The 65,543-nt window shown below is 38.9% G+C and overlaps 1 protein-coding gene and 1 long non-coding RNA gene across 3 annotated transcripts; one reads left to right on the top strand and one right to left on the bottom strand.

The window, feature by feature from the left end:
• Positions 1 to 5,701: 5,701 nt before the first annotated feature.
• Positions 5,702 to 16,021, bottom strand: LOC141509797 (uncharacterized). Its single transcript, XR_012474702.1, has 2 exons — positions 15,499 to 16,021; positions 5,702 to 7,190 (listed from the first exon to the last, which is right to left on the bottom strand). It is a non-coding gene; the product is annotated as an uncharacterized LOC141509797 (long non-coding RNA).
• Positions 15,825 to 55,521, top strand: LOC141509783 (uncharacterized). Of its 2 annotated transcripts, XM_074219577.1 has the most exons (6): positions 15,825 to 16,027; positions 19,649 to 19,775; positions 20,059 to 20,154; positions 25,614 to 27,918; positions 38,050 to 38,088; positions 50,190 to 55,521. In XM_074219577.1, the coding sequence occupies exons 1-6, from the start codon at positions 15,995 to 15,997 to the stop codon at positions 51,079 to 51,081; spliced, it is 3,492 nt and encodes a 1,163-aa protein (XP_074075678.1). In that variant the 5' UTR covers positions 15,825 to 15,994; the 3' UTR covers positions 51,082 to 55,521. The 2 variants fall into 2 exon arrangements, with proteins under 2 accessions (XP_074075678.1, XP_074075677.1); XM_074219576.1 differs by lacking the exons at positions 15,825 to 16,027; positions 19,649 to 19,775; positions 20,059 to 20,154; positions 25,614 to 27,918; positions 38,050 to 38,088 and adding exons at positions 42,187 to 42,256; positions 45,713 to 45,839; positions 46,502 to 46,597 and having other exon boundaries at positions 49,688 to 55,521.
• Positions 55,522 to 65,543: the final 10,022 nt, after the last annotated feature.

The raw sequence follows: 65,543 nt of genomic DNA, 5'->3' as shown, positions 1-65,543 counted from the left end.
GGAATTTGGGAATATTGGTCTTGTTAAATTGATATTTGTGTATACTATTTTTGAACTTTTGCGTAGCATTCATTATGTAATAATTGTTTCAAAAACAAGAAAGGGGATATGTTGGGAACCGTTGTGTATGGGAGTATTGTGAATTATCTTCACCTGGTGTCCTTGAACATCAGAGTTTTATCTTTCTAAGTGCCACGTGAGTGGGAGTAGATTAGAGACTGGAAAGGTATTTAGGCAGTGGTGTTTGGGTGAATAAATGGAGCACTTGGTGATCTTGATGGAGTACTTGTCTCCTTTGTAATCCTTGTCTCTTGCCCTCCAATGCTTACCTGGGGAAAGACTGAAAGAGTCCAGAAGTGGGACTCAACATAGGAATCTGGAAAAGGGACTCTACAGAAAAGGAGATAAAAAAGCTCTCTGAAGAAAATAACTCCTTCAAGTGCAGAATGGAACTAAAGGAGGCTGATGACTTTGAAAGAAATCAGGAAGAAATAAGACTCTCCCAAAAAGCCAAAAATTAGAAGAAAATGTGAAACATCTCATTGGAAAAACAACCAACCTTGAAACCAGATCCAGAAAAAATAATTTAAAAATTATTGGGCTATCAGAAAGTCATGACCAAGAAAAGAACCTAGAATTCATTTTTCAAGACATAATACAGAAAAATTGCCCTGAGATCCTAGAAGAAGAGGGTAAAATAGAAATTGAGGGAATTCACTAGTCTCCTCCTGAAAGAGATCCCAAAAGAAAAAACTTCCAGGAATATTATAGCCAAATTGCAAAAGTCCCAAATCAAAAGGAAAATTCTAAAAGCTGCCAGAAACAAATGATTCAACTACTGAGCAACTACTGTGGCTCCAGTCAGTATTACACAGGATCTGGCAGCATCTACATTAAGGGCTTGCAGGGATTGGAATAAGATATTCTAGAAGGCAGAAGATCTTGATTTACAATCGAGAATCAATTACCCAGCAAAACTGAACATCCTCTTTCTGGGGAAAAGATGGACTTTCAAGGAAACAGGGGACTTTCACACTTTCCTATTGAAACAACCAGAGTTAACAAAAAGTTTGATCTCCAAGCACAAGACTCTGGTGAACCACAGAGGGGGTGGACAAGGAGGACTAACTATGAGGAACTTAATGATATTGAACTGTTTGTATTCCTGCATGAGAAGAAGCTATTGATAACTCATATGACCTTTCTCATTTATAAGAGCTGTTAGAAGGAGCATATATAGACAGGGCACAGGAAGGAGTGGAATGTAATGGTATAATATAGTAAAAAGATGGAGTCAATGGGTGATAAAGAGAAGTACTGGGAGGAAGTGAAAGGAGGGGAAGAAGCTAAGAAATTTCACATAAGAGTCAAGAAAAAGCTTTTTCAATGGAGTGGAAAGGGGGAAGGCAAGGAGTAATGAGTGAGCCTTCATTCTCATCAGAAATGGCTCAGAGAGGAAATAACATACACACTTAATAGAGTATAGAAATCTATCTTACCCTAGAGAAAAATGGGAAGAAAGGGATGGGATAAGAGGAAATGGGGGGGGGAAAGTGATAGAAGAGAGGGAAGATCATGGGAGAGGGTACTCAGATACAACATGCTTTCGGACAGGGCTAGGATGAAAGGATAGTGAGAATAGAAAAAATGAGAGTGGGAAGGAATAAAGTGGAGGAAAATACAGATAGTAATAGCAACTGTGGGAAAAATATTGAAGCAATTTCTCTGGTGGACTTATGATAAAGAAGGCAACTCACCTCAGAGACAGAGCCATTGAAATCTGAATACAGACTGAAGTACATTTTTTTCCCTCTCTCACTATTCTTGAGGTTTCTCATCTTCTTGGGGGGAGGGAAGTTTATGTTTACTTTTATAACAAAATTATTGTAATAATGTAAAATAAATCAAAATCATACTTAAAAAAAGAATCTTACATGTTGGGGGCAACCTGGAGTCAGGAGGACCTGAATTCAAATCCAGCATCAGATTCTTAATAATTGCCCAGCTGTGTGACCTTGGGCAAGTCAGTTAACCCCATTGCCTCACAAATAAAAAGAATCTATGTGTTAGGGGCAGAGTGCTGGAAAATGGAAGCAGACCTGTAGAGTCGCCCATCCACCCATGTGGGGGGAGATTGTCAAAGTCTATTATCCCTGGGACAGGTCTCTGTTGCTTTGTCCACACTCAGACCCAGGTCCCAGTCTGGGGTCCCATCCTGCCATAGTGGAGCAGGGACCCTGACCATCCTCACAGCCCCAGGGCAGAGGGGATTGCTTGTGGTCATTCACAGACCAGAGCACAGTCAGGAGAGAAGTCAGAACCTCTTATAGAATCCCAGAGGAACTGAGGTCCTTGCAGGGGTGTCCTAGTAATATTCAAAAGTGTGGGAAACACCCCAAAACCAGGGCTGGGGAAATGAGCCTGACCATAGACAATTACTTTGGTCCCATGGAGAATCAAAACAGTCAGAAGATGACAAAATTCAAGCGTCTGTATCCAAAGCCTCCAAGAAAAATAGGAATTGGGCTCAGGCTAGGGATGAGCTCAAAATAGATTTTGAAAATCAAGTATGGGAGGTAGAGAAAAAATTAAGAGAAATGACAGCAGTGCAGGAAAAACACAAAAACCATATCAGCAGCTTGGTCAAGGAGATCCAAAAAAATGCTTCAGAAAATAACATGTTAAAAACCAGTTTCAGCCAAATGGGAAAAGCAATCCAAAAAGTTAACGAGAAGAATGCCTTGAAAAGCAAAATTGGCCAAATGGAAAAGGAGACAAGAAAGCTCTCTGAAGAAAACAACTCCTTCAAATGTAGAATGGAGCTAAAGGAAGCTGATAACTTTTTGAGAAATCAAGAAATAAAAAAAACAAAAGAATGAAAAACAGGAATAAAATATGAAATATCTTATTGAAAAAACAACTGATCTGGAAAACAGATCCAGGAGAGATAATTTAAAAATTACTGGGATACCTGAAAGTCATGACCAGGAACTTGACTTGATTTTTAAAGAATTTCTACAGGAAAATTGCCCTGATACCTTAGAAGTAGAGGGTAAAATAGAAATCAAGAGAATCTACTGATCTCCCCTGAAAGAGAACCCCCAAAATAACCCCCAGGAATATTATAACCAAGTTCTAGAACTCCCAAGTCAAAGAGAAATTACAAGTAGCCAAAAGGAAACAATTCAAATATTGTGGCACTACAGTCAGGATTACACAGGACTTAGCAGCATCCACATTAAGGGCTCATGGGACTTGGAATGCAATATTCTGGAAGGCAAAAGAGCTTGGAATGCAACCAAAAACCAACTACCCAGCACAACTGAACATCCTCTTCCAGGAGAAAAGATGGACTTCCAATGACACGGGGAAATTTCAAATGTTCCTCTTGAAACAACAGAAAGTATGATCTTCAAGGACAGGACTCAGGCAAAGCATAGAGGAAGAGAAGGGTAAATTATAAGGGATTTAATGATGTTTGAAACATGTGTATTCCTGCATGGAAAGATGATACTGATACTTATATGACATTCTCAATAAATAGAACAGTTAAAAAGAACATATCTAGGACAAGGCACAGGAGGGAGTGGAATTTGAAGGTATAAGATATTGTAAAGATGGAGTCAATGGGAGTAAAGGGAATGTACTGGAAGAAAGAGGAGGGGTAGAATGAACTAAGATATTTCATGGAAGCATCAAGAAAAAGCTTTTGCAATGAAGGGTGGGGGAATGAGGTAGCCTTCATTTTCATCATAAATGGCTCAGAGATGAACAATAAGCACACTCAATACGGTATAGAAATCTATCTTATCCTAGAGAAAAAAGGAGAGGAAGGGGATGGGAGAAAAGGGACAGAGGGAGGGAAAGGGGGGTAGGTGATAGAAGAGAAGGATGATTGTAGGAGGGAATAGTCAGATACAACACCTTTTGTTTTATTTGCAAAGTTGGGGGGGAGGTGGCCTGCCTAGGACAATAGGGATGGGTGGTTGCTGGGCATCTGGAGTTGGATATAGGCTCCTGCTTCCAGGGCTGGTACTCTATCCACTGCACCACTCAGCTGCCCCATAGCACACATTTGAGAGGCACAAAGTGAAGGGAGAGAATAAATGGGAATGGGGAGGATAGAGGAAAATACAATTAGCGACAGCAACTGTGAGAAAAAATATGAAAGCAACTTTTCTAATCGACTTATGATAAAGAATGCAATATATCCCAGAGACAGCTGATGGAATCCAACAGATTGAAGTACATTTTTTTCCCTTTTTCTCTCACTTTATTTTTTGTTAGGTTTTTCTATTTTGTGGGGGGATCAGATTTACTCTTACCAAAAAATTATTTTAGGAATATGAAAATAAATTGTAAAAAAAGAATTTATGTGTTCCCCTACCAATTAAAATTCATGTTCTACTATTCCTCTAAATAAACCATTCAGTCTGGCAAAATCTATGTGCTCTGTTATGGACAACACCATCCACATTTGGATGAAAACAAAAAGGAAAAAAACCACAGAATCTGCATTGACATTATGTTCAATTTTGAAAAAAAATTGTTTCATGTGATTAATATGGATCTATATCTGCATGGTTAAACATATACAGCTTCTATTGGATTGTTTTCTGTCAGGGGAGGAAGGAGGAAAAATATAAAATTCAAAACCTTGCCAAAAAATGGTTGTTAAAAACTACCATTGCATGTACTTGGAAAAATAATTAAAATATTTGATTTAAAAAAAAAACTATGCTGTTTCCTTCAAAAATTTAAACTATACTAATGCTGCTCCTACTATCATGGTTTGAGAACTGCGAGCCTTGTACCTTTATTTTTGGCCATCTTTTATTTTCTTCTATTAAAATAATCAAATCATACAAAAATTATTCATAGGCCCTGTCTTATTTCAATCTCTCTGTGACCCCTGCTGACATTAAGGTTCTGAAAAGACACTTAAATTTTTTCTAATTACTTTATTCATTTGAATTATTTATTTGTATTATTAAAAATTTTGACTACATGCAAAAAAACTATCAATCATTTTTTTATTTTTAGGTTTTTGCAAGGCAAACGGGATTAAGTGGCTTGCCCAAGGCCACACAGCTAGGTAATTATTAAGTGTCTGAGGCCAGATTTGAACTCAGGTACTCCTGACTCCAGGGCTGGTGCTTTATCCACTGTGCCACCTAGCCGTCCCTCAATCATTTTTTAAAAAAATTCTCTTTATCCTTTCCTTCCTTGAGAAGGCAAGCAATTTGATACCAATTATACATGTGAAGTCATGCAAAATATATTTCTATATTAGCTGTGATATAAAAGAAAAAAACAAGCTAAATAAAATAAAAAATAAAGTTTAAGGGTGGCACAGTGGATAAAGCACTGGCCCTGGAGTCAGGAGTATCTGGGTTCAAATCCGGTCTCAGACACTTAATAATTACCTAGCTGTGTGGCCTTGGGCAAGCCACTTAACCCCATTTGCCTTGCAAAAAAAAATAATAGTTTAAGAAGGTATGCTTCAATCTGCATTTAGAATTCATCTGTCCCTGGAGACGGATAACATTTTTTCAGCATGGGTTCTTTGAAACTGTCTTAATCAGAGTAGCTTGTTCTACTGCTTAACCTCAATAGTCAATAATCATTTAATAAGCACCTAGTATGTGCAAAGAACTCTGTAAAGTACTGTGGATACAAAGGAAGCAAAAGACAGCACCTGTTTTCAAGAAGCTTACAATTTTAATGACACAATCTAATAATCATGCCATTTCTTATGTAGAAAATAGCCTTTTAGACAAATGTACATTTGGTATTCAAACAATGTGGCCAGCCCACCAGAGTTGTGCTCTCTGCAGTCGAGTCTGAATGTCTTCATCATGTCTTGAACAGAGTAGCCAATCTATCTTACTGCTTAACTTCAATGTCAATAACTGTTTAATAAGCACCTACCATGTGCAAAGTACTATGGATACAAAAAGAAGCAAAAGACAACACCTGTTTTCAAGGATCTCACAATTTAAGAGCCACTTCATTTCTTATGTAGTGCAACTGTTTTAAGGCAGCTCTGTAGTATATTTTTGAGATCTGATACTGCTAGACCCGCTTCTTTCTGAACTTAAATAGTTTATATGAGCATTTGGAATGGATAGTTCTCCAAATCTGTTTGTCTCATGTTTATTTTGAAGTCTTTTTTTTTAGGTTTTTGCAAGGCATGTAGGGTAAAGTGGCTTGCCCAAGGCCACACAGCTAGGTAATCATTAAGTGTCTGAGGCTGAATTTTAACTCAGGTCCTCCTGACTCCAGGGCCGGTGCTTTATCCACTACACCACCTAGCCGCTCCTATTTTTGAAGTCTTAAGAATGTCCTTGTCTTGCTACTTCTGGTCAACATATGAGTATGTTCTCCAAATCTGCTCCTCTCACATTTATTTTGCATTTTTAAGACTGTCCTTGTCTTGCTACTTCTGGTCAACAAATGAGTGCAGTCTCCATAAAATAGTCTTTTAGACAAATGTACATTTGGTATCCAAACAATGTGGCCAGCCCACCGGAGTTGTGCTCTCTGCAGACGAGTCTGAATGTCCCCATCATGTCTTAAACAGAGTAGTCAATCTGTTTTACTGCTTAACCTCAATGTCAATAATTGTTTAATAAGCACCTACTATGTGCAAAGTACCATGGATACAAAAAGAAGCAAAAGATAACACCTGTTTTCAAGGATCTCACAATTTAAGAGCCACTCCATTTCTTATGTAGTGCCAAAGTGTTTTAAAGGCAGCTTTGTAGTACATTTTTGTGATCTGATACTGCCACACCTGTGTCTTTCTAAACTTTATATGAGCATCTGGAATGGATATTTCTCCAAATCTGCTCATCTCATGTTTATTTTGAAGACATAAGAATGTACTTGTTTTGCTTCTTCCAGACAATTCTCCAGTGTGTTCTCCATAGCATCTTTTAGAGAAATGTACATTTAGGCAAAATAATGTGGCCAACCCTCTGGAATTGTGCTCTTTGCAGTCAAGCTCTCTGCAGTTATATTTGAAAAAGGACCACAGTATACAGTGTCTTAATCTGCCAGAGATGATCTTTAAAATCTTCTTAAGACAATTCAGATGGAAGCAATTCACCTTCCTGGCATGGATTTGGTATGCTGCTATCAGGTTCCACAGGCATTCTGCAATGGGATCAGTACATGGTTCTTTAGACCTACAGGGAGGGAAGAAGACACTTTGGAACTTAAGATACAACAACAAAAAAATTAAATTTAAAAAATAGGTTGGGTGCTGTGGAAACAATAATTTGGGACTAGAATTAAAATAATAGTAACATAGGTTAGACCTAAAGTTTATTCTTTTAAGATTTACAGAACCTAGGGGAAGCTAGGTGACAGTGGATAGAGCACCGGCCCTGGAGTCAGGAGGACCTGAGTTAAAATTCAGCCTCAAACACTTAATAATTACCTAGCTGTGTGACCTTGGGCAAGCCACTTAACTCCACTGCCTTAAATAAATAAAAATGAAAAAAAATCTTTAAAAAAAAAGATTTACAGAACCTATAGGTGGCAGCCATTATAGAAATGACTAGACTGAGCAAAGAAAGATATATTTATATATGACAAACCTTTTAGTGGCCAATCAGGTTGTGTATAAGATCAAAATGTCATGAATATTTCACATCGGGATCTAAATGAAGAAAGTCATCTCCTTTTTAATTTAATGTTTACCAATGGCAAAAACCTATGTGGCTCTTACAGAGATAACAAGCCAAGTTTCCTAATTTCTAATCATAACGTACCTTCCTGTGATTATCAGGACAACTGACAAGTGGAGAGATAACATTCCAGACTTAATTACATGACCAGAAATATAGTCTGTAAAACTTCCCATACCACGCTCAACATTTACAAAATAAATATAAGATGATTTTTGAGGAGTGGGGGGAGGAAGCCTTTGAAAGGTTGGCTGCAGCCAGACAGTGAAGAGCATTAACAAACATACAAGGGATTTGTATTTTGTCTGAGAGATCAGAGACAACTTTTTGAGTAAGGGAGTTATCAGGTTTGGATGGGCTTTGAATTCCATTTAGCAGTTGTCAAAGTATCATAAATTTCTCAAAACTGTATTCCTGGTAAAAAGATTGACTTCTTTAGAAAGTACTTGGCCTTTGTATCAGTTACTTTGCCAACTAATAAAAAATCAAGACTCCTAGGTCTCTCCCCCATGTTAATCACAAACTCAGGAGGACAAAGACCAGGATGCTGGGAGACTTTCTCTATTTTTACATAAATATCTCTTTCCCAATTCAAGTTGGGCATTATACCTTAATAGATAGATTAGAGGTAAGATCTTAGAGCAGGGCTGTCCAAATGCAGGAACTTCAGGCGGTTCCTGAGGGTTTATTAAATGTTTTAATAAACAAAGCTGAGCTACCACAGAGCTCTCTGGCAAATCAAAATATATTGTCTATTGTTTCTATAAAAACTTTTAAAAGGTTGGATAGCCCTGCTTTAGAGAATAAAACTTAAAATGTCTGTTATATTTTCAGTCATTTTATTTTAACCCTATTCTTAAGGAAATCGATGAGGAGGGAGAGGTCCTCAGTCTTCTCCTAGACATACGCCTTTGGAAGGAAAGAGATTAGCAATCTTGCAGATCCCAGCTCTATTTAATTAAGAGATGTGGGATTAGACAATTTTGACTTGGAAATGGAGTAGACTACTTTTTTAGCAATGCTGGATATGGGGGATCCCTACAAAGCTAGGATGGATTTTGAGCCTAAGTCAAAGCTAGACTTGAAATAAGGTGAGGTTAACCACAATGGATGCAGCTCCTCTCAGCAGTACAGAGATCAAGGATAACCCTGGGAGACCAGTTACATACAATGCTGTCTACCACGGGGGGGGGGGGGGGGGGGGGAACAAATCCTAGAATCCAAGTAATGAGTTCACTTTTTAAAGATTTTTCTTATATTTTTCTTTCTATCTCATGGTTTTCTTTCTTTTCCCTTAGCTCTAATCCCTCATACATAAAATGATTAACATGTAAACACGTTAAACACAAATATACATGTACAATTTTTATACACAGCTATTGAGGGGAGGGGGATGGGAAGTGAAGGTGGAAGAAAAATACAAGTGAATGAATGTTGAAAAATTTTCTTTTACATGTAACTGGAAAAAATATCAATCTGAAAAAAGAAATAAGGTGAGGCTGCTTTTTCAATTTGATTTGTTTTGAAATTAAATATTCTCTGGATTTTACCTCTGGCTTTAGGAATTCTCACTTTTTTGGTGAGAATTGTCTGTTTTTGGCTAGGTGAGGTTTTGACCTGTCCCTAGATCTAGGCTTGGCACTTTCTCCAGTTTATAGATCTGTATTCAGATCTCTCTCTCTCTCTCTGGTAAGGGATTTTTGTTTGTCCATTGGTATGTATGCTGTGTGCTGTGTCTTTGGGACCCTCTAATATGAGTGCAAAGTGGGTTTTCCCATGGTTTGGGGCCTCTCTGGTGAGAACATTTATTCCAAAGTGCTCTGACTTTGGTTATATATCTCGTAACTGTTTAAATTGATGCTCTGTGTGGCACAGGCAGAATCAAACTCACCTGCCTCTGCCTAGTCTGCTTACTGTCATGACCCCGTGTCCTGACTGGCCAGTCTTTGTTCCACTCATCCCTCCCCTCCCCTGCTAGGAGGGCATCTCACTGCTTCTCTCTCCCCTTCTGTTTTACAGTTAGGAAACTGGATCTTTTTTTCTTTTCCATAAATTTACAGGACAGATTTTCCTGAAAATTCTGTTGTTTTTGTAGGAGAAAAGGGTTCTGTTCTTTTTCTAACTCCCTTTAAGTTCCGGCTGGCAGTCCTGCTATCGGCAATGGGAAATTTCATCTTTCCCTCTTTCTCATTCTCTGAGTCTTGATGGCCTATTTCCAGATGCCTTTACATTTCTGGTTGCAAATTTTAGCAAAGGTCATATAAAGTTAAAATCAAGGAGTGTTAAATACTAAAATTTTTGAATGGGGATGTGTGCTTTGAATACTGGAATTCTTGTTAAGAAGTAATCCCTTGCTCCCCACCATAAAATTGATAAAGTAACTTGAAAATGTTTTGTTGTTGGGTAGTGAATGATTTAAAGGGCTAAAAAAGGGTAAAAAGTAAAAGAATTTGGTTGATGTTTTCATCTTTTAAGGGATATCTAAGTTGTAACAAAGTTAAAAATTTTTTTTTTCTGTTTGGCTATAAGAATAAGATCTGTTAATAACCATATGTGCTAAAAATGTAAAGAGGAATGTTCATTAAAAAGAATAGTCTGAAATCTAGTTAGACAGTATATTAAAATAATAAAAAGGAAACTTGTAAAATGAATTTTGAAATACTTAGGAAGAGACTAAGATATGAAGATAGAAGATATGAAAGGTTGGGTTTTTAGAATCATTAGAGAAATATATTTAAGATGAAAGATGGGTGGCAGCTATGTGATGTAGTGGATACAGCACCGGCCCTGGAGTCAGGAGGATCTGAGTTCAAATCTGACTGTAGACATTTAATAACTACCTAGCTGTGTGACCTTGGGCATGTGATTTAACCCCACTGCTTTGCAAAACAAAAAAATTAAAGATGGTCTTAAGTATGTGAAGAAGGTGAAGTAAATTATAAAAATTACATGAGAACTGAAAATTAAAAGTTAAATTATTGATTCTTTCTGGAATTATGGAATCCAGATTTGAACTGAATTGAGTTGTGCTTAGATGTGATAATTAAGGTAAAGAAAATTAAATCCTAACAGCAGACTGCTATTTTTGCAACTCTAGCAGCGAATTGGCTAGGAAATAAAGAACCCTAGAAATATTGAATGCCAGGGAAAAGTTTAACTGTTCTAAAGATTTATTTTTTTTACTTTAAAAGAATACTGAGAAATTTGATAATCAATAGATTATCATCTCAAGCTCTTAGGGTCTAGCCTTGTGGTAGTACATTAAAAGAATGTAGTGGGTTTAACTACAGAAAGAAGATTTTTAGGAAGTCAGTCTGTGATTAGTCAAAAAAAAAAAGGAATAAATATATCAAGAGTTAAGTCCAGATTTAGTTTGATTCAAAATTTAGACCTGAAGGGAAAAGGAACAAGACTACCTAAATTAAGAAATTAAAGATCTCTTTAAATTAGATAACTATATACTACATATGTGGATTGATTTTTCTTTGCAAGGTAATCTAAAAATATATTAACTTGATAAGTTTTTAATTTTTTAAAATGCATAATTGTGATGTTGTATTTTGAGTGTTCTAAAGATATATTAGTAAATGTGGAAGTATTAGTAAGGACAGATTCTCTTATAAAGTAAACATTTGGACATTTAAAATTGTGTTGTTAACAAGGAGAATGAAGAAAATTAAAAAAAAATAAATCATGTATTATTATTATTATAATTAAAGCTTTTTGGCTATGATTGGTTAATTTCATAAGACTATTATGTGAAGTATAAAGAAAAATCTTGTAAATCTAAATAAAATGGGGAGGGTATTTTTAGAAACAACTGGTCATAAGAATGTTCTGTGCTGCAGAATTTCTACTAGGTAAAGAAAAACTTTTGCATGAAAATAGGGTGATCCACAAGCAATGCTTCATCCAAAAGATATGCTTATATCAGATATCTAAGGATGTATTTCATAGGTAAGTTAATTTGAAGATTCAATGTAGGATTATTTCTGGTAATAAAGGTAAAGACAAAGAGGAATATAATGAGTTATTCTTCAAGTCTTGGTGAACTTTGCCATTAGGTGTCTTAACAAACAGACACCCTTTCTTTTTAAACACCTTCTGGCTCAAGAAAGGTAGTATTTATAAACTTTGTGAATTGGGATGTGTCTAAATAACTTTTGGGGCTTTATTTTGATACTTAGAGATAAATTTTATGCCAATTTAGGTTTGATAAATTCCAAATTTAAGATTTATTTTTGCTTTAAGACTGAATAAGAAAGAAATATCTATCACATTACAAGTTATAACTATTGTATTTCATGAAGGTTTTGTGATTATCCTTTTTACATCAGGAATATTTATTGCTGCTCTAAAAAAAAAACACTTCCAGAAAAACTTTTGTAAAAAGTTTTTTACATGTATAAAGCCTACTAATTTTTCAACTCTGTAGGTTAATTTATCGCAACAACATAATATTGTTTATAGTTTTCATAGAAAATGTATATTCTTAGAAAATGGAAGATGCCATTGAAATACTAAATCAATTAGCCAGTGGGATAATATTAAGAGTATTAAAAGTTATTGTAACAATTGCAAGTAGAAAGGATCTTGCTGTTTTGATCTAAATTTGTTACCATTCCAAGGCACAAGCAAGTTACTGGTATTTTGAAATTATATGTTTACCATATTTTATTATAAGATTAAATTCTTGAAGAATTTCATTTTCTTTTTTTTTAGAATAACATGAGTATGCTTGGGTAGAAGTGAATAAACTTATGGAACAAAATGTAAAATCCATGAAGAAAACCTCTTTGTTGCTTTTTTTGTTCTAAGAAAATAAGATTTTAGCATTTTTATTTTGTCTTGTTCTAAGAAGATTTCAGCATAGAAACATGTTTAGTAAATGGTAATAATTCAGCTGTCATCTTATTTGTAATCTAACATATTTTATGTTGCTTGTTGCAGCTGGAATTTAGAAACCTGTAGAACTATATGCAAATTATTTGAAAGTCAACTAAAATGTTCTAATTGTTTGGATTTTTAAAAAATTTTATTTATTTAAGGAAATGGGGCTAAGTGACTTGCCCAAGGTTACACATGAAGGCAATTATTAAGTGTCTGAGGGCAAATTTGAACTCAGGTCCTCCTGACTTCAGAACTGGTACTCTATCCACTGTGCACCTAAGCTGCCCTCTGTTCTAATTGCTTAGTACATGGATAATAATAAAATTATTTTTATATGTAATTTGGGATATTTGTATTTATACAACTCAAATCTTTTGCTGTTTTAAAGCAAAATCACCTGTGCACCATGGGTAAAAGTAATTTATGGTTTTTCTGTGATACTCCCTTGTTGTCCCAATGTGAGATTATAATTAATGTTTGATCCTTGTGAGCTGAATTCACCTGAATTTCTGATTATTTGGAATTTGCTATTTAAGATTTTATGGGACTGTTGAATTGACATTATTCTGTCTAACTCCAGGTATGATCAGATGCAAAGGAATTGTAGCTGTGCCTATGTTCTATTGATGCCAGTAACCACAGGTAAGAGGCTTGCAGGGAAAGACTAGAAGAATGGTTGTTTAGAATGTTCTGAGGTTGGACTCTTGGACATTTAGAAATGTCTCCCATGGCAGACTTACTGGCTTAAGGCATTTGGCCATTCACATCACCAGTCCCTGGAAACTCATTTAAATAAAAGAATTTGTCTTTGTTTATGATCCTGGTCTTTATAGTAAATTTCTATGATCATGTCAGGTGATTAAAATTAAGTGTAAAAATTTATGTTGTTTTTAGTTTTGGTAACTGTTGTCAGCCACATGTTGCTGAAGACTATTTTAAAATACTTTAAATAGAAAATAATTTTCAGTTAAGGATTTTTAATTCATTTTAAAACTTGGTGAAAGATTAAAACTGTTTTACTTGTAAATCACTTATTGGACCACTGTTTTTATATATGTTACAAGGTCAAATTAATTTAGCAAACCTTTCAAGAATTCACTTTTCTAGTAGAATCCTCATTTTTTTTTGGAAGTTTATTTTATTAAATGGAAGAGCATCTCCAAATTGGGGGGGGGGATGAATTTATAAATGAATAACATAAAAACCAGAACTAGGTTAATTTCTATTTGTAACTGCATTTTCTGTATATATCAACCCAACAGTGGGCAAGTCACCTTGTAAATTGTCATAATTAGTTCCAGAGTTTTAATTCCTAGTGATGAAACTATGAGTTTTGACCGTTTTTTAAAAAGTGTGTATTACGAGATTCTTCTACTAGACAGGAATATCTCTTCAAACAACCTGGATTGAAGAGGACCTCTGGAACAAATATTCAAAGCCAGAACTGCATCAAAATGTCTCCAGAAGACATAGATCTGAACTTTCCTTTGCTGTTTTGTGTCTGTACGGGTCATTTAATGAAAGGTGACTCTCCCTTTTTGATCTTCGCAATGGTCCCTTGATTCTGTAACTGTCATTTATCTTTATGCCCCACTTACAGAAAGACCTTATGATTGTTGCCTGCCCATTCTTTTAGAACCCTAGATCTCCAAAAGATGCTATCTCCCCCCCTCCCATATGCCTCTTAATTTTGATCTTTCTACACCTCTTTAATTGATTTATAGCTGATGTAATGTCAGCTATGATCAAAAGGAGGGGAATATCAATGTGTATTAAGTTTCTCAAAACCATATATCCAATAAAATGATTTTCTTTATAAGTACATAGCCTTTATCTCAGTCACCCTGCCACTAAGCAGGAAATAAAAACTCCTGTGTATCTCTCCCATATTAACTTCAAACTCAGGAGGACTATGACCAGGACACTGGGAGACACATCAGGCCAGGAAGAGACAAGAGAGCAGACAGCACTGGATAGGATGAGTGTGAGGAACCTCTTGGGAAGCTTGTTACTGTGCAAATTTCATTGTCAGGCTACAAAGAAGGTTAAATCATTTTCCCCTATGTTCTGTTTTGGCATAAATATTTCCCCTTTCCCTGTTGGGTGTAGTCATTAAATCCTTAATGGTCTGCAGCTCTAGGCTAGAAGTATGATCTTAGAAAATAAAACTTAAGATGTCTAACTTATATTTTTCTTTTTGTTTTAATTCTATATATTTTTTAAGTTTTTTCAGTGTTTAGGTTTCACAAAATCAGCCTTGAAGTTAAATTGAAGAGATGAGAAATTTGAGAATGGGAGACCAATTAGGGGTCTATTACAATAGTCCCTTGTGATTTAGGGAGTTTGTGGTATAAAAAGAAGGATGAGACAGAGGAAAAAAAAACTGTGGGGTCTGGATATAGAGCAAAGAATACCATGTTCATTTTTTAAAAACTTCTTTTGTGTTTTTCTTTCTTTCTCATGTTTTTTCCCCCTTTAGTTCGAATTCCTCTTTTCCAATATCACTACAGGGAAGTATATTAAACACAATTGTGTGTGTGTGTGTGTGTGTGTGTGTGTGTATTTTATGTACAACTTTTACCAGACTATTCGCAGCCTTGGGGAAGGGGTGGGGAGGGAGCAAGGATAATAAGAATGAGAAATGTGCAAATGGATGAATGTTATTAAAAACTACTTCTGCATGAAATCGTAAAACAGAATATAATTTGACCAACGACAAAGGCGGCGGAAGGCGGGCCGAGGCTCTCCGGGTGCGGGGGGAGGATGATTCCGAGGAGGTTCCCCGCCCCCCACAGAGGGGGTAAGGCCCTGGGGCAGCCCTGGGGGGGTCCAGGCCCGGCCTTCAGGCCAAGGCCGGCGGATTTACCAGGCCCAAAGCCCCGGCCTCGTGGCGCCCACGTGCCTCGGCCCTTACCGGCTCCGGGCCTCGCCCTTTCTTCCGTTCCGGGCCCCGAAGGGCTCCCGAGGCCGTCCCTGCCGGTGCTCATCCAGGGAGCCGCGGGGTTTGGCTGGAGGGAGGGAGCCGCCATCGGCCAGGCCGGGCCCCGCAGCCCGAGGGTCCGGCTCCAAGAAGCAAGGCCGGGGCCGCGGGGCAGCTCCTTTTTATAGCCTTGCTTCGGAGCATGCGCACACTCTCCCTGGCCTCTGAACTACGTTTCCCACAAGGCCGTGCTCCCTCCTGCGAGCGACGCGAGTCGTTGCCATGGAAACGGTCGCCTTCGGGCCCGAGACATCTGGAGGGGCACTTCCGCTTCCTGGTGGTCTTTGTTCGGGTCCGAGGGTCTCCCGGAGCGGCAGGACCCCCGAGCGGAGCCGCGGGGCGGGGGAGCCGTGCCCCTCCTCATCCTGGCGCTGCGCCCGCCCCCCGCGCCGCGCCCCGCCTTCCCCGGGGGAGCGCCCGGCGGGAGGCCATGGGCCCCGGCGCCCCAGCGGCCGCCTTGCAGGTGAGGTGACGCCGGCCCGGGGCGCCTGCTGTGCGCCTCCTGCGCATGCTCTGCGGGGCGGCGGGGGCGGCGCTGGCCAGAGGGGTGAAGCGAGGCCGTGCGGGTCACCCCCGCCTTACAGACGGGGAAAGCGAGGCCGTGCGGGTCACCCCCGCCTTACAGACGGGCAAACCGAGGCCGTGCGGGTCACCCCCGCCTTACAGACGGGCAGAGCGAGGCCGTGCGGGTCACCCCCGCCTTACAGACGGGCAGAGCGAGGCCGTGCGGGTCACCCCCGCCTTACAGACGGGCAGAGCGAGGCCGTGCGGGTCACCCCCGCCTTACAGACGGGCAGAGCGAGGCCGTGTGCAGGTCACCCCCGCCTTACAGACGGGCAGAGCGAGGCCGTGCGGGTCACCCCCGCCTTACAGACGGGGGAAAGCGAGGCCGTGCGGGTCACCCCCGCCTTACAGACGGGGGAAAGCGAGGCCGTGCGGGTCACCCCCGCCTTACAGACGGGGGAAAGCGAGGCCGTGCGGGTCACCCCCGCCTTACAGACGGGCAGAGCGAGGCCGTGCGGGTCACCCCCGCCTTACAGACGGGGAAAGCGAGGCCGTGCAGGGCACCCCCGCCTTACAGACGGGGAAAGCGAGGCCGTGCGGGTCACCCCCGCCTTACAGACGGGCAAACCGAGGCTGTGCGGGTCACCCCCGCCTTACAGACGGGTAAACCGAGGCCGTGCGGGTCACCCCCGCCTTACAGACGGGGAAAGCGAGGCCGTGCGGGTCACCCCCGCCTTACAGACGGGGAAAGCGAGGCCGTGCGGGTCACCCCCGCCTTACAGACGGGGAAAGCGAGGCCGTGTGCGGGTCACCCCCGCCTTACAGACGGGCAAACCGAGGCTGTGCGGGTCACCCCCGCCTTACAGACGGGCAAACCGAGGCTGTGCGGGTCACCCCCGCCTTACAGACGGGCAGAGCGAGGCCGTGCGGGTCACCCCCGCCTTACAGACGGGGAAAGCGAGGCCGTGCGGGTCACCCCCGCCTTACAGACGGGCAGAGCGAGGCCGTGCGGGTCACCCCCGCCTTACAGACGGGGAAAGCGAGGCCGTGCAGGGCACCCCCGCCTTACAGACGGGGAAAGCGAGGCCGTGCGGGTCACCCCCGCCTTACAGACGGGCAGAGCGAGGCCGTGCAGGGCACCCCCGCCTTACAGACGGGGGAAAGCGAGGCCGTGCGGGTCACCCCCGCCTTACAGACGGGGAAAGCGAGGCCGTGCGGGTCACCCCCGCCTTACAGACGGGGAAAGCGAGGCCGTGCAGGGCACCCCCGCCTTACAGACGGGCAGAGCGAGGCCGCGCGGGTCACCCCCGCCTTACAGACGAGTAAACTGAGGCAAGGCCTTGCAGGTCATCTCCATCTTACAGAGAGGTAAACTGAGGCAAGGGTAGGTCAAGTTACACACACAGATGGTGCCCGAAGCAGGTTTTGATCAGTAATAACTATCATTGCTTTTCACAACCCAGCATCCTTACAGCAATCCCAGGGAATTGCCTTTATTAATCCCCGTTTTACAGACAAATAAACTGAAGCAAGGGTAAGTCGGGCCACCGGCTCAGTCCTACGGATTATGTCTGAAGCTGGCTTTGATCTCAGGTCTAGGGGGCACTAGGTGCCGGACTCCGACCATTGCCCCTTGTGGATGCCTGTGGCAGCGAAGTGCAAACAAGAAAATTAACAGGCTACATCAGAATTAATCTCAAAGAAAGAGTCTCAGTGTCATTGTCCTGGGCCGTTTAATTGACATTAAGTCACTGGGATTCCTGGCATTGTTTTTCAAGTTTACTGGAGTCCAAAGGAGAGAGACAGGGATGGGGGCTCCAGGGAGCAGGGCCGGCTTCTTGCGAGATTCTTTGAGGTTCTCTTGGATTTTGTTGTTGGGGAGAAGGGAATCAGCATGGGAAGTGGTGGAGAGTGCACATTACGGAGGCGAGCCCTCGGCGAGGAGCTGAGCAAGCATCCTTCCCCCGTCACTGGAAGCAGGGGCACTTTCCTGGAAGAGAGTGTGCCAGGTCAAATTGTAGGGACGATCACCTGGCCAGGCAAGACAAGGGGAGATGTGGAAACTCACAGGAGACCACCTCAGTGTTCTCTACAGAACTCTGCAAAAGAAGCCAAATTCCCATAGTTTAAGGCTAGTCCTTTCCATAATGGTTCTGTAAATCTTTTTCTTTTAAGACTTTTTTTCATCTTTTATTTATTTGAGGCCGTGGAGTTAAGTGGCTTGCCCAAGGTCACACAGCTAGGTAATTATTAAGTGTTTGAGGGCAGATATGAACTCAGGTCCTCCTGACTCCAGGGCTGGCGCTCTAGCCACTGCACCACCTAGTTGCCATAACTGCACTTGACTCATGATTTGGCTTTAACGGTCACAGACTTTAAAAATCACTCACAAAGCAGCAAAGAACTATTGGAGGAAAAGCTTTAAAAAACAAACAACAACACCCCCCCCCCCCCACAGTATACAGATATATCACAGAGTAAGAAATTATCCACATGAGGCACTCAGAGAAATCTGAGATTTATGTAAAGTCTTGCAAAGTGATGTAAGTAGAATCAAGAAAGTGTCAGTGACAACAGTGATGTCAAAGAACACCAAAAGGGAATTGCACTCTGAATAATTAGAAAATCAAGACTTTTCTGGAGATCAGATAATAAAATACACCTTCACCCCTCTTGGCAGGGAAGCGAAGGGCTAAAAGATCCAAAGACTGCACATGCTGTCAGACAAGATTTCTGTGTTGTGTGATGCTGCTCCAGAGGATAGAATGCTTGGGAATGTCTCTGATGAAATGACAAAAGCCTTCCAAATTATTTTTAAGGATTTTTCTTTTCACTTTTTAAAGTGGCCTCACATGAGGAATGCTACATCATACTGTGTCTCCCTCATGATGCCTACTTTACTCAATCCTAGACCAAAGCAAGAGGGAAGAAATATTTTTTCAAACTACAAATTCACATAGAATTCTTATTTTGACTTCCCTATACTACAGACCCTTGCTACCATTGCTCAATTAGATCTTTGCAAACCCTTGCCTCAGTTTACTTATCTGTAAGATGGAGATAACCTGCAAACCCTTGCCTACCTTAGCTGTTCTTTCCTCTAAAATGCCCAAACTTACTATGATTCCATTTTTTTTCTTAAACTCTTTTTTTAAGGGTTTTGCAAGGCAATGGGGTTAAGTGGCTTGCCTAAGGCCACACAGCTAGGTAATTATTAAGTGTCTGAGGTCAGTTTTGAACTCAGGTCCTCCTGACTCCAGGGCCAGTGCTCTATCCACTGTGCCACCTAGCCGCCCCCTCTTAAACTACTTTTGAAAAGGCATGATTCTATATTTGGTTCTAAAAATGACTCCTTTGGGTTTCAAATGAAAAGAAGCATTGCCTAAGAGTGATATTGAGGGATTGGGCATCAGTCACCTTGCTATTAAACAGAAGGTTATACACAAGCGTGCAATAAATATTTGACTTGGAATACATTGCGAAGGACTCTCCTATACTGAGCTCAAGCTAACTTCAAGTCTCCCTTCAGGTCCTTGGGAAAGAGGATCCTGGGTGAGCAGGAATGTGTTGAATGTTTCAGGAATCAGTGACCTTCAAGGATGTGGCCGTGGAATTCACCTGGGAAGAATGGAGACAGCTGGACCTTACTCAGAGAAGCTTATTCAGGGATGTGATGCTGGAGAACTATGGGAACCTGGTTTCCTTGGGTAAAGACAACTTTCCTTTCTAACTTAGAAGCTTCTCATTAGGACAGTTTGGAATTTTCATTTACCAGTAGCGTCTTCTGAAGGGTATACTAGTAGAACTAGAGTAGATGATCTAATGGGGCTCAGAAAGTAAGAGAATACTTACTAGTAACAGTCATGAGCATCCTTCAGAAGTCCTTACCTATACCTTCCTAGTGCATTTTCTTTGTGAGAGCTAGAGCTAGAAATGAATCCTTATGTGACTCTGTTCAAAGTTTTTTTCCCATTTCCCTCCTCTGAACAGGACTTGCAGTTGCCAAACCAGATGTTATCTTCCAGTTGGAGAGAGGAGAAGCACCGTGGATGCTTGAGGTTGAAGTCCCAGCAAGCATCCCCACAGGTGAGTGAGTGAGGTGGGAGTCACTCTAAGGAAGCTCTGAGCTGTTCATCTGGGGGAAGGGAGAATGCTCTCCTTCCAGAGGCTGTTGGAGTCTGTCAAAGTTGGGTTTTCTCACACTCACCAACTTAATTTCTACAGGATCACAGAGCGTTATCTTCCTACATTTGAATTCTTTCTCAACTCAAGTCAGCTGCCATTTATTAAATAGCTGCCATGTGCAAGGTGGTGGGGATGCAATGTCAGTAATGGAAGTCCTTCTCTTGCCTGAAGGGATTTTTCTTTTTTTTCTGTCATTCAAGAAAGATTTTATTTATTTTGATTTTACAATATTTCCCCTAATCTCACTTCCCTCCCCCTACCCCCCCACAGAAGGCATTCTGCTAGTCTTTACATTGTTTCCATGGTATACAAGATCTCAGTTGAATGTGATGAGAGAGAAATCATATCCTTGAGGAAGAAAAATGAAGTATAAGAGAGCAAAAATTACATAAAAAGATCACAGGTTTTTTCCCAAGTTAAAGGTAATAGTCTTTGGTCTTTGTTTAAACTCCACAATTCTTTCTCTGGATACAGATGGTATTCTTCATTGCAGGTACCCCAAAATTGTTCCTGATTGTTACACTGATGGAATGAGCAAGTCCATCAAGGTTGATCATCACTCCCATGTTGCTGTTAGGGTGTACAATGTTCTTCTGGTTCTGCTCATCTCACTCAGCATCAGTTCATGCAAATCCTTCCAGACTTCCCTGAATTCCCATCCCTCCTGGTTTTTAATAGAACAGTAGTGTTCCATGACGTATACATACATACATATACATATACATATACATATACATATATATATATATATATATATATATATATATATATATTCTTTGCCACCACAAACAGGGCTGCTATGAATGTTTTTGTGCAAGTGATATTTATACCCTTTTTCATAATCTCCTGAAGGGATTTTTCTATCACAATGGGATAGGAAGTGAGCACTGTCAGCTGGGAGGAGAGGCAGTAGACAGGAAGAAGAAAAGCTTCATTCAGGAGCCAAGCTTCTTGACAGAAGCAAAGAATTCTGTGGGAGAGGTTTGAGGGCAATCTCTTAAAACCATGTAACTAAAGTATGTAGTTTATGAAAGGGAAAGATGTGAAATAAGTTTAGAAAGCAGGTGAACCCAGTCATCAAGACCTTGAAATTTCAGCCTGAGGGTTGTCTACCTTATTTTGGAAGCAATACAAAAGCATGTACCTATAGATCCCATCCGGGCCTCAGAGAGTAAATGAGAATGGAAGCAGAGTCAGGTGAAGGGTCTGTTGTAATAGTTCAGATGAGATGTGGGGAGAACCTGAGTCTGGGTGGGGGCTGGGTAGATATAGAAAAGGAGATGAATGCAGGAGGTTATAGGGGCGGGGAGAGTTCAGGAGACCTGGCATGGGGTTCAGATAAGGGAATGATTGAGAGGACCATGGATCCAGAACTGGGAAGTGCCTTAGATATCATTTAATATATCCCCGAGGCCAGCAAAGGAATAGGTAGGAAAGCTTGGTTTTGATCTCAGATCCTCAAAATCCAAATCCAGGTCTTTCCATTCTTATTGTTCAGTCATTCAGTCATGCCTGACTCTTTTTGAGCCCATTTTTCTTGGTAAGGGAACTTAAATGGTTTGCCATTTCCTTCCCATTTTACCCTTGAGAAACTGAGACAAATAGGAGTTAAATGACTTGCCTAGGGTTATGCCATCCATAAGTGTCTGGGCTGGTTTTGAACTCGGGTCTTCTTGATTGGAAGTCCAGGAGCTCTATCTATTGCACCCCCTAGTTGCCCCCTCTTTCCATTGTAAAGGAGGAAGAAAAAAGAAAAAAAGGGTACCACAAAACTAGCAATTGAAGAAAAAAAAAACCTGATGTGCATCCCTCTCATACTCTTTTATTTTTGCAAAGAAACAGGGAGGAATTCTAGGTCAGGCTTGATCTTTATACTTTCATAGCATTCAGTTGTGATCATTTTTGGTTTTTTCTGTCTACATTGTTATAGTCACTAAGCATATTGTTTTCCTACTTGTTCTTAGTTAATGTTTTTTATTTATTTAAGGCAATAGGTTTAAGTGACTTGCCCAAGGTCACTCAGCTAAGTAATTATTAAGTGTTTGAGGCTGGATCTGAACTCAGATCCTCCTGACTCCAGGGCCAGTGCTCTATTTGCTGCACCATCTAGCTGCCCCTTACTTCACTTTTAATCAATTTATAGAAGTCTTTCCATGCTTCTTTGTATTCATCACACCATTTCTTATAGAATAGTCATATTCCATTATTTCTTGTACTGCAATTTGTTGTTTAGAGTTCTTTGCTACCTCAAAATAGCATTGCTTTAATTATTTTGGTATATATGAAACCTTTTTTTAGCAGTGGAATCTTTAGTCGAAAAGTATGAACATTAGAATCATTTGAATAATTTCAAATTTTCAGAGTGATACAAGTCATAAAGTGAATCAGTGTGCCCATTTCCCCACAATCTCTGCAACATGATCTTTTCCCTAAAGGCAGGGATGCTTGTTTATCCATGTCAAATTTACCTTGTTATTGATGGGAGTTTTCAGGGAATCTCCCGATTTACTGTACTGGAGTACTTCTAATGGAGCTTATCATGTGCTTGGGTCCTTTCCAATGTCCCATGATTGTACCTCTTAAGAGAACACAAGTGGCCTGGATTCTTTCCAGGAGGCAGGTGTGTTCTCAGATACACCTGATGGTAGTGGGGAGTGACAGAGGATATGCCACAGACAAGAAAAGCTGCACACTCCCTGGGCTTTAAAGGAGAAATCACTTCAAGCTCTCAGAAACAGAGTGAGCAGGCTGGAGGCTGTTTTCTCCTCTTCCTCTGGAAACAATGGCAACGATATGCTCATTGCAGAGAATCTATGTCTTTGTTGACCTTCAGAGCTTTTTACTAGAGGAAAGATTGACTGAAATGGGTTGGACAGCTCTCCTGGCTGACGATTCCTGCCATGTGTCCTGTCAGCACATTGGACATCCCATGTATTTCCCCACTACAGTCACCAATCCAAGAATCCTGTAACATAAGGGATATTCCAGATGGCAGGTCAAACCCATCTGGCTCTAGGACAGGCAAACTAGCAAATCAGATAAGCCCTAAATACCTGTTGGGATTCAAAGATGGGTTTCAGTATCTGGGCTTGATTGGAATCAACCCCTCACATCCTGAGTGATCCACCAAATGCAAAGTTCCAGTCATTCTGGTTTTTACCTATAGAGGCTTCCAAAAACATGGACCCTCTGTTTTCATAAGGTTCTATGTGAAGAGACTGCTGACCCCTGTACTTTAGGTCTTTCAATTCTGTATCTTGTTCTTAGCCCCTCTAGACAGACATACTTGTGAATGCCTGGGTGAGCAGCATTGGTTCTCTAAAACCTCAAAGGGCCAATAAACATTTGGCCTTTTAAATTTTGGTAAATACTATCTATACTCCTTAAAGCTTGACTGAGTGGGTTGAATCCAGGATTTGCTTAAGTCTGACCTCCCATTCCTGTTCTTTATGCGAGCCAACAATCATTCTAGGGCCTATGTCCTATCCTCTTATTGGACCTAATCATCATCAATATAGCGATGACATTCAATGCTTTCAGAGAGTGGGACTTCTTTCAGGTCTCTGTGCCTCCCAGACTGGTAGTATGAGTGAGGATCAGGTGGTCTTGGTGAAGAATAGTGAAGGTGTATCAGATTCCTTCCCAGGAGAAGATGATCTACTGCTGCCTAGCCTTATCATCAACAGTAGAAACAAGAGCCTTAGTGAAGTCAATAACCCTATATCAGTCACTGATAATGAGATCAGGAACAGCTTGAACAATTAGTGTCATAACTTTATTGAGCTTCCTACAGTCTTCCTCATTCACTGTTCAGGCTCACATCAAGTGAAGTAGTGCAGTGATGAACTTTGGTCTTCATTATCTTTACTTTCCTTCATTAGGAAGGAAATAAGATGTTAACTCTACAGGATAGCTCATCCAAGGGTTTCCATTTGGCCTTAAGACAATTACTGGCATGGAGATTACTCTAATTACTCCTTCAGTATCTGGATTAGGTGTGACTGAAGGGCTCATGTTACGGTTCAGTTTTACTAGCATCCTGTTGACTGATAGTTAATTATTTCCTTACCAGTCCTATCTTCCAAGAACTGTATCCAAAGTTTATTCTGAGAGTTTTTATCAGCTTTTGCTTATAGCTTTTGAGGCATTCACCATTCCTTTTTGCATCATCCTTAGAGTGCATATTGAACAGAAAGTCATATTTGTCCAGACAACCACTGGGGCACTCTCCATCTCACAAGTTCATCATGCCCATGACTTTATTGTGGTATGATAGGAGAGGCCCATAGCTAAAACTGAATGCCATTGATGTTGAGATCCATCTTTTCAGAAGGGAGGATCCAATTGCTCCTGGATGATCATAAAGAGTAGGGGTCATGGAATAGAAAGACAAACCATGACACTGGCCTCCTTGTTGTTCCTCAAACAAGATACTCATCTCTTGGCTTCAAACATTTTTAGTTACTGATTTTCAGTCCCCCATTCCTGGAATACTTTCCTTCATCTCCTAGTTTGTCTGACTTCCTTCAAGTCCCAGTTAAAATCCCACTTTCTACAAGAAACTTTTCTCAGTCTCCATTAATTCTAGTTTTTTTCCCTCTATTAATTATTTTTCAATTTATCCTCTGCTTATATTGGCAGTTTTTCAATACCCTGAAATGTAATTTACTTAGATTTAGATACTTAAATTTATTCATACACATCAGAGATATTTTTACTATCTCCTTGTATAGCTTCCCTTCAAATTGCTATTATTTGTTTGTTCTAAACACATTCCAGAAGACCATCATATGAAACATGCTGTTCACCTCTTGGAAGAGAGTTGTTGGATTCCAAATAATGATTGAGACATAAATTCTGCACACTGTCAATGTGAAAATTTATGTGGCTCGATGTATATATTTTAACAAGGGTTTTGTTTTAATTTTTGTTTTTTCCACTGTAGTAGGAGGAAGAGGGAGAACAAACTAACAATAGAGTTATAAAAAGAAAGAAAAAAGGGTCATTGAAGCATTTTTAAAAATAGATAAAAGAACAGAAGGAAGACCAGAAGGGAAAAAACAAACACTACAACTTCAACAGTGAGATCTTGGATTTATTTTATACTTAAAAAATGAAAAAAAAACTATAATAAGAGATTCATGGTTTCAAATATAATCCTCTTTCTGTTCTAATTTCTATGAGGAAATACTGATTTTATTTGGTGTGTGCTAGAAGGTCAGAATAAAAAAAGTTAATTCAGTATTCTGCATTTTTTAAATTGCAGCTCATTCTTGATGAGGTAAAATCTAAGGTTTACTATATAAGTAGTTTTCTTTCTCCTAGTGCAGAAAGTATTGACTTTTCTTTCTCTCTTTCAGAGTGCCTTAATCTAGAGTCTAGGTGGGAAACAACAGAGACTATTGCAATTCAAGGCATTTCTTTAGGGAAGTTATCCAAGGAAAGAATCAAGGATGGACCACGGAATTCTATGTTAGGAAAAGTTTGGGAATGTGCTTTTAGATTGGAGCATCAGAAAGCCAACTATAGAAAGCAATCCCTGCAAATGACAATCCCTCAAAAAAAGCCTTCTGATTTTTATACCAATGAATGTAATTTGTGGGGAATGGGCTTCAATATGAGACCAATCCTGATTCCACAGCATCAAGATCATAGGGGGTCAAATGTTCCTAAATGTGATACACATGGAATGAACTTAAAACAGTATTCAGAAAAATGTAAGCATAATGGTACTTTTTGTGAGACGCTTTACAAATATAAATACAGAAAGTCAGACAGTTGTGATTCAGATCTTAATCAAAATGACAGAAAATATACTGAAAAAAAATCATGTGAAGATGGGAAAGTGTTGAGTAGCAATGCATCCCTTACAAATCAGCAGATAACTCCTTGTACACAGAAATCTTTTCAGTATAATACATATGGGAAAGACTCTAGCTGCAAATCTCTTCTTCCATATCAAGAACTTGGTACTGACAAGGAACTCTTTGCATGTAAGGAATGGGAAAAATCCTTTAGCTGGTGTGGACAACTTACTGAACATAAAAGAGTTCATACTGGAGAAAAACCCTTTGAATGTAATAAATGTGGGAAATCTTTTAGCTGGAAAGGACATCTTAACCTACATAAGAGAATTCATGCTGGTGAGAAACTCTTTACATGTAGTGAATGTGGGAAAGCCTTTAATCAGCATGGAAAACTTAATGAACACAAGAGAATTCATACTGGAGAAAAACCCTTTCCATGCAATGAATGTGGGAAATCCTTTAATCGGCGCAAAGCACTTATTATTCATAGGAGAATTCATACTGGAGAGAAACCCTTTGGTTGTAATGAGTGTGGGAAATTTTTCAATCAGAGGGGACATCTTACTGGGCATAAGAAAATTCATACTGGAGAAAAACCTTTTGAATGCAGCGAATGTGGGAAATTCTTTAGGCGAAGACGACACCTTACTAGACACATGGTTATTCATACAGGAGAAAAACCCTTTGAATGTAATGAATGTGGGAAAGCCTTTAATGAATGTGGAAAGCTGACTGAACACAAGAGAATTCACACAGGAGAGAAGCCCTTTGAGTGTAATGAATGTGGGAAATCTTTCAATTCAAATGGACAACTTAGTACACACAGGAGAATTCACACTGGAGAGAAACCTTTTGTATGCAATGAATGTGGGAAATCTTTTAGGTGGTGTCGAGATCTTAATGAACATAAGAGAATTCATACTGGAGAGAAACCCTTTCAATGTAATGAATGTGGGAAGTCCTTTAATCGTCGAAAAGCACTCATTGTACATAGGAGGATTCATACTGGAGAAAAGCCCTTTGAATGTAATGAATGTGGAAAATTTTTCAATCAGCGTGGAAACCTTACTGAACATAAGAGAATTCATACTGGAGAAAAACCTTTTGAATGTAATGAATGTGGGAAATCATTTAACTGGAGAGGGCAGCTTACTATACATAAAAGAATTCATACTGGAGAGAAACCCTTTGTGTGCAATGAATGTGGGAAATCCTTTAATCAATGTGGAAAACTTACTGAGCACAAGAGAATTCATACTGGAGAAAAACCATTTGAATGTAATGAATGTGGAAAATCCTTTAACTGGAGTGGACAACTTACTACACATAAGAGAGTCCATACTGGAGAGAAACCCTTTGAATGTAATGAATGTGGGAAATCTTTTAGCAGGAGTGCATCCCTTACTAAACATAAGAGAATCCATACTGGAGAGAAACCCTTTGAATGTAGTGAGTGTGGGAAATTCTTCAATTGTCATGCACACCTTACCGAACATAAGAGAATTCATACTGGAGAAAAACCCTTTGAATGTAATGATTGTGGGATCTCCTTTCGTTGGAGAGGACAGCTTACTAGACATAAGAGAATTCATACTGGAGAAAAACCCTTTGAGTGCAATGAATGTGGAAAATTCTTTAATCAGCGTGGAAACCTCACTGAACATGAGAGAATTCACACTGGAGAAAAACCCTTTGAATGTAGTGAATGTGGAAAATCCTTTAAACAGCGTGGAAACCTTACAGACCATAAGAGAATTCATACTGGAGAGAAACCCTTTGAATGTAATCATTGTGGCAAATCCTTTAATCGTCGTGGAAAACTTACTGACCACAAGAGAATTCATACTGGAGAGAAACCTCTTTGACTCTAGAGAATGTGGGAATTCCTTTCCCTGGAGAACATTATCTAGTGACATAAAAGAATTCATGTTGCAGAGAATTCCTTGAGTGTAATGAATGTTGGTAATGAATAGCCTACTAGCATAAGAAAATTCATTTAAGAAAGAAACACTTCGGTTATAGTGGATGTAGGAAATCCTTTAACCAAAGTGAACAGCTATCATACATAAAATTCATACTGAATTAAAAGTAATGGGAATGTTAAGAATGTAGACTGTTCTTTAGCTGTTACCCAGATCTTACTGAGTCTGAAAATCATGCTAGGAAGAGAAAGCCTTTGTGGAGTACAGCAGCTTCATTGGTTTGTCACTCACCCTGAAATGAACACATCTTACTATATTAATAATTTTTTGGTAAAAGACACATACTGCATGTCACTAGTTTTTCTTTTCTACTTAAATTTGTTTCCAAGATATTGGTTTCCCTTCATTTGTAGTTTTTCCTCTCTGGTTATGCAACATGTATGTCTTGCTCTGAGCTTCCAAAATTTTTTTGCAGGGCTAGTTAAGTAATATTTCATTTTAAATTCATAATAAGGACCCAACTTGAGGTCACTTATCCAACTATATTTTTCTTTCCTGTTGTGAACTAGTCTCAGTGGAAAAAAAAGAAAGAAAACTCTTCTATCAGCCCTAGTCCCTGAATGGTTCCATTTGGGATATTGACTGAGGTTACTGAGCACATCTCTGGTTTAAGGGTGGGGCCCTCTGGACTATGAGTGATTGGGAACCACTACTGTTTGGACTGAGCTAGTCTGAGCCACTCACTACATTTTAAATTTCTGGGAGTCACTTGTATTTATGTATGCCTACAATAAACCTTACACTCCAGAATTGCCACATCATAGTCACTTATGGTGAAGCTAAGGTTTAATTAAATATCCAATCAGCTACCATATTCTTAGAATATTCACTAATATAGGGAAATGTGCAGTAGCAGTCTGCCTTATTTGATAGCTCATGTTCAAGAGAAATCCTTTGTAATTAGTATGGAAAAGTTTTCAACCACAACCATTGCTTTATGTAGCACCAAAGCATTCACAAAGGATCTAAGAAATCAGAACTCATTCCTGACCATATTCTCCTCCATTTGAGGACATGCAAACCCTTCCAGTATTTTTGCTAAGAAAACTTCAAATGGGATCATGAAGAACTGGACAAAACTGAAAATGACTAAACAAGAATTATTAGGAGGCCCTGCTTTAGAGTAGAAGTTCTTTTAGAAATTTTAAATTATATGTATTTTTTTCAGTGAACAAAAAAATCCACCTTTCTGCCCATTAAGAAAGAAAAATAAAACTCCTGTTACAAACATTTGGCATAGAATTTCATTACCTGGCTATATCCAAAAAGAGGTTTTGATTTATACATTTGATTCTACCTCCTTATGAGGAGGCGAATAATATATTTTGTGAGAAAAGCTCTGGAATCATGATTGTTCATTGTATTGATCAGGTGGCAAGTTTTTCAAAGTTATTTACTTTTAGAAGCTCATTGTTTCTATTTTATAAATTATTCTGAATCTGTTCATTTTACTTTGCAATCAGTTAATACAATTCTTTCTAGGTTTTTCTGAAACCATTCTCTTCATCATTTCTTACAGCACTATCATTCTATAATGTTCATTTACCATAACTTATTCACTCATTCCCTAGTTAAGGGACACACCCTTGATTTCCAATTCTTAATTATTTCCTAAAAAAGCTTCCATAAATATTTTTGAATGTAGGTCCTTTTTTTCTTTAATCTCTGGGGTACAGACCTAGGAGTGGTATTTGTGGGTCAAAGGGTATATATAGTTTAATAACTTTTGAGTTATAGTTCCAAATTGCTTTCCAAAATGGCTGGATCAATTCATAGCTCCACAAAGAAGTGCATTAATATACCTGTTTCTCCCCTTGTCATTTTCCTTTTTTCCCCTTTTTTTGGGGGGGGAGGGGGAGAATCAGCTTTACTAATATGGTTGTGAAGATGGAACTTCAGGGTTATTTTTATTTTGCATTTTCCTAGCCCTTGGTAGGATTTAGAACAACAGTGCCAGACCCAGTTGAAAATGGATCCCCATGGACCACAGATGGATCTATAAAGCCACAAGTTAACATTATTTTATTTTTTTATTTTTTTACATGTTTCCGAATTGCATTTTAATCTGGTTGAGCCATATTCAGGAGTTTTCTGGATGAGTTTAACATGTTACTTTAGAGCATTTTTTCCATTTGGCTATCAGTAACTTGGATTTATCAATTGGGGAACAGCCCCTTATGAATCTGAGTCAATTCTACACATATATCTTAGAAATAACAGCCTTATGAGAGAAGCTGCTGCCAGAATTTCTTCCCCATTTACGTGCTAATTTTCACTGTATTGGTTTTATTTATTCATGGATATGATAATTATGTGTTTCCCTCCATCTTACCTCTCATATTTTCTCTTCATTTCTTGCTTCCTCTTCATAAAGAGACACTCTTTGGGAAGTGTCAGGCACTCCACTAAGTGCTTTTACAAATATCTCATAACTCATCATAAAGCTGAAAGGCAGGTGCTATCTTTATCAACATTTTACAGATAAGGAAAGTAAAAAAAGACAGGAGAGGTGGCACAGTGAAGTCAGGAGGAACTGAATTCAAGTCCAACCTTTGTGACCCTGGGCAAGTTACTTAACCCTGTTTGCCTCAGTTTCCTCATCCAAAAAATGGAGACATGGAGAAGGAAGTGGCAAACCACATCAATATTTTTTGCCAAAAAAAACCCCAAATGGCTTCACAAAGAGTCAGACATGAGTGAAAATTATTGAACAGCAACAACAGAGTCTTTGCCCCTGTGGTGCCTTCTCTGCCTGGCTGATCCTCCCATAGACTCCATTTGATGGCAGTTGCCCAGGCAAGCCATGTCCTTATTCCTTTACAAGCTACACTCCTGATTTTCTGTATTTCCTCTCCCTGGGCAGCTTCATCTCTTCCATTCCAACCCCCACTACTTTTCAGCTAGCTTTTATGCGTTATCTTTCCCCTATTGGAATGAAATCTCAGTGAGGTTGGATTGACCGGGTGCAATGCTTTGCAATGATAAATGTTTAATAAATGCTTTACTTGACTTGATTAAACCTTTATGATTGTTCACTAATGTTTACTTTTTTGTTTCTGTTACCTCCTATGTAACTCTGGACTTTTAAACAAAATTTATTTAAGGCAATGGGCTTAAGTGACTTGCCCAAGATCACACATTTAAGCAATTATTAAGTGTGTGGGGCTGGATTTGACTCCAAGGCCAGTGCCCTATCCCCTGCACCACCTGGCTGCCCCCCGAAACTCTAGTCTTTTCTTTTTTGCAAGGCAATGGGGTTAAGTGACTTGCCCAAGGTCACACAGCAAAGTATGTTATTAAGTGTCTGAAGCTAGATTTGAACTCAGGTATTCCTGACTCCAGGGCTGGTGCTCTGTCCACTGCACCACCTAGACACCCTGATAAAATGAAATATTTGTAAAATATAACCAAGATTTGTTTGTTTAACTACACACATTAAAAAAAGAAAGGCTTCTAAAAGCAATGAGTAAATGGCTAGTGATAGAGAAAGGGAACAAGTTCAGATTTGTTTGTCTTTACTTTGTTGCGGTCATGTAAGATTTTATTCTGGCTCATTTTACTCTAAATCAACTTACACAAGTTTTCCCAGGTTATAATGAATATATAATATTCACCATTTCTTAGAGAGAATATAATTACTATATTACTTTCATATACCACAGCATGTTCAGTCATTCTTCAAATGATGGAGACCCACTTTTGTTTCTACTTCTTTGCTCCAACAAAAGGTGTTGCTATTACTATTTTAAAATCATTTTCTTTTCTGGTTGACCTCTTTGAGGTACATGCTTCATAACACTGAGTATGCACAGTTTAGTAATTTTTTTTTCAAATCTTGCTATGTGGTTCTATCCACCCACAGGTCCACCAACATGGTATTAGTGTTCCTGTCTACCCACAGTCCCTCTAATAATTATCATTTTTCTTTTTTGTCTTCTTTACCAATCTAATGAGAGTGAAGTGGAACCTTAAAGGGTTTGGTTTTTTAAATTGTCCATTTATCTTCTTATTAATGATTTAGAATATTTTTAGTTAATTGATAATTTGAATTTCTTCATTTGAAAGTTACCTTTTCAAATCCTTTGACTGCATCTAATACTTTTATCTAATTTCCCTACAAAAAATATTTAACCATTTCCTTTCTAATTCTAGGGCAACGAGGTGGTACAGTGGATAGAGCACTGACCTTGGAATCAGGACAGGAGTTTGAATCCAGTCTCAGACACTTGACACTTCTAGCTTAGGCAAGTCATTGACCCTGATTACCTCGCATCCAGGGCTGTCTCCAGTCATCCTGATGCATATCTGACTACTGAACCCAGATGACTCTGGCGGAGATAGTGAGGCTGGGGACTTAGCCCAGCCCCCCTCAATCAAATCCAATTCACATGCTTGTCATGACATCACCTCCCTGATGTCATGGTCTTCTTTGAAAATGTAGGACAAGCATCATCAATAATTGAATTATAATCACAATTGTCCATGTCTATTGTGATTCCCTATATCTGTTGTTTGATTATGAATTCTCTCAGCTGTAGTTATAGTTGTGAAAGGTGCTTCCTTTTCTTCTATTTTTTGATATGAAATTTTATATTTTTATATTATAATCATATATCCAATTGGAACTTATTGTAGTACAGTCAGTTCTGCCATAACACTTGTTTTGAAAACACAAATTTGTTCCAGCATTATTACCATAACTCAAACAGCCATCTCCAAAATGAGCTCTCTTCATTGTCAAATTGGGCCACCTCTTCAGCCATTGATACCACTGATGCCCCACTCCTCCTGGGCCTTTTTTCTCTCTGGGGTTTTGTCAGCTTGCTCTGATGGGCAGAACACCACTTTAAGGAGGGGGCCCACCTCTTCATTCCCACCCACCAGCTGCCTTCCTTTAGACTTGTCCATAACTCCCTCCACCAGCACTCTCTTCCCTCCTCTTTCCACAGCCTCTGCCCCACAATGTTTTAGTTTCTTTTTGTGTTTGGCTTCCCTGGGTAGGTGGTAAGAGTAGGGACTGTCTTTTTCATTTATATTTCTATCCCATGTTTAGCTAATTACCTTTGAGATTACATTGGAGCGCTTCTTGGCAGAGACACTGGAATGGTTTTGCTACTTCCTTCTCCAGCTCATTTTATAGGTGAGGAAACCAAGGTAACCAGGATGAAGTGACTTGACTAGGATCCCGCAGCTAGAAAGTATCTGAGGCTAGGTTTGAACTCATGAAGATGAGTCTTCCTGATTCCAAGCCTGGTGCTATCTCCTCCGCTGTATCATCTGGAGATAGGCCCTTAATAAATGTTTATTGACTGAGCCCTCTCTTCTGAAAGCTTCTTCTTAGACTCATTTGCTGGATTGTTTCCAAGAAATGCCCATATGGGTATCCCTGAGTTCTACTCCGGCATTCGTCTCATTCCCCTCAATACTTGGTGATCCCACAAGCACCCATGGGTTCCACTATGATCTCTTTGCAGATGATCTCCAGCCCTAATCTTTTCCCTGAATTTCAGTCCCTAAATTTGTAATTCCAGATCCTAAAACTGTAAAAGATCTTAAAAACACAGGGTTAACAAAGGACAGAAAATATAAATTAGACATTTTAAACTTTTCTTCTTTAAGATTTTATCAAAAACCTATAGGTGGAGGCCATTCTGAGGTAATGACCACATAGAACTGGGAAAGAAATTCAACTTTATATCATTTAAGAATAAGGAAAATAGGGGCAGCTAGGTGGTGCAGTGGATAGAGCACTGACTCTAGAGTCAGGAGGACCTGACTCCAAATTGGATCTCAGACACTTAATAATTGCCTAGCTGTGTAATCTTGGACAAGTCACTTAACCCCATTGCCTTAAATAAAATAAAAAAAAGAAACATCTCAGATTCACTTTAAAAACAAAAACAAACAAAAACGAATAAGGAAAATAATTGACCTCCTTAGTGATCTAAACATAGAAGTTGCACGGTATCACCACCAAGACGGCTCCACAAAGATTATCATCTTTGTATAAATTCTTCTCTGGTCTCTTCCTGGGAGAATGGTCTCCTTACATCCTGAACATTGTTCTCCTATATTTGTGATTAACAAAATGGGGGGAATTTTGGAGTCTTAATTTTTATCTAAGGAGCAAGGTAGAAATTAATTTTCTATCACAATATAGTTATGAGAAATTATTCTTTCACATTACCCCCATTTTGATCACAGCTGACGTTATTATGTCAGCTATATATTAATGGTAGAGGTGTACAGAAGATGGGGGCTTAGTGGAGGAAGAGATAGCATCTCGTAGAGGCCTAGATCATTAGAAAAATGGGAAAGCAATAAACATGAGGCCAATCAATCTAAAAAGGGGGAGCATAATGGTGGTCTACTGTTTACAGAATTGAGGGCAAAGTTACAGGAATCAGTAGAAAAAGTTGCTATTCCCTTTGATTAAGTAACCCATACAAATAAATGTAAAAGGGAGAAAAACAATAACATAAATTTCTTCTTTCTTCTAGTGACTTCTAATATCTTACTGTATCTCTGGAGTTTCTCCAAATGTATTCAGCTTACCTATAGATATCTAGAAATACAACTGTGGAATTTCTTAGATCTTGATAATTTACATTTTAACTTGCCCACTATCATGTTGATATACACAGAAAATTCAGTTCCAAATAGAAATCACTCTACTTTTGTTTTTGACATTATCCTATTCCTTTTAATCATTTATACTCCCATTTGGTGGATGTTATTCCATGTAATAAAAATAAACTTCCATAAAGAAGAGGGTTTTACTGCAAAAATAAATTCTTTAAAGTTCTACTAAATTAATTTTGAATTTGTAACATATACATTTGATAATCACTTTAGAATAGAAAGTATCCAAGTGATTTTACAAATAAAAACACTTTTGACCTTTTGTTAATATTTAAAGTGAATCAAAAATCCTTAATTGAATAATGTAATTTCTTTTTAAAATGTTTCAAAAATATTAAACTTGCTAGCTATTAGAATTTAGATAAATGTAGGTCAAATGACTTAAATTTTTATGCCTGATTTTAATATTAATCATGTGACTTGATAATAGCAATTTACCATAAAGATCTGGAACATCAGTGAAAAGGAAAACAGCCAGGAGATCTGGTTGAGCTGAATGTGAGAGGGAAAGGAGACAGTGAGGTCACATGGCAAAGAGGTCCATGGTTTCCCAATGGCCAGGAGCAGAGGCCAGGAGCACATGGCTTCACCTTAGGTGGGAGAGAGAGAGAGAGAGAGAGAGAGAGAGAGACAGACAGACAGACAGACAGACAGACAGACAGACAGACAGACAGACAGAGACAGACAGACAGACAAGAGATCCCTGTCCTTGCAGGGCTAAGGTATGTTGAGGAAGAGAGGAACCTTCTCTTCACATCAATTTAAATGCACTTCTGTAGTGGATTGGAAGAAGGTGGCACCTGGGGAGTGGTCCAGCACCTGGCTCAAGGTATTCTCCAATATGTAAGTTACGCTCACGCTCTGGTCTTTCCTGACCTAAGGTGCTTGACCTTTAAGTTCAACGCCTCATGTCCTGTCACACCAGCGCAAGCTTGACCCATCAATAGCCAAGGTCTTGACAAATTCACATTTAGCAATGTAGTTAGTTTGAACAACAGGGAACAACAGGCACAGACAATATTTTTCCTTCTGCAAAATTTCTTTTTTTAAAAAAATAAATTAGGCTGGCTTTTGTTTTATTTTTCCAATTACATGTAAAAATAATTTTCAGCATTCATTTTTGTGTAAGCTTTTGAGTTCCAGTTTTCTATCTCCTGTTCTTCCTCTGTTCCCAAGACATCTGATCACAATATCTGCTATGTCCATAATTCCCTGCATCAAGATGACCAGGAAGGTCATCATCTAACTATCTGATTCTGTGATAATGTTTCTTGTTCATCTAATCTGTTTCATTGATCATCTTTTCTGTTTTTTTAACCAGTTCCAAAAAGTTTTGATGATTGCTGCTTTGTCCTGTAGGCCACAACTTTTGAAAACACCAATTTTAATTTTTATTCATGAAAAAAAAACAAATTAAGGTAAATTTTAAAGTTTATAATCAGCTTTGTATTATCCCAAGATGGAAGATTCTCTCTTGCCCAAGGTCACACAGCTAGGCAATTATTAAGTGTGTGAGGCTTGATTTGAGCTCAGGTACTCCTGATTCTAGCCCGGTGCTCTATTCACTGCACCACCCTAGCTGTCCCAAAAGATGCTCTATTTAGATTATTTGCACGGAGTACCAAGAAGACAATGGTTTCATCTTTTTAATAACTTCAAAAATGTACTCGCAAACTAGGAAGCAGAAGTGTAGACTAACTAGAGAGCCAAAAAAATTCTCCTTCTATGTCCAACTGAAGCTTACTTGATCTTGTTGAAGATTAGCAAACCCTGTGTTATTTGTAATATTAATAATGGTGCCTTACATAATTTTTACATGAAAACCTTTGATGTTTTTAATAAAAATGTTGAATAATTCAGAATTTTGAATGTGATGTGTTTAGCTGCCTACTGGTATGTCTCATCACATAAAACCTCTTTGTGTTCAGATAAATTGATGAAATCTAGATACACAGTACCTTTAGCATGGTTTAATAACTAGTCAAAAAATTTTCCAATTAAAGATGCAAGAGTCCCCCCCCACTCCAGGTTTCCTAATATACCATTTTATGTCTTAATGATTGATACTTTTAAATAGTCCATAAACCTTCTGTGCCTACAAATAACTAGAATTTTGATAGAAGTTGACTTCCCATTCATCAGTCTGTCGTTTCTTTAGTAAATATTTTTCTTTCTGAAAGCATGGATATTTATGTAAAATTTATTAAAAACCATTCTCTAAAGATATCTATATCCACATTTATCTGTGTGGGTGTGTTTTAAGTAGTTTGAAGAGTCATTTATATAGTCTCATGTACTTGCACTCATTTAAACAACAAGGTGCTCTGTTCTATATCCTCTTATATTTTGGGGATCAATTGAATGCTAGTTAGGTGGCATAAAAGCTGGAATGCTGGGCCTGGTGTCAGATGGACCTAAGTTCAGATCTGGCCTCAGACGATCACTATCCAGTGACCTTGAGTGAATTGCTTGGCCTCTGTCCATCTTAAGTATAAGGATAATAATAGAGCCTCACTCCTGCGTTTCAAGGACAAAGTAAAGTAATGTGGGCAAAATGCTTTGCAAACCTTAAAGCACTATATAAATGCTATCTATTATTATTTATTAATGATGATGATAATTTGCTATTAATATGTTAGTGTTACCAGTTTTAGACAGTTGTTCATTTTCTTTGATAGAACTAAAAACTAGAACTTGATGTAAGGCAATTTCTTTTCTCTTAGTTGACATTTTCCCCCCTAAATTTCAGACTGCCCTTGTAGGAAGCCTCGATGAGAGAAGTAGCTGAAACTCCCATATGGGCTATTTCTGTGAGAGTATCATTCTAGGAAAGACCCAAAAAGGATCATGACAGGAATTCTAAGTCAGGAGAAACTTTAAAATCTGATGATCGATTAGAGCAACAAGATAGCCACCCAAACCTGTCAAAGTAGAAAACAATCAGAAAACAAAACTCCTGATTTAAAAGTCAGTGAATGTGATAAATTTGGGGAAGGTTCTAGTGTGGGGATGAATCTGATTACACAAAAAAAATTAATACAGGAAAACGTTTAAGTCAGTGGAATACGTGTGGAATAAATGTCAAACTGTGGTCACTCGAAAGGAAGCATCATGGACTCTTTTCTGAGAAACTTTGCACCTAAATACAATAAGTTATTTAGTGGCTATTCAGAACTTACAGAACATCAAGAAAAACTATATGAATGTAAAGAATTTGGGAATTCCTTTGACAGGAGTGAATCTCCTCCCAACCATAAGTGAGTTCGTACTAGAGGAAAATCTTTTGACTGCATGGGATGTGTGAAATCTTGTCAGTGGCACGGACATTTGTCTGAGCATAAGAGAATTCATATTGGAGAGAAGTTCTTTGAATGTAATGAATGTGGGAAATCCTTTAGGTGCAAGCAGCAACTTACTGCATGTGAGAGAATTCATACTTATGGCCTTACCAAACAGAAGAAAATTCCTATCAGAGAAACATTTTTTGAGTGTGTTAAGTGTGATTAATCTTTGAGCTGGAGCAGGCATTAAACCTTCTGGCCACACGGGATGGAAATTCCACTTAAGCTTCTAAATGTAAACAGTTCTTTAGTTCATAGCAGGATCTTTTTGAACATAAGAGGTTCATATAAGGGAATAAGCTATCAGTATAGTGTTTATTATAAATCACCTTGAAATGACCATATCCAATTCCATCTTTTTATGCCATCTATAAGGGATTAACAATTTTTTGTTGTCGTTGGACAGTTACTGTGATGTCATTTGTCTAGGAAGTTCCTTCACTAGTGCAACTCAATACCAGCTCTGCAACTTTTAAAGTTTCCTGGAAAATGGACATAACTACGGTCACAGCTAGTGGATCAAAGGTGGGACTTGAATTCAATTCATACTGGCTGTTGAGGTCAAGTCTTTTCCCATTACACAATGCTCCCCTTCTAAGGTTAAATATATTTAATTTAAAAAAACTCTGAAACTTTTAGAGTTTTAAATCATTTACCATTTAGTTAATAAGAAGAAGCCTAATAATTACTTCCAACAGGGTTAGTTTTATTTTTTTCATAAAAGGTGTGAAAGAAGAGACAAAAACCAAGAATGCCTTAAAATAAAAAAAAATTACAGATTTTTTAATATTACCAGCAATTCCCACTTTGCCCTGACCCCATTCTATCCCAGAAAATTATTCCTTAGAACAGGAAAAATAAACCACAATAAGTCATTGAAAAATGCTGATATCATATTTAACATGTCACACTTTACTCTGAAAGAAGCACTGGTAGTTATCTTCTCATCATTTTTATGGTCAAGTTTTGTCATTAAAATTTCATAGCTTTCAATTTTGATTGTTTTGGTATTCTTTGCACTTATATTATTAGAATCACTGTATAGGTCATTTTCCTGGTTCTGCCTATTTCCTTGTTTAAGTCCATGTCCTTTTTTTTTTTAATGTTTTTGCAAGGCAAATGGGGTTAAGTGGCTTGCCCAAGGCCACACAGCTAGGTAATTATTAAGTGTCTGTGACCGGATTTGAACCCAGGTATTCCTGACTCCAGGGCTGGTGCTTTATCCACTGTGCCACATAGACACCCCCAAGTCCATGTCTTTTCATGCTTCTCTCTAATCTTATATACATAATTCTCTCTAGCTTCACATATATCAGTGCCCAGTCAGTGGGTAGCTTTGTTTCCAGTTCTCCATATAAAAGTAAAGGTTTTGATGTAGAATGGTATAAGTAGTTCTTCTAGAACAAAATTTACTATGCAGCAGGTACATTTTTTTTTCCAGCAGGTAAATTTTTTAAAAAAGTAGGATTTGCAGGCAAAGCAAAGCAAAAGTAGGATTTGCAGACAAAGCAAAAATAAAACACCATTAGAAGAAATAAACAAGAAAATTACATTATATTTAAAGGAACCATAGATTAATAACCAAAATAAGTATTAAAGACATGTACCAAATGTCAAATAAATGTAAAAAAATTAAATACTAAGCATGTTTCATACATCATAACAATATAAGTAATATTTGAGGCACAAAGTAATAGGGATTTAAGTGAAAATAATTAAATTCAAAACTGAGTCAAAGGGTCGGCTAGGTGGCACAGTGGATAAAGCACCGGCCTTAGAGTCAGGAGTACCTGGGTTCAAATCCGGTCTCAGACACTTAATAATTACCTAGCTGTGTGGCCTTGGGAAAGCCACTTAACCCCATTTGCCTTGCAAAAACCTTAAAAAAAACTGAGTCAAAAGAACAAATCATAAGACATTGAAGCAATAACATTTATTCTTTAAAAATTGACAAGCCATTAGCCAGCCTGATTAAAAAGGAAAAAAAAATTAAGTAACTTTTGCTCGAGTGGGCAGTCTTAATAGGAGACTAGTTTCCCATCTCCCAGGTAACTACTCCAGCAAAACTCTGAAATTTGTACCAGGTTAAAAGAAAATTAGAAAATCCAATGACAAACTAGAAATCTTCCACTGTTAGGTGCCTAGCAGGTAAATTATACTTTATTCCTTGACTTTATTTTATTCAAGTGAACACTGAAGAGCTGAGAGACAAAGATGGCAAGTTCTCTCTTTATTTCACAGAAAACATGCTTAACTACCCCTCCTTGTCCCTGGTTTCTCCCAACTCTTTTAAGTGGCCAGTCAAGCAGGTGTTTACTTTCTCAGGCTAGTACTGCCATGCAATGTTCCAACAGTCTCTTTCACTCCACCCCAGAACTATATAAAAAGTCAGCTAGCAACCCAATGGGCAATAGAGAATGACTATCTATCCTTACTCCTCCTGAAAGGCTAGCTCCACCTAGCATGATCAGAGTTAAAATATCATCTACATGACTCCCAAGCAAGTGTGGAGAGCTCCTCTGAGAAAGTGTGGGCAAAGACTGACCAGGATGGTTCCAATCAGGGCAATATCCTGGTGCTCCAACCAGAACATTCCATGCCAAGGACTGAATTTCAAAACAAAATCCTGAAATTCCAAAGAGAGATATGAAGATCCATTCTGAACCTTGATAGTCTCTTTGAGTCTAACTCTAGGAGGTGGAGGTCAATGCAAAAACCGAGGACATTCAAGATGAGATGAAATAGGGTTGACCATAATACTCAACAATATAGCAGAAAATTGAGACTGACCCTAGCACAATCATAATTTAAGAACAAAGGCTGGAGAACTAAGTAAATTAAATCTGTACCAGATACCTATTAACATCAAAAATTCTTGTAATTAGGAGATTCTTCAAAAGAATTTCCTGAACTGCTGCAAGAAAAATTCAAAGGATTTCTCACCAAGAGCTGTAGGACTATCTTAAAAGAATTAAAAAACAAAGCAAAAAAATACTTGAGGCAAGGATGGGTTGGAAAAAAAGTAGCTTAAAAAAAGTAGTAAATCTTGCCTAAGAAATGGAATCCCTGAAAATTAGATTAACAATCTGGTGGCTGTGAGAAAGTAAATATTAGGATAAAATCAGAAGATTGAAAAAGAATAAGACATTCTTAAGAGGACCTAGGAAATAGGTTAGGAAGAGATCATTTAAAAATTCATTATTAAATTCATTAAATTAAATTAAAAATTCATCATTAAAAATTCACTCCTTGAAAACCATGATTTTTTTTTTAACATACTCTATATATCTCAAGGAATCATAAATGAAAACTGACTCTTTTAGAAGTAGAGGCCAAAGATAAAATCTCCATTGCAGATAGCCCCCAAATTGTGCCTGTTTGTTGCACTGATGGAATGAGCAAGTCCATCAAGGTTGATCATCACCCCCATGTAGCTGTTAGGATGTACAATGTTTTTCTGTTTCTGCTCATCTCCCTCAGCATCAGTTCATGCAAATCCCTCCAGGCTTCCCTGAAATCCCGTCCCTCCTGGTTTCTAATAGAACAATAGTGTTCCAAGACCTACATATGCCACAGTTTGTTCAGCCATTCCCTCAATTTCTATTTCTTTGCCTCCACAAACAGCAATATTTCTATTTTCCATAGTTTTAAAAAGCAAAGCAAGGAGCAAGACAAGAAAAAAAAGTTTAAATTATAATGTCAGGGAAAGATGACTTTCTAGTTTACTTAAGAAAATGTTAGGGGATTACTAAAGAAAATAATTGAGATAATAGTTTCGGAGTCACAGATTATAAACCTTCCAAAATCAATAACTTCCCATTCAGAAAGGCGTTCACAGCCTCAGTTTCCCCTCCCTGCTCTTTCTCACAAGCCCGACACCTGAAATCGAGAGGACAAAAGGATCTCGGGTGGTTTCTTGGGGGTTGCCGCCACCCCGAGTTCAGTCCCTTGAGCCCTCCCGCAGAAAGCCAATATGTTGGCAGCTTCTGCCAGGGATCCCCGAGGTCAGTCCGCGCCTGCGTAGTCAGCGCTCGGCGCACGCGCACAACGTCTCTCTAGGCCTCAGAACTACGTTTCCCAGAAGGCCGAGGGAGCCGGTTGCCATAGAAGCAGCGCGGGTCGGGGAGCGGCGCCACACTTTCGCTTCCGGGTGCCCGCGCTGTCTCCGCGGCTTTTCGGGGCCGGAGGACCCCGCACCTCCCGCGAGGGCATGGGCTCGGCGCGCGCCCAGGTGAGGCGGGGCCGCGGGGGGGCGGGGGGCTCGGGGCCCAGCGGACCCCTCTCTCAGCCCCCAATCTCCTCCCATTTCTCTTTCCCCCGGAGCCCCCTCCACGCAGCCCCCGCCAGGTACCCCCACAGCTGGCCGCTACCGGCCACCCCATAACCCCGCGCCTGGCATCCGGCTCCTTTGCCCCTCACGTGCCCCGACTGTCCCTTCTTCCTCCGTGGCGAAGACGGCAGAACGGCCCGCCCTCCGACCCCTGCCCATCTGAAGGTCGCGGCCACTGTCGAACCCACCCCGACGCCCTTCTTTATTTAGTTTAAGATTTTAGCCGTAACAGCCTTTGAGCCCCAGTTTTTCAGTCCGAGGTAGGTGGCATGGGTGGAAGCCTATGTTGGTATGTTAGGGAAGCCACAACTAAGGGGGTAAAGCACGAGAAAAAGAAAAATCCTAAAAGTGAATCTAGGCAGGGGATGGAGCATCCACCCTGGAGTCAGGAGGACCTCAGTTCACATTGGCCTCAGACACTGAATCATTACTTATCTCCGTGTCCCTGGCCAAGGAGCCCGTGGCTTTGCAAAAAACAACAAAACTGAATATAGGCGTACGTTCATTAAAAAAGCTCCAAAAACCAAACCTACTTTGATCCTAGCTCCCTGCTCTCATATCTCTTTCCCTTTGAGATTAAACTATTTGAGAAAGCCATTCCTCCGATGTACTTTCACTTCTGATCCTCTCTCCAGCCTCATGATTGAACTTTATTGTTCTTTGAACAGTTTCCCAATTCCTCAATCTGATGGTTTTTTCCTTAGTCCTCATCCTTCTCGACTTTTCTGCAGCACCTAACACCGCACCATTTTGTCTTCCTGGAGAGTGTTTCCTCTCTGACTTTTCTCCTAACTTTACAATTACTCTTTTCCCATCTTTCCTGATTCTTCATCTATGTCAGGACCACTAACTATGGATGTTTTTAGGATCTCTTCTTTTTTCTTTATACTGTTGCACTTGATGATATTATCAGGATTTGAGATACGGGTGCAGATGATGCCCATATTTTTAATCCAGCCCTACACCGTCTCCTGAGCATCACAGATCAACAACTGCCTCTCAGGCATCTCAAATGTCTATTCTCTTTCCCTCCAAACTCTGCCCATTCTGAATTTCTCTGTCACTGTTGAACCTACCCCAGTGCACTTAGTATGTCTCATCCAGGCTCACAATTTCAATGTTGTTCTCACTCACATCCAATAATAACTAATTCACCCTCAAAAACCTCTTTAGTATTGTTTACACTCACATTTCTACCAGCCTGGTTCCTGGTGCTTATCACTTCTGAACTATTGCAGTAGACTTTTAATTGATTTCAGGCCTCATGTTCCCCTTCCTTTTGGGGAGGAGTAGAAAAAACTCCCAGTATTATTGTTTAAATAGTTTCCAATTCTTCATGACTTCATGGATCATAGCAAATCAAATCTATCTATCCTCTACTATCAAAGTCTATCCAAGTTCATGTTCGTTGCTTCCAAGATACTATCTATCCACCTCAGGCTCTTCTGTCCCTTTTCCTTGTTTTTAGTCTTACCCAAAATCAGGATTTTTTTTTTCCATTGGGTCCTCATTCTGTGGCCAAAATATTTCAGCTTCAGTATTTGTCCTTCCAAAAAAATGCTGAATTAATTTCTTAAAGTGTTGATTTGATCTTGCTTTCCAAGGGACTCTCAATTCTTCTCCAGCACCACAATCTGAAAGCACTAATTTTGTGGCAGTCAGTTTTCCTTACAATCCAATTCTCATAGGCACACGTTACTATTAGAAAGTAGAAAGAAAAGAAAATATTAATGTAAAAAATTTTAATTTAAAAGAGTATCCAATTTAATTGACATTATTTTCTTAGCACAAATCAACTCAAAGAAGGTAGTTTTCCTCTCCATCATATTGGTGGTTCTGATTTACTATCAACTTTTCTGATTGTCATTGGCACCCAAAACCTTAGATCTTTAAAGTATCTAATTGTTTTATCAGAGGACAACTTTTGAAGTCTTTTATCTTCAGATAGTATATTTACAAAGGCACTGTTAGAATAGTTATTTATTTCTATAGGAGAAGTGAATTATAATGAACTTGTTTTCCAGGGAGACAGGCAGACTCCTATGATGGCCCAAGAACCTTCAATGTTTATATCTGAAAGGAGATCCCTGACCTTTAACCAGATCAGGGTGCTCTTTTTCCCTGTAAGTTGGGGCAGATTGTCAGGTTTGGCATCATGATAAAAGCTATTGTAAGGCTAAAGATTGGTCTAGGCATTCTTAATCCTTTGGGATGGGGAAGTTAAGTCTTGGCCAACTTTTCCCTTCAAGGGAATGCCCCTACCAGGAAGGTTTCTGAATTTGCCTCAGCTTTCATCTACCTTTCTGCATCATTTTAGGAACCCTTGTTATACTGTAGGGCCTTAGGGTGTTGATGTGAGTCAGTCAATAAACATTAGTGCCTACTACACCAGACATTGTTCGAAGCACCCAAAGATTCAAAGAAAGGTAAAAGACAGTCGCTGTTCTTGAAGAACTCACATTCTAAAGAGGAAGACAATGTACAAACATGCTCTATCGGTATCTGTAATAAGTTGGAAATAATTAGCAGAAGCCAATCACTAAAATTAAGAAGGATCAGGAATGACTTCCTGTAGAAAGTGGGATTTTAACTTGAATTTCAAGAAATTAAGGAGGTGGAAAGGAGAAAGAAAAGCATTCCATTTAAGGGAGCAACCAGTGGAAATGCTGAGGAGGTAAAACTGGAATTCTTTTAAGATTATTAGCCAGAAGGAGTTAAGTAGTAAAGTAGTGTCATATTAGTCATTTAGGAGCCACAGAATTGGTCACAGTGACTTGGAAAATAGGTTATTGAACCTTTTCTATTCAGGGTTGATTCTTCTTTTTTCCTGGCTGAAATAGTTTACTGGAGACGATTTTTGTTACTTTGAAAGCAATTGGAGTTTACTCTTTCTTGTAAGCTCTTGATTTGAGAATTATATGTAAAGTAGTAATATTCAGCAAAGTCAATTAGAGCTCAGCTACTTGTATTCACATGTGAATATTTGTTAGGTTCCAGACTGAAAGTGAAGTGAGGAAATTCCTTGGGTTTCATTTGAGGAGACAGTGTATAAAACTAAAATTTAGTAACTAAAAGGAATAATTGCTTATTATTAATCATTTAATTTATAACTAAAAGAAGTATTTATTATTAGCCATTGATCATTAATATACTAATTAATAGCTCCCACCATATTAGAGCCTAGTAGCCAGTGAGGTACATCTTTTTTCCCTCAATAAACATTTGACTTGGGAGTACTCTAGATGCTATGTATTATGAAAGCTTCTCCCTGTATGTAGATCCAGCTAACTTCAGGACTTCCCCAAAATGTATGAGAGAAGGATCCCTGGCTGAAAAGGAATGTGTTGGATATTTCAGGAATCAGTGACATTCAAGGATGTGGTTGTGGACTTTACCCAGGAGGAGTGGAGACAGCTGGACCCTGCTCAGAGGACCTTGTTCAGGGATGTGATGCTGGAGAACTACAGGAACCTGGTCTCCTTGGGTAAAAGCAATTTTCCTCTGTGTCTGAAAACCTGCTTTTTGGGGTGTCTCTGCATTTTCATTTACTAGAGGCAGGAAAGTCTTTATAGAATTTAGGTGGTGGTCAGAAATATTTCAGTCTCTCTTATATAATACAAGAAGATCTTAAATCCTCCATACACCCAATGTTGGGTCTTTTTTGTACAACTTCCCTATAGAGCTTTGTTGTCCCTGAAGTGTATCTTACCCATTCTTTACTAGGCAAGTTAAGGGTCCGGCCCCACTGTAATATTGTCATAGTAATCCTAATGGATTAAATTTTAATGTAATATGATTAACATAATACATAATATGATATGCATATAGCAGTTGTTAAAAGAATAAAGATGCTTACTCAAACAATAAACCAAGGTAGTAGGTATTTGAGAACATAAACGATTCCCTTCCTCCTTTCTGGGATAAGGTTGTATGAATTTTCTTTTGGAGCTCAAATTTACTTCATGAGCCAACTCTCCATGCTTCCTGGGAATGCAGTGGGTATCAAACATTCTTCAGAGTCCCTCAGTGTGAGGCAGAATCTCTGTTCTTTGGCACACATTCTTTTTCCAGAAATAAGAGCTAGGATTGGATCTTGAAATGGCTCCCTTCAAAGTTCTTTCTTGCCCATTTCTTTCCCCTGAACAGGGCAAGCAGTTACCGAATCAGAGCTCATCTTCCTTTTGGAGAAAGGAGAAGCACCATGGATGAATCGGAGACATATTCCAAGAAGAACCTATACAAGTGAGTGAGTGAGTACAAATCTGGCAAATGGGAGTCACTCCATGCAGAAATGTTCACTCTGAAACTGTCATATTTCTTTTCTGTCATTTGAGAAGCTTTTTCTTCTCTTTTCCACTGAACTCTTCCTTTATAACCTGGAGTTAGTAACTTGGAACATTTGTTTTCATTAACGATTTTGAAAACTTCACTTCTTTTTTTTTCTTACTTTGGGAAGAGGTATTTTTGTCTCAAATTATATCAGTTCTTTATATTTTTCCTGTTATTTTATTTTTTCTTTTATTTTAAATGTCATATTTTTATTAAATTTCTTGACAAAATTTCCCAAGTTGCTAATTTCTTTTATTCTATGCATAGTGGTTTTGATCACATAAAAGCTATTTAACTAGATTTAATATAATTTGCCTATTTTGCTCTATTCTGATTCTCTGCCAATCATAGTTTTTTAAAAAAATCAGCCTTTATTCTCCTTTGCTTGATCTTCATCTGAGTCACAACCCCAATAGTAAAAATCATCATCATAGCCAGCCTTTATCTAGTGTGCTAGGTACTTTGCTAAATGTCTCATTTGATCTCATCTGGGAAGCACATGATATTATTGTCCTCATTTTATAGGTTAGGAAACTATGGCACAGGTTCACTGACTTGCCCAGAATCACACAGCTAGTTAGTATTGAGTCTGATTTAAACTCACATCTTCCTGTCCATGTCAATAGCTACTGAGTGCTCCTAGGCACCCTGTCCCCCTTTTGTCCTTGCCTGACTTTGTTCTCTGTTACGTTACTTGATGATTTCATCAGCTCCACGAAGTTCAGTTATCATCTCTAGAAGACTTTTGTATCTAGCCATCAACAGTCACACCTCACCAGATGACTTTTGGACTTCTTGAAATGTCTGTCCTATAGGCTTCTCAAAATCACTATGTCCAAAGAAGAGCTCATTATCTTTTCCCCTAAATCTTCCCCTTTTTTAAATTTCTCAATTACTGATGAGGGCAGCCACTATCCTCCCAGTCACCTAGACTTGCAACTTAAATTTCATCTTCAATTTCTCTTATATACCCACATTTCCAATTTGGTACCAAATACTAATGTTTGTTTTTTCATAGCATCATTTTTATACCTCTCATTTGCTTCCTTTACATAGCCCCCACATCACTCCTCTTTCAGACTTTTACAATATCCTTCTTGCCTGATTCCCCTGCCTCAAATCCCTTCTCCACTTCAGTGCATTCTTCACTTGACCACCAAGGTGGTCACCATTTTTCCCGACCATGTCTTTCCATCTTATTCAGTGAAGTCCACTGACTTCTTATTCTCTCTAGGATAAAATATAAAATATTTTGGGTATTTAAAGCTCAGTGTAATCTAGACCCTTTTTACCTTTTCAGACTTCATTTCTATTCATACGCTCTATGATTCATCAATCATGTACTATTTGTTTCCTTCTAGAATGTTTAGCTTTTGAGTGCTGGCCTTATTTTTACCTTTCGTTGTAATCCTGGCCTTTAGTACATTTACTTATTGGCCAAAAGAGATTTTTTTTTGTTTTATTTAGTGTTAACATTTTGCTGATGTACTTTGATTTTTCAACAATTTCTAATCAAGGGGCAGCTAGGAGGCACAGTGGCTAGAACACTGGCCCTGGAGTCAGGAGGACCTGAGTTCAAATCTGGCCTCAGACACTTAATAATTACCTAGCTGTGTGACTTTGGGCAAGTCACTTAACCCCCCATTGCTTTGCAAAAAAACAAAAAACTGAACAATTTCTAATGAATTCCAACTTCTTTTACAGAAAAAATACTGACAGATTAGGTAATATTGAATGTCCATAGGCCAGTCTTTTCAAAGGGGAAGAAGGAAGTATATTGTGATATCAGACATCTTTAATCACTGTTGCCCATTGCAGTAATCTGTGTCTTTCAGTGTTATTTTTGTTTATGGAATTTTCATTATGTATAATTTTTGCCTGATTTTTCTTGATTTGAATTAGTTCATACAAGTTTTTCCATGTTTTTCAAGTTTTTCTCCTTCTGTTTGAATCTTTTACCTTCTCTTCAAACCCTTCTCCAAATGTACTTATGCTGTATCTTAGTGAGCAGTACTTTATCTTCAATTATATATAATTCCTCTAGGTAATTTATAGATGCTAGAATTTTGATAAGAATTAGCACCAGGCTTGCTCATCTATAGTTTCCAGGAATGTCATCTTCCTGAAAATATAGATACTTCTTATCTATTTTGATGTTTTTCTCAAAAGCCTCAGATGTAATTCATTTAGTCTTGTATTCTTAACCTTATTTAAAGCAGCACAGTGCTCTATTCTCTCTCCTCATATATCTTGGGTGTTAATATGTTACTAATGATTGATCTGCTATTTTTAGTTAAAAAAAATTTTTTTTGATTCTTATTTTTTTATGGTAATGAGGTTTAAGTGACTTGCCCATGGTCACACAACTAGGCAATTATTAAATGTTTGAGGCTGGATTTTGTATATTCAGTGTTTTAAAATCATTTTCTTTGATGGAAGAAACAATCTAAAACTTAGACAAATATTTATTAAGCATCAACTGTGTTCCAGGTATATACTGAGTGCTTATTGTTGAGGATATAAAGAAAAGCAAAAGAAAATCCCCACCCTCTGGGGCGGCCAGGTGATGCAGTGGATAGAGCACTGGCCCTGGAGTCAGGAGGACCTGAGTTCAAATGCGGCCTCAGACACTTAATTTCCTAGCTGTGTGGCCTTGGGCAAACCACTTAACTCCATTTGCCTAGCAAAAACCTAAAAAAGAAAAAAAGAAAATCCCCACCTTCAAGGAACCAATATTCTGATGGGAGCAGCTAGAAGCAGAGGGGTGGGAAAGACCAGAAGCAGTGGAGGAGAGTACTTGGGTGGGTACCATGTTGAAGTCCTGCAGCCAGGTGGGAAATGATGAGGTGTCTGTCTGGAACTCCTCCTTAAATAGAGAATTCAGGAGGAGCTTGACTTTATCTACCAAGGGCCAAAGAATACTGTGGAGGTATATGAAATATTAAGCAATTTACTTTCTCCCAACTCAGACTATATGTTGACTTTTTTTCTTTTTAATTTCAGACAGCCTTCTTCTGGAGAATAAGTGTGAAACAACCAAGGAAATACAAATATGGGACATTTCTGTGGGAGAGTCATCCACGGAAAGACTCAAGGAGTATTATCCTTGGGATTCTAAATTGAGAAAAATCTGGGAATATGATGTTACTTTAGAGCAACAGAAGGACAACTACAAAAGCCTTTCAAAGGAGATAACAGTCACAAGCAGAAAAACTACATTTAATACAAATGAATATAATTTGTTTAGAAAAGGCTTCAATGAAGAGTCATTTACAATTAAAAAAAAGAGAGCTCAGGCAAAAAAAAATCTAAGCAAATCTGATATACACAAAATAAACTTCCAACAGTGGTCAAAGGAAGGGAAGTTGAATGGAATCTTCTCTGAGATGAAACTCTGTAGAGACAAAAATCAGAAGACTTTTAGTTACCAGCCTGAATGTATTGAACTTCATAGGGAATGTACTGAAGGGAAAACTTATGAATGTGGAAAGGTCTTTAGTTACAGTTTATCCTTTACAAATCATCAGGAAGTTCATACTTCAGAGAAGACATTTGAATGCAATGAGTGTGGTAAATTGTTTAACTGGAGTAGACAGCTTATTAAACATAAGAGAATTCATACTGGAGAAAAACCTTTTGTATGTAATGAATGTGGAAAGTCCTTTAATCAGCGTGGACACCTAACCACGCATAACAGAATTCATACTGGAGAGAAACCTTTTCAATGTAGGGAATGTGGAAAATCTTTCAACCGACATGGACACCTTACTCAACATAAGCGAGTTCATACTGGAGAGAAACCTTTTCATTGTAGTGAATGTGGAAAATCCTTTAGCCAAAGTGGACAACTTTCTACACATAAGATGGTTCATACTGGGATGAAGCCCTTTGAATGTAATGAATGTGGAAAAGCCTTTAGGTGGCAACCAGATCTTTCAAAACATCAGAGAATTCATACTGGAGAGAAGCCCTTTAAATGTAGTGAATGTGGAAAATCCTTCAGTTGGCATCAAGACCTTACTAAACATAAGAGGATCCACACTGGAGAGAAGCCTTTTGAATGTAATGAATGTGGAAATGCTTTTACTTGGAGTGGACAGCTTACCACACATAAAAGAATTCATACTGGAGAGAAGCCCTTTAAGTGTAGTGAATGTGGGAAATCCTTTATGCGGAGTGGACAGCTTACTGCACACAAGCGTATTCATACTGGAGAGAAACCCTTCAAGTGTAATGAATGTGGGAAATCCTTTAACCGCAGTGGACACCTCACTACACATAAACGAATTCATACAGGGGAGAAACCCTTTGAATGTTACGAATGTGGGAAAACCTTTAGCCGTAGCAGAAATCTTACTGAACATAAGAGAATCCATACTGCAGAAGAGCCACCTTAAATTCAGTGAAGGAAGGACAGTATTTGACATAAAGGTTTTACTAAACACGAAAGAATTTCTATCAGAGGAAAATCTGAATGTACAGCATAAGGAAATATTTAGCCTTGGTGGACCACTTTTGTAACCCATGGGAAATCTTTTTAGCCTAACTTGAGAGAAATTCTTTCCAATATTGTGAATTGCAGCAGTCTTTTAGATGAACGTTAGTGAATTCATATGAGGGCCAAAGATTCTTGTAGAATTCATCAGTTTTATTGACTTGTGAATTGTCTTGAAATGATGACTTCCTGTATTGTTTGTGTAGTAACAAGTCCTTTGATTTTCATTTGTATAGGAAATCCCTTCTAGCAATGCAAGTACAGACTCTGCAACTTAGAGGCAAAGAGGTTGCCCAAGGGGTAATAAGGGGCACCAATCTGCCCTGAATCAGACAAGCCCATAAGTCAGGGGTCTTTCTTGAATATGGATTTTCTTAACTCTATAGCCATATCTCTATTCACTAAGCAGTACTGCCACTCAAAATTTTGATATTTTAGTATGATGGTTTGCTATCTCTATCGTAAAGCAAAATAATATCCTCATTTCCCCTTTACTACAAATACTTTAGAGCTATGAACCCAAGTACTCTGGTTCTCTTATCATTTCAGAATTACCACCAGATGTGTTTGCTCTTTCCATCAAAACTGATAAGAGGAGGATTAAGTCTGAAATGCTCTGATAATCATGTTCTATTTCAGGAAGCAAGAAGCATTCAGGTTTCATATATGATCTCTTCCCAAGTGTTTGATTTTATTTGATTTCAAATAACAGGGTGGATAGTAAGAGACAAAAGTATATGATTGCCTCTTATCTTAAAAAATAATTTTATTACATTTTGTTTTTATTTTTCCTTTATTTCTTACTCTAATTCATCTCTTCTTTCTTTCATAAAAGTTCAGCAAACCCAATTAGCATATTGAAAAAGCCTGATATTATATGTGACCTAAATTTAACAAAAAAAAAAATTCACTATGATCAGGTTGAATTTATAGCAGGTGTCTAAGAGTTGTTAACATTAGGAAAACATTTTATAATCAATTATTACATGATTATCTCAATAGATGTAAGGTTTTTTTACCTTTTATGAGATGAGACTAATTTATAGAACTAATATTTTAAGATGCTGTAAAGTTTGATAAAATGTATAGAAGGATCTTTTTTTAAAAGTATAATCAAAAGTATTTTAAGCCTTATTAGCTCTATATGCAGTGGAGAAATTCTAGAAGTTTTTCCAATAAAATATAAGCAGGAATTGCCTATTTCCTCACTGTTTGACAGTTCAAGAAATTCCACAAGTAGCTGTGAAACAAAGGAAAGAAATGAAAAACATTAAGACAAACTTATGCCTATTGGCTGATAATGTCTTACTTAGAAGATCCTAGGCAATCAACAAAGAAACTGAAATTATGGTTTCAGTAAAGAGGCAGGCTACAAAATCAACCCACAGAAACCCCAATAGTATTTTTTATGGGAGCCTTAAAATTTAAGAAGAAATAGTGAGGTCCTAATCACAGTAGATGGTAGCCAAGTGACCCAATGGATAGAGTACTGGGCCTGTAGTCTGACTCATTGTCCCAAATTTAAATTCTGGTCTCAGTTGTACTATTTGTGTGACCCTGGACAAGTCACTTACCCATGGCCTCAATTCTATCATCTGTAAGATGATACACTCCAGTAACTTTGACAAGAAAATCCCAAATGGAGTCACATAGAATTGGGACACAACTGTCATAATTGAACAACTAAATCACAACTAAAATACATGAAATTTCTGGAAATCACTCAAAGCACACTTTATATAGATATAATTACAAAAGAAAACAAACTGGTTGAGTATTCAGTGCTTATGGCTTGATCTTGCCAATATGATAAAAATAACAAGAAGAAAGTTTAATGATTTAGGCTAATAGCAATAAATCTACCAAAGGGATTATTTCTGAGGTTCGAATAATTAAATTCATTTGAAGGAACAAAATGAGCATTTAATGAGGTCTTCCTATGTGTGAAGCACTAGGCTAAAATAGAACACAATCTCAAGATAATCATGTTCAAAAAGGAAAATGACACATAGGTTTCATCTGCAAGTCAGATGGAAAGTGCATATGGTTCTTATTGTGTGGTATGAGAGCATATGATACTGGTCATTTCTATTGATAATACCATATCTGTTTTTGATGCTGAACCATTTTTTCAGCAAGAAGGACCTTTATAGTGAGAACTTTATTTCTGCCTATTAGCAGTGGCTCCTAAGGAAGCAGGGACTGCAAAACCTGCAGACATAGTTGCCAGGCTGTGACTTCACAAGGCTTACTCCCCTGAATAATCTATTAAGGGAAATAATGAAAAAGAAAAGGAACAAAGAGGGGAAAGCACTTTTTTAAAAAATAGTTGCAGTATTGCCTGGTTAGAGAACAAAGACTTTTTAAAAAATTTTCCATCTGCATGCAATGGTAGTTTTCAATAATCATATTTTCTCCTTCCTTTCCCTTCCCTCCTCCCCTAACAGAAAGCAACCTAATATAGGCCTACATGTACAACCATGCTAAACATAGATCTATAAGTAATCATGTTATGAAAGAAGAATTAAATCAAAGTGGAAATTTAGAAGAAATTCATAATGCCTAAGACAGCTTTTAAAAACTGCAGATAGTAAGCTTTAGTCTGCAATTAAACTCTACAGTTTCTTCTCTGGATTTGGATAGTAGTTTCCATCACAAGTTTTTTAGAGCTGTCTTTGATTATTGTGCTACCGAAATGAACAAGTCCACCCTAGTTGGTGTTAATGTGTGTAATGTTCTGGTTCTGCTCACTACACAGCGTTGGTTCATGCAAGTCTTTCCAGGCTTTTCTGAATTGGGACATTCTTATAGAACAATTTTACTCCCATCACATTCACATACCACAATTTGTTCAGCTGTTTCCCTATTGATGGGCATCTCAATTTCCAATTCTTTGCCACTACAAAAAGAACTGATATATTTTTGAGCATGTGGGTTTTTTACCCTTTACCCTTTTTTATGATCTCTTTGGGATACTGACCCAGTAGTGGTCTTGCTGAATCAAAGGTTGTGCACAGTTTTATTGCCCTTTGGGAATAATTACAAATTGTGGGCGAACATTTTAAGTTCTCAAAATATAAAGCAAATAGTGATCAAAAAAATTTGGTACTAGTTTAAAAAATATCAGTGGAACAGATTAGACATGGAGACAATGGAACTCAATATCAGCATTTAAGAAACTCAAAAATAAAATCACTTGGGAAAGAATATGTGTGACATGAAGTAATAGACAAACCAAAAAGCAGTTTGGCAAAAATTAGATTTAGACCACCAGTTTACACCATATTCCACAATAAATTCATCAAAGATAGTTGTCCTTAAAATTAAATGCTAAAAAAAATTTGAGGTGCCCTCTTGAGCTTTAAAATCTGTAGGATAAATCTATAGAATATTTTGTCCAGAGAAAATTACTGCTTAACCTCTACTGATATTCTTTGATGTCAGAAGGAAACATGAAAAAAAGTTGAGCTCCAATTTTATGTGGATTCTTTGTCATTTTTAGAGTAACAACCTTCTTAATGGAGCTTTCTTCAACCACTTCCTTAGACTTCTGTTTTGGGGAATTCTTTTGTATCTTTTTTTTTACAAGGCAAATGGGGTTAAGTGTCTTGCCCAAGGCCACACAGCTAGGTAATTATTAAGTGACTTGAGGCTGGATTTGAATTCAGGTACTCCTGACTCCAGGGCCGGTGCTCTATCCACTTTGCCTTGCTGCCCCTAGTATCTTCAGAGAATAATGATAATGGCACTGCACAGTTGTGTGGTACTTTTAAGTTTGTAAAATAGTCCATTTAGATTTTCTTTTTATCCTCATAATAATCCTGTGAAATCAAAGGTGCCAGAAAAGGTACTATACATCTATTTTGCTTTTCTGTTTAAATATATTTCCCAGTAATTAGCACTTAATATTTCTTAGCTTTCCCTCTATGAGTAGAGTAGAAATGCACCTTTTCCTGAACTTATGCATTCCCCTCAAATGTACTTTTGTGGAGCCAGTTAAGGAAGATTTCCTTTTGGAACAATTATAAAGACATAAGCTTTGAGTCTGTCACCCTACCATATTTCTCCATTTTTTGTTCTCTGGAAAAATCCCAGTATGCTAGTTCTTTTCCACTGAGCCCTTGGGATGGATAAAAAGTCTTTCCCTGATGGTACATTTTGAATGCCATCAAGGCCATCTGGCACATTACTGGTTATGTCAATGGAACCTGCTTTTTCCTGAGTAATGTAGAGTTTGAACTCACACATGAAGTGAACTCAATGCCTACCTTTTGTATTGATTGCTATTCCTTTGTGTACCTGTAATAAAGCTCTATACACTCCATAACTTCCCATTTATTCACTGCACCACTTAATTGAAACCTGACATTTGTTTGGTTTGTCTGCACAATAATCCTATGATTTTTTTAAATCTGTATCTAGATTTATTTTCTATTACAATAATTTTGTTATAAGAGTAAACATACCCCCCCCCCAGAAGATGAGAAACCTCAAGGATAGTGAGAGAAAAAAAATACTTCAGTCTATGTTCAGATTCCAATGACTCTGTCTCTGGGGTGCATTGCTTTCTTTATCATACGTCCACCAGAGAAGTTGCTTCAATATTTTTACCACAGTTGCTATTACTAGCTGTATTTCCCTCCACTCTATTCTTCCCCACTCTCGTTTATTCTATTCTCTCTCTCTCTCCTTTCATCCTGTCCCTGTACAAAATTGTGTTGTATCTGAGTACCCCCTCCCTCAATCTTCCCTCTCTTCTATCATCTTTCCCCCTTCCCTCCCCCCCCATTTCCCCTTATTCCTTCCCTTTCTTCTCATTTTTCTCTAGGGTAAGATAGATTTCTATACTCTATTAAGTGTGTATGTTATTTCCTCTGAGCCATTTCTGATGAGAATGAAGGCTCACTCATTCCCCCTTGCCTTCCCCCATTCCACTCCATTGAAAAAAGCTTTTTCTTGACTCATGTGAAATTTCTTAGCTTCTTCATCTCCTTTCACTTCCAGTACTTTCCTTTATCATCCATTGACTCTACCTTTTTACTATATTATACCATTATATTCCGCTCCTTCCTGTGCCCTGTCTATATATGCTTCTAACAACTCATAAATATGAGTTATCAATATCTTTTTCCCATGCAGTAATACAAACAATTCAATATCATTAGTTCCTCACAGTTAGTCTTTCTTTTCCACCTCCTCTATGGTTCACCAGAGTCCTGTACTTGGAGATCAAACTTTTTGTTCAGCTCTGGTTGTTGCAATAGGAAAGTGTGAAAGTCCCCTGTTTCATTGAAAGTCCATCTTTTCCCCTGAAAGGATGTTCACTTTTGCTGGGTAATTGATTTCGTTTGTAAACCAAGATCTTTTGCCTTCTGGAATATCATGTTCCAATCCCTGCGAGCCCTTAATGTAGATGCTGCCAGATCCTGTGTAATACTGACTGGAGCCACAGTAGTTGCTCGGTAGTTGTATTATTTGTTTCTGGCAGCTTTTAGAATTTTCTCTTTGATTTGGGAGTTTGGGAATTTGGCTATAATATTCCTGGAAGTTTTTCTTTTGGGATCTCTTTCAGGAGGAGATTGGTGAATTCCCTCAATTTCTATTTTACTCTCTGCTTCTAGGATCTTGGCAATTTTTCTGTATTATTTCTTGAAAAATGAAGTCTAGGCTCTTTTCCTGGTCGTGACTTTCAGGTGGCGCAATAATTTTTAAATTATTTCTTCTTGGATCTGTTTTTGAGGTCGGTTGTTTTTCCAATGAGATTTCACATTTTCTTCTCATTTTTGGCTTTTTTGGAAGTTATTTCTTCCTAATTTCTTGCAAAGTTATCAGCTTCCTTTAGTTCCATTCTTCAGTTGAAGGAGTTTTCTTCAGAGAGCTTTTATATCTCCTTTTCTAGCTGGCCAGTTCTGCTTTTTTAAGGCATTGTCCACATTTGCCTTTTGTTTTGCTTTTTTTTCCATTAGGTCTAAACTGGTTTTTTAACATATTATTTTCTTCAGTATTTTTTTTTTTTTTGTATTTCTTTCACTGAGCTGTTGATTTGGTTTTCATGATTTTTTTGCATTGCTCTCATTTCTCCCATTTTTTCCTCCATCTCCCTTCATTACTTTTCAAAGTCTTTTGAGCTCATCCATAGTCTGTGTCCATTTTCTATTTCTCTTGGAGGTTTTGGATATGGAAAATTTGATACTGTCATCATCTGACTATGTGTTTTGATCTTCCATGGGACTAAAGTAATTCTCTATGGTCAGATTCTTCTTTTTCTGTTGTTTACTCATTTCCTCAGCCCAAGACTAATTTACAGTACTTCCAAGACTTTGGGTTTGTTTGTTTTTTGAGGACACCCCACTGGGACCTTTATTCCTCCAAGGTCTTATGCTCTCTTGCCTGTTCTTTGATATGTAGGGGACCACAGGCTTCCCCTCTGCCTTGAAGCTGTAAGGAGGAGCCCTGCTCAGCTATCTTAGTATGGAAGCCCAAACTGCAACCTGGATCTGGGTGTGGGCAAACAACAGAGTCCTCCTGTCCTGAGGAAGAGCAGAGAGATTTCTACAATCTCCCCTGACCCCCCTCACCATCTGTGGGCTGTGCTCTGGAGGTGCAGGCTGGTTTCTGCAGCCGGTGTTCCTCAATCCATACTCATTTTGGTGAGGCAGAATTTTCTCCCGGCCCCTTCAAGCTGTTCCCATGCAGCGCTATGACTGGACCTTTTTCCAACTCCCAGTCCTTGTGGACACACCTTTCCTGGGGAACTTCTAAGTTATCTTGGACTGAAAAATGTATCACTCAGTCTTTCTGTGGATTCTGCCCCTCTAAATTTTGGCTAGAGCCATAATTTGATGGCTTTCGGAGTTTTTTTAGGGGAAGGAGTTCCCAGGAAATGCTGCCTTCATGCTGCCATCTTGGGCCCCCCCCCCCCAATAGTATTGTTTTTTATTTTGTTTTTATTTGTTTTTGTTTGTTTTTTTGGAAGGCAAACGGGGGTTAAGTGGCTTGCCCAAGGCCACACAGACAGGTAATTATTAAGTGTCTGAAACCAAATTTGAACCCAGGTACTCCTGACTCCAGGGCCGGTGCTTTATCCACTACGCCACCTAGCCACCCCAATGGTATTGTTTTTTAAAGGCTATTATGTAATTATTTACTCATTGAACTAGCAGCTTATTAACATTTGAGTCTTTTCCACATGAGTTGTTGACTATTTGAGTTTTTTGAGTCCACGTATAAAACTTCAAATGTTTCTCCCAAATATATTATCATTCAATCCAGATTTTTGTTCTACATAATCAAGATTTTTCTAGCAATTGTATGTACTGTTCCCCAGAGTCAGCATTTTCTCTTCAGTTTCGTATCATATGTAAATTTGTCAAGCTTAATCTCTAGTCCTTGATAGAATTATAAAATAGCACTTGGATAAGAACAAATCCCTGGGGCATTCTACTAGAAGCCTCCTTTCAATGGATATCAAAATAACCTTTTTGATTCTATTCATTTCACCATTTCTGAATCTACTGAATTATTCTAACATTTCACCAACAAATTGCCATCATACCTACAAGAATAGTATGAAACTATTCAATGCTTTTTCTGAAATTTGATTATTCTGTAATAATCAAAATAGTAGGCTTTTATGTTTAAGTAAACCTTTAGTTTCAAGTTTCTTTTTGGAGGTTAGACACTCCGCTTCACTGGATTGCTTTGATGACATAGTTAAACCAACAATATATTTGTAGTTAGGGTATCCTTAGTTGAAGTACCCTGAATATATTTACTCCTCAATCTTCCTGGTCCCAGGCTCTTTGAAAATTTCTACTTCTGAAAAACAGTAATAAAGCCCAGATCTCATTGAAGCTGCAACCTTTACTTCCTTCTTGGACTGGCTAAAAATAGGGAGAAGAGAAGAAGGTATCTAGGGAATTTTTAGGCTTGGGTATTTTTGTAGATGTGTAAAAGTCTAAAACTGTGAAGTCCAGTCCCAGCCCAGGTTAACTGGATGATCAGATGAATGAAAAACCCAAGAGACAGTTTCTGATTTTTAATAATTTATTAATTAGGTTAACTGATAAGAAATCAACAATCATTGATTTCTCTTATAATCAAAAGACACCTAAAGAAGACATTGAATACCTTAAATAATTTTTTGAATGAGAATGCCCCTGACAGGAGAAATCAACCCTGAATAGGGAACATTTAATGAGCAGGTGGGTGTTTAAATGAGGAAATGGGCTAAAAGTCTTCCCTCAGAGAACACAGCTTGATCATAAGACTCAGCTACCTCCAGTAATCAAGACAAAGGAATCCATCTCTAGTCAGACCATTCGAGTTTTCTCCTTTATGAATTGAGGCATCTGAAAAGCTAATGGAGGGATGCAAGGGCATGGGCTTAATGCCTTGAGACTGGAATTCTATTTCCACTATACAGAAGAAAGTAAGGTATTCAAGTTGGGAGGGGTACCATCCAAGTTTCTGGATCATGTTCCAGGAAGATTGTGGGCAATCTTCTATCAGGAATGTCCTTCAGAGTCTGGCTGTCTGACCTACAGGATCTGGACCTTGAATGAGGAAATAAGTCTTAATCCTCATTTAATAATTACAGAAAAATAATTTCTTCCAATAGAAAATGTCTCTCAACAAGGAAATTCCCTTCCTCTTCATCAATTTATGAAAATTAAGTAGAGTGACAAAATTAGAATTTCTGTTGGCTGATGTGTTTTATCTTTTTTCCCCTCTTACTGATATTTTATTTTTCCAATTATATGTTATGAAAGTTTTTCAACATTTATTCATATGCATTTTTATAGGTTACATAATTTTCTTCTGCCCTCCCTTCCTAACCCCCTCCTCCTCTTAGTGGCAGTCTAGTGAACATGTACCATTATGTTTAATATGTTTACATATTAGTCATTTTCTGTATGAGGAATTAGGGCCAAGGGGAAAGAAAACCATGGGATAGGAAGAAAAAAAACAAACCTTTTTTTTCAGTAGAGAAATTTTTTAAAAAAGTGAATATAGTATTCATTCAGATTCTGTAGGTATTTTTTTTTTAGATTTTTTTCAAGGCAATGGGGTTAAGTGGCTTGCCCAAGGCCACACAGCTAGGTAATTATTAAGTGTCCGAGGCCAGATTTGAACCCAGGTACTCCTGACTCCAAGGCCGGTGCTCTATTCACTGCACCACCTAGCCACCCCTTAGTTTTGTTTTCTTTACCTGGATGTGGATGGCATTGCCATAACAGGTCTCCCAGGATTGTCCTAGCTTTCTGAATTGCTGGATCTGTATCCATCAAAGTTGATTGACTCACAATATTGTTGTTAATGTATACAATAGTCTCTTGGTTCTGCTCCCTTTGCTCATCATCAGCTCCTGTAATTCCTTCCATGCTTCTCTAGAGTCTGACCATTCATGGTTTCTCAAAGAAAAATAGTACCCCCATAACATTCATATACCATTCCTTGTTCAGTCATTCCCAAATTGATGGGCATCCCCTCATTTTTCAATTCTTTGCCACTACAAAAAAGAACTGCTCTGAGTATTTTAAAACATGTGGAACTTTTCCCAATTTTTATGATTTCCTCATACCTAGTTTTGGTATTGCTGGGTCATAGGCATTTTTATTGGTCCTTGAGCATAGTTCCTATTGCTCTCCAGAAAGGTTGGATTAGTCCACAACAACATGAACAATGTATTAATGTCCTAAATCTTCCCACACCCTCTCCAACATTGAACGTTTTCCCTTTTTTGTCATCTTAGCCAATCTGAGAGGTGTGAGGTGGCACCTCTTGGTTGTTTTAATTTGCATTTCAGTAACGTTTTCTCCTTTTTTTGAAAGCTAAGAATAAAAATAAACAGGAAAAGAAGTGAAATTTCTTACATCTCTGAAAACTTTTCAAGCTAGTTGACAAAGTCAGAAAGGAATCAGGGAATTTAAATGAGTACTTAATTAAGGAAAACTTTAATTTTTCCTCTGGGGAGGTGATTAAGGGGAAGGAAAAGAGGTATCACTTCTTGTTTCCACTGCTTCATCACTATTCAGATTTAACCCAATCCGTTGTTCAGTCATTTTCATTGCTTCCTCAATGTCATCACAGATGCATGTCCCAACTCAAACTCTTGGCAGTTTACTTGGCTTCTGTCTTTCTGTTTGTAGTGCATTCTGAAACTTAGTGCCAAACAAAAACATGGTTTACCTGGCATCCAACATGCCAGTATCTTCCTCCAAATCTCTACTCCTGTTGGCACTTAAGATTGGCTGTAGGTAGAATCCACAAGACTTGGCAACCAACTTTTGTATCATTTGAGGAACAAGATGGTGGACTAGACATTTTCTATACAACATGATCTCTCAAAACTCTCCAAAACAGAACTTATAAAGCTATTATTCAGCTATTTTCATTGTCTAGGATATTCAAAAGGTTTTTTTTTAAAAGGAACCAATGCTCCCTTCCCCTGAGCACTCTCAGAACCCCTCCTCTACCTCGTATAAGGGGACCAGCAAGGCACCTTGCACTAGCAGACACACAAATGAGAACTGTGATAAAATCCAGTCTTAAAACTGAACCTCCTTCCTTCTTTCCAGTGCTATGGAAAACCTGGCTCCAAGCTGCTCAGACCAGTCATTCAGGGTCAAAAATCTGCTAGGGGCTACAACCCAGAAGCAGAAGTGCCAGAGAGAGTAGACTCTGCTGCTTCTAGGGAAAACAGACAGCTTCTGTGGCCAGATCACAGAACTGAGGAACAGAGGTAATGAGACAGGTCATCAGGACAGGACAGCATGTTAAAAGCTGTGGCACTCTCCCAAGCCTGACTGGGCCAGTCCTGGCCACCCAAAAGTCAATTGGGGCAGAGACCCAGACAGGTAAACTTTGAATTGCCCAGTATGGAAGGAAACAGACACTTTGAGATCCAGCCTCTAAGAAACTTGGTAGTTGTCCTTCATGCTCAGTGAAGATTGAAATGATATCATTGTGTTGAGGTCAAGAGGCAGAGTGCCAACTGTGGCTGAACAGACCATCATGAGTTCAGAAGGCTCTAACACAGATCGACACAAATAGTCCACATGAATACTTGGATAGAGATGTGTCTAGAGTTCTTTCTCATGTTTCTTTTGAACTACTGCAGTTTGGCTTTTCTCAGAGTACAGCACCTTCTTTGATGTGGGGACACCTTGCTGGTGGTCCTGTGCTTGTGTCTCCTATGTCTCACAATCAATTCCAAAATTCTTCAGAAAGACCTTGAGAGTGTCTTGGTACCCCTTCTGCTCTCTTTGTGAGTCCTTGCCTTCTGTGAGTTCTCAGGAAAATAGTTTTTAGGCAAATGTATTCTTGGCATTTGACCAATGTCCAGGCCATCAGAGTTGCACACTCCACAGTAGAATGTGAATGTTTGTTGGTTCTGTTCAAGAAAGGACCTCAGTATCCAATACCTTATCTTTGCAGGTGATCAGACTCTTTTTAGACAATTAAAATGGTAGCAATTCAATTTCCTGGCCTGGTACTGCTATACTGTCCAAGTTTCCCAGGCATAGAACAATGAGATCAGCACAAGGGCTCTGCAGTTGTCTAATGTCCCTTCGTTCCTACACTTTCCTTTGGAGCCTCCCAAACACTGAGCCAGACTTGTAAATACATGTATTAACCTCATCTATAGGTATATCTCTGGGACTTCCCTGCCAAGATAAATGAACCTATCCAAAGCATTGAAAATTTCTCCATTTGCTGTAACCAATGGTTCTGGGTATGGTTGCTAACTGGCGGAGAGCCTTTCAGCCCATGGTGAGTCCAAAATTGACCCATGTATTCTGCTGCATCTCAGTCTTGGAGGCTGCACTGAATCCATTGAATGAAGGTTAAAGAAAATTGGCCTATACATAGTACTGCCTAGTGGAAAAGAAAAGGTTCTTCAATTAAGTCGTAAACAATATGAATTCTTTTTTTTTTTTTAGTGTTTTTGCAAGGCAATGGGGTTAAGTGACTTGCCCAGGATCATACAGCTAGGTAATTATTAAGTGTCTGAGGCCGGATTTGAATTCAAGTACTCCTGAGGGCTGGTGCTCTATCCACTGTGCCACCAGCCGCCCCATATAAATTCATTCTTGATAAAAGAGCTGATAAAGGGCAGGGACTTTGATAATACAAATTGATCAAACACATGAAACAGGATAATACAAAATTAAATGCAAAGGAAGAGTGAAGAATGGTTTTATTCAGATGAAACACTCATTATTTTTCACACAGGCAAGGAAGTTTTATCTATTAATAATTCTAGGAGGCCAGGCTGGACTAGCTCTGGGGTGTGATCTCACCATTAGCCACCAGGTGGCACTCTGAATTTGAGAAGGTCTAGCTTCCACTTCCGTCTGTCCATGCAGCATTGACTTTCCAAGATCTCTGGTTCCCAGATCCTTCCTTTTATTACCTATAGTCAGCCACAGTTCTACCTCACCTCATTTAGTTTAGCATGTAAAACACAGCTTTCCAATAATCGGTTCATCTGGCTCATGCCCTAATTCTCATAACAGAATTGGGGAGAAGAAAACATTCCTGCAAGAATAGATAAAACTAGCCCAAGGCCACACAGTAATTATGAAGTATCTGAGGTAGCATTTGAACTCAGATCCTCTTGACCCCAGGGCGTGTGCTCTATTCACTGTGCCACCTAGTATCGGTCAAGGAAACTAAAGGAAAAATTTATAACAACATTTGTGCAACACCAGTGCCAAGGTCCATTGGTATGGAATCTTTCTTCATTAGATCCTCATTAGACATCAATGCCTCTTGCTTGCACAGGGGATGGAGTGGAGTTGGTGAGAGCAGAAGGCAGGCTTTTTTTAATCTCTTGAAGCTCTCAAATCTCTTGGAATCTCTTCAGGCTCCTTGGGTACCTACCATTGCTGTTGACTTCCACCTTCAAAGAGGGATGATGGAAAATGCCAACCCTATTTAAGGTTCCTGAAGTTAAAAAACACTCTGGCAATAAAACATGAAGGGAGCCGTATGGACATGTGGGAATAAAAGAGAAAGGGAAATGAAAAGGGGAGGTCGTTTGTTTTTTTGTTGTTTGTTTTTTAGCAAAAGTGAATGGTTAGTGGCTTCATCAGTGGCTGGAATAAAGTTAGAGATGCAAGTTAAAAAGATATGGTGAGAGGTCAAGATGGCAAATTAAATATATAATAGTATATAATATATAGATAAGTTTATTATAAGGAAAAAAGTTTCAGAATTTCTGTTATGTGAAAGTTTGCTTTTCTTTTGAAGTAAGCAATAATATTGAATATTGAACATGTGACTTAACCAGTCAGCAAGCATTTGTTTTGGGGGACACAAGTGCAAAGAATCAAACAATCTCTACCTTCAAATTCTTTTTTTTTTTGCAGGGCAATGGGGTTAAGTGACTTGTCCAAGGTCACACAGGCAATTATTAAGTGTCTGAGGTTGGATTTGAACTCAGGGACTTCAGACCCCAGGACCCATATTCTATCCACCTATCGACCCACTCTACCCTCAAATTCTAATGGGAGAGATAACAAGTAGATATGAACTCTATCCACCTTAAAATACGTAAATTCACATATATGCACAATAGGGGACAAGTAGCTGGGGCCACAAGATGATAGAGAACTTGGTGCCAGGCCTGTTCTATTTTACACCACTGGAAGAGGCTGGGCACGCCTCTGCTTCATTTTCCTCATTTATAAAATGAGGATGATGGCACCTGCCTACTGCTCGGGGTTGTTGTTGGAATCAAATTAGATGATTGGGAAGCACTTAGCCCCGGGGGGCGGTGGGCGGAGCGCTGGTCTTAGAGCCAGGGTCAGACACCTAACTGGCTAGCTGTGTGACCTTGGGCAAGTCACTTACCCCTGACTGCCTGGCCTCCAGGGCCACCTCCAGCCTCCTGGTTCCTGCCTGGGCCCCGGCTCTAGAGGGCTCTGGAGGAGACCGTGAGCGGGGCGCCTTAGCATCGCGCCCCCCGACTCAAATCCAGTTGGTGGCGCCGCCCGATGTCTGGTCTTCCCGGAGCAGGACGGACAAACGTCGGGGTTTCTGGCCTTCCTTCTGTTCTCGTTTGTGAAATTAAAAAGAAAATGCTTCAGCGACCGGCTAAATGGCACCAACTGGGGAGAGCCCTGGCCCGGGGATCAGGAGGCCTCGAGTTCCAGCCTAGCCGCGGGCGCTCGCGGCGACTCTGGGCCGTTCCTCGCGCCCCGCGTGGGCAGGATGGACCCCAGGGCGGTCTGGGGGCTAGCAGGGCCGGGCCATGCTGCCTACTCACATCTTCCCGTCTTTGGGGAGGAAGGGCTGCAGTCCCCAGTCTAGTTGCGGCTTTGGTTTTTCGCAAGGCCAAGGGCTGGGCCAAGGCCG

This window comes from Macrotis lagotis, chromosome 1 (assembly GCF_037893015.1).
Source record: "Macrotis lagotis isolate mMagLag1 chromosome 1, bilby.v1.9.chrom.fasta, whole genome shotgun sequence".
Lineage (NCBI taxonomy): Eukaryota > Metazoa > Chordata > Mammalia > Peramelemorphia > Peramelidae > Macrotis > Macrotis lagotis.
Note: the sequence above shows the minus strand (reverse complement) of the source record. Positions and strands in the feature narration are given on the sequence as shown.

Excerpts from the sequence above, each read along its gene's own strand:
- LOC141509783 (XM_074219577.1), top strand. The coding sequence starts at position 15,995 with ATGGGCCCCGGCGCCCCAGCGGCCGCCTTGCAG. Across the intron at positions 19,776-20,058 it reads TGGGAACCTGGTTTCCTTGG|GACTTGCAGTTGCCAAACCA; the intron begins GTAAAGACAACT and ends TCCTCTGAACAG. Across the intron at positions 38,089-50,189 it reads GGGAAATCCTTTAGGTGCAA|TTTATCCTTTACAAATCATC; the intron begins GCAGCAACTTAC and ends CTTTAGTTACAG.